The sequence below is a fragment of the Pyrgilauda ruficollis genome, unplaced genomic scaffold (assembly GCF_017590135.1).
Source record: "Pyrgilauda ruficollis isolate IOZ18807 unplaced genomic scaffold, ASM1759013v1 scaffold9, whole genome shotgun sequence".
In the NCBI taxonomy this organism is placed as follows: Eukaryota; Metazoa; Chordata; class Aves; order Passeriformes; family Passeridae; genus Pyrgilauda; species Pyrgilauda ruficollis.
In genome coordinates this window covers 5,783,736-5,845,433 of record NW_024531043.1, presented here as the reverse complement: position 1 = coordinate 5,845,433, position 61,698 = coordinate 5,783,736, and the positions used below count along the sequence as shown (strand labels likewise).

At 42.7% G+C, this 61,698-nt stretch overlaps 2 protein-coding genes across 3 annotated transcripts; both read right to left on the bottom strand.

Moving 5' to 3' along the window:
- Positions 1 to 1,607: 1,607 nt before the first annotated feature.
- Positions 1,608 to 27,797, bottom strand: PPM1F (protein phosphatase, Mg2+/Mn2+ dependent 1F). 2 transcript variants are annotated; one of them, XM_041488490.1, is made up of 7 exons: positions 27,594 to 27,797; positions 17,965 to 18,098; positions 14,232 to 14,431; positions 12,935 to 13,123; positions 11,659 to 11,802; positions 10,656 to 10,749; positions 1,608 to 9,446 (listed from the first exon to the last, which is right to left on the bottom strand). In XM_041488490.1, the coding sequence occupies exons 1-7, from the start codon at positions 27,767 to 27,769 to the stop codon at positions 9,073 to 9,075; spliced, it is 1,311 nt and encodes a 436-aa protein (XP_041344424.1). In that variant the 5' UTR covers positions 27,770 to 27,797; the 3' UTR covers positions 1,608 to 9,072. The 2 variants fall into 2 exon arrangements, with proteins under 2 accessions (XP_041344424.1, XP_041344425.1); XM_041488491.1 differs by having other exon boundaries at positions 17,965 to 18,095.
- A 2,294-nt stretch (positions 27,798 to 30,091) lies between these two features.
- TOP3B (DNA topoisomerase III beta) lies at positions 30,092 to 41,323 on the bottom strand. Its single transcript, XM_041488821.1, has 17 exons — positions 41,140 to 41,323; positions 40,320 to 40,451; positions 40,000 to 40,106; positions 39,511 to 39,585; positions 38,386 to 38,582; positions 37,621 to 37,777; positions 36,434 to 36,547; positions 35,441 to 35,531; positions 35,013 to 35,167; positions 34,734 to 34,839; positions 34,256 to 34,402; positions 33,706 to 33,879; positions 32,752 to 32,880; positions 32,421 to 32,570; positions 31,900 to 32,000; positions 31,457 to 31,658; positions 30,092 to 30,611 (listed from the first exon to the last, which is right to left on the bottom strand). The coding sequence occupies exons 1-17, from the start codon at positions 41,207 to 41,209 to the stop codon at positions 30,130 to 30,132; spliced, it is 2,589 nt and encodes an 862-aa protein (XP_041344755.1). The 5' UTR covers positions 41,210 to 41,323; the 3' UTR covers positions 30,092 to 30,129.
- Positions 41,324 to 61,698: the final 20,375 nt, after the last annotated feature.

The following is a 61,698-nucleotide window of genomic DNA, read 5'->3' as shown; positions in this document are numbered from 1 at the left end:
TCACTTCCATAGGCTTATTGATTGTTTCTTGCTCAAACCCTTCAGCAACAGAGACTGCAATGACTGGAATCCTGGAGCAGAAGGTTGGCTCTGAGCCCCATGTTGAACACATGGGTGGTGGGGATCTGTTGGATGAGAAAGAAAACAGTCACGAGTACAACAGCACAGCCAAGAATCAGCAGTGCCTGGATTTCATCTCCTACTGTTCAAAAGGAGACAGCAAAGCCAATGTTGGGCACCAGCAAGGAGAAACAACAGTGATGTCCAGTCCTGTTCTCAACTGCAGCTGGAATGGGCTCTGACCCAGAGGAAGGCAGTGCCCTTTGGGAAGGGAAGCACCAGGGATTCCCATGAGACACTGGAGTTACTTTGTTCAGCTCTGTGCTGTTTTTGGCAAAGACCAGCTGTAGTTGCCTTTGGACTGTGGAGTTACCTGGCTGATGGATTCCCACAGCTGCTTAACAAAACCATGGAAGAACAGCAGCAGTCAGCTGCTGCTTGTGCTCCCTGGTGAGCCCAGTGAATCACAGACTGGAAAACTGCTGCTAAACCCAGTCAAGCAAATTCCCAGCCTACACTTTTCTGGGGATTTGCTGCTTTTTTAGAGATTATTACAAGTGAAGTTTCACCCCGGCAATTCTTCCTGTTGAAAAATAAAATAAAAACAAACAAAAAAAAAGACATTTAGAACCATAAAATGGAAGATATTTTCAAGAGACTTCAAGATCTGAAGTAGGTTCAAGCATGCCCATAACATCTTGACCAGAACACACCTGATGATTCATTATGGTTATACTTATTTTTGTACTTCAAGAAATACTTCATCTGCTTCCCTGTGATGCAGCATTCTGGGTTCTTGCAGAATTTTATTCTCTCTAGGATAAATACAAAAGCATTTAGACAAACTCCCTGAAAGAGTGTATCTCTCAGATCCCCTCGTTAAAGCTTGCCTTTTGTCAAGTCTCCCATCTCTGTCCTGCTCTCCTCCTTATGTCTTCCTCTCATAAGAATATGAACACCTGCACTTCAGAAACAATCACAGAGGTTAGCTTAGCTTCCAAGCCTTACTTGTATTTCAGGTTGCCATTCCTCTTAGAACTTTCTCTATGTTCTGTAGTAAATTAGCCCTAACATACTCTGAAAATTTGTTCTCCAGCCTCCCACTTCAGTGGTCAAAGACCACTTTAACAAGTATGAAAGTAAATAAATTGTCACCATGTCTGGTTGCAACAGGGTCTTTCAGATCATTATCCTGTTACTGCAGGACACCACCAGTACAGCCCACTTAACCTGCATTGTCACTGTGGTCAGCTGGGAAAAAGAAGGAACAGATCAAATCAATGAATTAGTGGTACACAGTCCTGAAATGGTTTGAGTGATATTCATTCTTTCAAGTAAGCACACTGTGTAATCCCAAGGATTGCTTCCTTCTGGTGCTTCCACTGATCTCTTTTCCCAGAAAAGCCCTATGGAGGAAGGTAACGTGGTGAGACAGGGTAACCACTCAAAGAAGTGCAACATGAATGACCGACATGAAAAAAGTTGCAATGTGAGGCACCTGAAATATTAGAATGAAATACATCTTTAAGAAAACAAACAAACACCACTTTGAATCACTATACTTTATTAATACTTCAGAACCATCAGATCCTACAGTGGCAAGTTCTTATCCCCACCTGTTTCCAATCACTGTTTTGAAACAACTTCTTGCAATATGCAAATAGATACATGAGGCACTGTGTGAATACAAAAGTGACAGTACAAAAAATTCCCAACAATTCAACCTCATGCAATACATACATATATAAAAAATATGGTAATGTAGCATAATACACACAAGCACTATTAGAACAATCCATGTAAATGAATGTACAATATGCATAGCATTTAATGATCAATGACAACAGGTTTTCAACTTGTGCATAAAACCAGTCAGCTTAAATAAGAGTTTTAAGAGACTAGATAACTGGTTAAGCCACACCTTATAAAACCTGCTGTACTGCAGCTTTTCTGCTCAGGGTCACAAGTGCAGATTAGCATATAAAATAAATAAGGACTATGATTCTACAAAACTTGGCTAACAGCTCCTATTTCAAAGTCACTGGCCCTCTTACTTCCATTCAAGGTTCACCAGCCAACACAGTGGCAAGATATGTGCCTAAAGCAACGGCTCTGCTCTTGTACTGTTTTAATACTGATAAGAAGATATATTTTTAAGTCAGCAGGAGTAGTTGCAGAGGTCTCAGCACTCCTCAAGCACGGGACTGGCGTTACAGTACGGGCAGACCCTGAAGAACGGCACTGACGGAGAGGTCTGAGCCTCGGGCTGAGCTGCTGCTCCCACCCTGCCTGCTCAGCCAGCTGGGGTGGGACAGAGAGCTGGGGAGGGCAAGCAAGGCAGAAAGCTTTTCCCCCCACTCTCAAACAGTGCAAATGTTTGAAAAGACAAACAATCTGCAGGAATAAGGAAAGACAGAGACAGGAACGTTTCTGAAGTCCTGTAATCAGGGTGAGAGCTGCTGTTACCCGAAATAAGCTTAAGTATTCCTATGAAGTAAAATACAAACATCAGGATTTTCTTCTTACATATCCAATACTGGTCCATACCAAAGCAACAGTTATTGTAGTCTCTTATCTTCCTAGCTGACATGGTTCTTTTTACACTGTTGGTGTTGAAGGCCTCCAAAGATCAGACCAAATTCACTATGGACACAGATGAAGTGAAAATTACAAGGTGGCAACTAAACTGAGTTAACAGCCAAGAGATTTTATAGCCTAAAAAGCAGCATTTTTGGGAGGGAGAGGGTGACAGTGTAAAAGGAGATAAAAGATAGAGAAAAAGAAAATTGGGAACAAAATAGGGAGGACACAGCAGAACTGACTTTCAGAAGACGAAGTTAAAAGTAATTAAAGTCATTAAGTTAAAGGAACTTAAAGATAAAAACTTCATACTGGCCTTTCTATTTGTCAGTATAAAGTTTTGACCCCAAATAAAAAAAAATTGCTATTATTAAATACATTAAAAAAAAAAAAAAGTGGGAAAAACAGACAAAGAAAGCAGCATTAATCATGCAATATTCAGCTGAATGCCTTTTCACAAAGGTTTCACCCTGGTTTCCTAGCTATTATTTCTCTATCCTTGGACATCCAAAAAGAAGCATCATTGCTTAGGTAAAAGGATAAACAGTTCCTGGAAGGAATGATGGTCACACATTCCAGTTCCATTTGCCAAAGCAACAAACCTTTTACCTGCCTAATGTATGGCCTCAAAAGGGATAAATAACTTCAAGGAGTGATCCAATTGATCAGGAAGGACCAATGACATTCCTGTGCATAGAAATCCAAAAACTATTTAATCAGTAATAATTTCAGTATTTGATATATTAATATCTCCTGGAAATTAGTAATCAGGCTTAATAGTTGAGAGAAAATTCAATAATCAGGATCTAGCATGTCACAAAGCCCAGATATATTTAACTTTCTAAGGAACTGAATGTCTCTTGTCTCTTTAACTAAAAGGCACATAATAAGACATGAAACTGACTGAGAGGAGTTTGTTATCAAAATAAAACAGACACTACAACACAGCCAAATTCATTTGCTTGAAACAGTGGTTTTCAGCCGACAGTGCACTGCCAACTCTTTTAGGCTGCCTTTTTTTTTTTAATTCCATTGTTTGCATTCCAAGAAGCTTGAAAACATTTCTTTTCCTATTGATTTTGTCCTCTTCTACTTAACAAAAGCTGCATCTTGCTAAACTTCTATGTGGCCAACACAGCTGTCCCTTGTTTATTTTTGTGTGCATCAGCAGCAGCATGTGCAGCTTGGAACGTGCATGAAACCAGGGACACTGAAGAGCTTGAGTGTTCAGGTCTGATAGGCCACACCAAAATAAAGGTTTATGTGATTCTCTGGAAGATTTTGGTTTCCTGTTCCATGCAGAGATAAAGTTATCTGTCACAAGATCCTACCAGCTCATTTTAAGGCATTACTTTAACAAGTGTCTATGACAGATACATGTTCAGAAGTGCAGTCACTCCTTCAAGTCTCCATTTGTTTACTCCTTAGCTGACATGACTTATATAAATAAAAATAACTTTAAATTAAATCAAATCCAACCAAAATACATACAGAAAGTCTCTGGCTTAGCTCTTAAGAGCTGCTAATGCTGCAAAACAAATACTCCACAGGGCTGGCTGGTTGAGTGGCTCAATTTAGCAACACAGAGAGGGCCAGCCTCTTGGTTTTGATGCTCTTTGAAAGGTTTTGATGAGTTTGGCAGAAACCCCCCTGGTTTCCAGTACTACTCAAATGCAACCAGAGCTGCTATAAATTTGTCTTTAGGGAGAGTACATAACTTCATGTAGATTGGGCATTTCACATTCATTTGAAAGCTCATTTTTCTCTTTCCCCAATCCTTCCCAGGTGGTGTTTTGTTCATCAGAAGGGTTTGCTCCTCAGAAAGGGGGAATGAACCATTTTTTCCTAGTCTGAAGGCACAGGCCCAATTGCAAAAGGGACAGTAATAGAACTAAGCAGGGAAATTTAATTCAGGCTTAACCAGAGCTAAATTATACATGAATCATCTGCAATCTTCTCTGTTGTGGCTAACATCCCCCCCACCTTCTCCCTAAAGCATTTGCTTGATACTTCAGTACTATAAGACTAGAAACAGACAATGGCTGGTGCTGCACATTCAGTACCTGCACCCACAAGAATACAAATAATTTAACCTACAGAGTCAAATTTGCACTGAGAGTAGAGCTGGAATATTAACTTAGACTTTGCTGTCTATGCCCTTTATAGATTGAGGGTATTTGCTGGTTACCTTTCGTGCAATGCCTTTTATAAATACCATTTACAAAAGTTCTTAGCCACTTGTTTTGGAAACACCTTTTTTAGGTTAGTTTTTAGGTCTTGGTTTCTTGGACTTTTTTTTTTGCCTGGGAGGGAAGCTTCAACCCCAAATAACTGATTTAAGCTATCAACTGAACACAGGTTTTCCAGTGCAGACAGCCAACTTATCTCCAGAATTCAGAAAACAAGAGAAGTACTTTTCCCAACATCCAACAAAAAAGTGGAAATTTTAGTGCCTCCTCATGACAGAAGGTTAATGGCACTGGAAATGCTTTTTAAAAGAGCAGTATCACATCTGACTTCGAATTGAGATAAGTGTCTATTAAATGCTATTAAAGTCATCACTGTGATTAACACTACTCAGCTGCCAGCACTGCTGTAACCACTTGGTGCCCAATTACTCATCCTGCAGGGCTCACCATCCCCTCCACTCATTAACACACTCCAGGTTTACTCACAGCAGCACTTGCACAGTGACCAGGAGCTGCAGAGGCTGGGTGCTCCCTCTTAGCACCACTTTACACGGGAGGATGTTTGGAAAAATCCATTTAGGAGCATTAGCTTCCAGGGTAGCGTTGAGGGGTCGCAGTAAGTCACCTTGGACACTTTAGTGCTATTCCTTCTCTGGCTCTTTGAAGACAAGAGTTACCACAGCTGAGCTCTGCCTTTTTAATGGGTGTGTTTCTAATTCTTTCAAGCACTGGTATTTCACTCTAAAGAACTGACATTTGTAGCTCTATTTTCCAGCCCACTTCCTTTTTAAAATAGGCATTAATAATACTTAAATGCATTCCTGTCTCTCTCTTTCACTCCTCCATCACTCAGAGGGTGGATTTTACTTAATCTCCCCCTGTTCTAAGAATTTTCCTCCGTTTCTATCATACGTATTCTCAGAAAAAAAAAAAAAACGCCAAAATGAACCCCCCCAAATGTTATTTGTCAAACTTTAATCTTGTCTCTGTCAGACCCAGAATATTCACTGTATTAGGTGTGTGGAAGGAGAGGATGGGGAAAGGAAGGGAAGGTAGAAGCATGAATTACCCATAAGCAAAAGAGATGTTGGATACCCACTAAGCAGAACTGAAGTCAGTTTCCAGCCAAGCAACAAAAGAATTTAAGTGTGCTCTGTTTTAAAATTTCAGGCTCCTCTAAAGAGCAATTTTTCCTTCTACTGAGTGCTAAAATGCGCTCAGCAGACATTCATTTGGAGTCCAGTAAGACATGAAAATTATTGAACATTTGTCTTGAATCCTTCAGCTAATTTCTACAGCTTCCCCCCAAACTGTATTTTGGATTTTCCTGTAGATGACACGTTAGGAATTACTTATTCTAGCTATGGGGTACAAACTGCCTTTTTTGACCCATTACAATTTCTGTTGACCTAACCAGACTTTTTAAAGCTAGTGAGAGGTATTCTGAAAATGAGAGAAACACTTTTAATGCATGCTGTAATCTCTATGACTTCTCAAAGACTGTTCCTATTCATTTACATCTCAAAGAAATGAAGCACTATGTCAGTCAGAATGAATGCAAATGTAAGGGAACAGCTTCTAAGAATGCAGAATTTCTTCCCTAGAGCATTGCTTGAGAATTAGATTTTATGATTGCTACAGACAGCTTTCTAAAGGCCCACTTCACTTAGCTCCCATAAAACAGAAATTATCAAATTTGAAACAAAAAAGGATATTCTCACATAGCTGCAAGCATCCATCAAAAGACTTGGGACTTTCTTTCCTCTATAATGCCAATCTGCCCAGAAAAGGTTGAAAAAAATAACCATTACAAAGAATTTGGCTTGTTCAGTCCCTTTCAGCTTTGAGGAAATTTGGCAAATTTCACAAATGAAACCATATAATGAACTTACAAGTATTTCACACCTTCCTTCATAAATACAATCATTTCCCCCTCTCCTGATAATCCTCAGATATCAATCAATTCTGCATGATTCTTACTATATTAATAACAGAATTATTTCTAAGACACCAAGAGGCACTAGTGGTCATCAGGATTTAGCATGCAATTGAGTATCTGGCTAGAAATCAAAGACAGAGGAATTGATAAGTCCAAGGAGATTACTGAACAACTCTAAGAGCTTCCTTAACTGAAGAAAGTTCACTACAAACACCAGGCTGCCATCATGGAAATCCTTCCCCATACATTTTAAGACACCAAAATGTAGGGTGGAAAACTGCTTTCAAGCTTCACAGCAGAAAAGCCCGTGTGTCAAAACAAGGCAGCTGCTGTCTGAGCTGCTGTGTAGTGAGAGAGGAGGTCACTGAGGAGTTCCTACATTAAAAGCTGTAGGATCACCCACAGTAATTGCAGCAAAAGCCTTGGGTCACTGCACCATCCCACATCAGCGAAGGATCCAGGCTGTGGACACAGACAGTGCTGCTCTGTTCTTCCTCTGAGCCTTTCCAACTCTTCTACCTCAACTTCCTCCCCAAGCAACATTAATGCTCACCATATTTTAATCAACAGGACTGACATATTGCAATGACATGTGCTTCTAAATGTGGCACACAATCTTGCTGCCAGATGCAAAGCACTTCTTGTTTAGACACTGAAATTAATAACAAATTTACCATTGAGCCTTCAGATCTTGTTGAGTCCTGCTAGCCAGGCAAGACAAAACACAACCACAGGCTCTAGCACGTCATGAATGGAGCACTTGTGCAAAGACCCTCACATATTCATTACACTTCTTTCATCCTCTGAGCTTCACAGATCCTTAGAAAGTTATTCTGACCCAAAAGGTTCATGAAGTGTGGCCCAATTAACCTTCCATTAGGGAAAAAAATGTTACTAAATTGTTTCTAGTTTGTGTTACTAAATTTTTTTGTGAAGGCCAGAAGTTACTTCTTTTTAAAGGAAATAATTACTCAGATTGTTACTTTATGATTAAACCCCTAAAGCTTTCTGCACAGGGCAGAGAGTTAAGTCACAGTGAAGCTTTTACTACAAACCACAAGATTTGGCAACAATGAAAGATGTTTTCTTAAAACCTCATTACCACTAAAATAATTCACAAACTGAAACATTTAAGTGCATCAATGAAAACAATAAGTCACATTTTAAAAATTAGGAACTGGCCCACCAGACTATGATAGGCAGCCAGAAATCCTTAGGTGAAATATTTAAGGCACTTGAGGGATAGTCAGTTTTTTTACACCAGGTAATAAAGACAGAGCCACTTTAAAATTCCAGTTTAAATAGAACTCACAACAAAATAAAGTAACACTGCAAAACATTCCTCAAATGTAAAGTTAGAAAATTAACAAATAAACACTTACAAAAAAATAAATTCTTCCTTTGTTATAGTACACAAAACAGTGGCAGGAAGAGGACATTTACCTGCTTGAGCACATAAACTGTAAAGATCTTTCTCAAATACCACAAGAGGGGTCTTTTCAAATTGCCAAATAGCCAATAAGCATGTTTGCTAGGGAGAAATAACTCAGTGCAGTTAAGTATCAGAGTCCAGTTTATAAACCAGAGCATCCTAGAAAGCAGTTGATTTTCTATCATTTTCCCTGGGATATTTCTAGCTAGTTTTCCTGCTTTTCTGGAGCATCCAATTTTATTTTCTCCTCTCCATACACACAAATGTTAAATGTTTCTGTTTGAATAAAGAGGCCACATCATTCTTGTACTATCTTTGGTACAAACCAAAAGCACCTTACACAGCACACTGGTGTCACCCAGTCCCTGCACCCCAAGTCTGTTCCTACAGAACACACACAGGAAGAAAATTTTCTGTGGTGGGGACAGCTTCTCCCCTCCACCTTCCAAAGTAACATCACAGTTAAGTACAACATACATAGTGCTCTTTCAAAGCACTAATTCAAATTTTCACTCAGAATTCATGAAATGCATATTCTCATCCATTAGCTTATACCTAGTATGGTTTCTTACCCTTCCAGGACAGAGGGATATGACCAACAGCCCTGGGACACACTTCAGTGTCTGCTCCCAGAGATGAAATAGCTGTACAAATCTCCACACCTGCTCAGTGTTTTTTGAGGGAAGGGGGAGAAAAAAGGGAGAAGGAAAAGACAAATGGGAACTCAGTAAAACAGGTCTTGCCCTTCTGTTCCACATTTGTCCATTTGTCTTTTTTCCTGATACGTTTTGCCTACTGTATTAGAGGCTTCTTCAATGAAAAGCAGTTCCTTACATGAACTTACTTGAACCTTCTGGACTAAACAGATTCTGTCACTGTGTGGCTGCTGCCTCGCAGCTGAGGAAGTTAAAGGGTGAGCTCTGAGCATCATCATCAGCCCTAGGGCTCTTAGAGTCTCTGAGACAGTCTGCCAGGATGTCCTGAGGATCTCTCAAGAAGACCACCAGAACAGTGATGTTGTCACTGGATCCATTTTCCTTGGCAGCAGTCACCAGTCTCTCTGCTGCTTTGAGCCCCACTCCGTTGGTCTGCATCAAATGATCCAGGACCAAGTCTACAACCTCATGGGGCTTGATGGCATCAAAGAATCCATCACAGGCAAGGAGCAGGTAATCTTCTAAGCCAGTCAGCTCAAAGGAATCTCCATCTGCATCACCAGAGACATAGGGCTTCTGGCAGATGTCACCTGAGACAAACATACAAAGCAAAGGCTTGATTACTTCAGAGGTAAACAGGTACTTCTTTACCCACCAATTGCTTTTGCCATCCTCAAGGATGGTCAGATCATATTCCAGAGGTACCTGATGCAGGATGAGAGTAGTCAAAATCCATGGAATAAACACAGAAGACTTCTGTTTCTTTAAAGATGCTTGGAACCTACCTAAATCCAGTGGGTTTCTAAGGAGTTACTTTAATTTAAAAACTAAAAGTAACTCCTTAGAAAGTAAAAATTAAAGTAACTCCTTAGAAACTGCCCTAGTTTTGCAGGGAAAATAAGGAATTTATTCCTAAGTCTTTTCTCTCAGAAATATATTTGTGTGAGGAGATAGTCAGGCCTTCATTTTGCAGATGTGCCTCCTGTACAGCCTTCAGAATGCCATGAAAATAAATTTTTTCCTCAACTATCCAGATATACATCACAATGCCCTAAGAATCTGCTCATTGTGTTTAGTTTATCAGTTTTGTACGGACATACTTACCAAACATGGGTCGCTGCTGATCCAAATAGCATTATACGAATTCCAAATAGCATTATACAAATTCCATACTAATCTGCTCCCACTCACATATTACATTTATCTACTGTATTACTCAGGCGTTATTTCTCTTTCTAATTGCCCTAATTGGCAATTAGCAAAGTAAGCTTGTTTAATAAGATTGTGAGAGTACTACAATTAAAATGCCCTAAATTGCTGGATATTGAAGGAGAATGCAGTGATTTGACTTAAGCAGAAAGATCCAAAGTCAGGAGAAAGATTCATTCATATTAAAGTGGACAAAATCCCCTCACAATTCAGACATTCGAGCACATAAAAAAGGCTAGACAAATACTTATTGTTCCCTCCACTTTTATAAATTAAATGCTGCATATCTGTTAAACTACTATAAAACATTACAATACTTTAGGCATTTATAGGAAGCAAGATCTTAGTAGGAAAAGAATAGGACTATCATAGCTAGTATGTAAAATAAAACAACATTTTATGCACATGGTAAAACCAATAAGCTGATGTAGCTGCAAGCCATATAAGTCCTTGCCTCATGGGAAAGACAGTAAGTAGTTTACTATTTGTTTGATGCTGAACAAGACACCATTTACAGTAAACACAGTCTCATGTGGTGTGTTTCAATCAAATTTAATCCAAAGTTTACTGATTCTGGTGGCCTCTCTCACCAATTGCTCTGGAAACAGCCAAGGTACCATTAACCCGCCAGCAGTCCATGTAGGTTACACAGCCACCCAGAGTCTCAATCCTTGCTCTCTCATCCTGAAAAACAGTGGAATACATTTTGTTTGCTGTGCCAGCTTCTGTATTTCTACAATGAATATAGCAAAGACACATACCAGAATCTAGCACAGAAACAGGCACATAGGATTACTGGAAACAAGCCATTATTTTCCATCCCTGCTATGGCTTGGCCACAAAAAGGCAGAATTCTCAAGTTTTTGTACTGTCATATGCTTTCCAATATGGGTGAGTAAATTTTCCTGCCACTTCTTCCCATTCCATACAGCAGTTGGGTGAATATATAAATGTTCAAAATGGAAAACATGATAACTAAGCTAAGTAACAATAGTCTTTTCACTGATACTCCTTTAACTACTCAATTGTTACAAATATTCATGCAGTCAAGGCAAAGGGTCATGCAACGCCAGTTAAATTTGCAAAGTCCCCATCCAATTTCATGGAATAAAATACCTGGCTATTTAAAATAGATAGGAAATGCAATACACTTTAAGCCAGTTAGGCCAACAGACTAACATTAGTTTTTCAATGACAGTATTGCATATAATGAAAGATTTGTGCTATGCTAATATTTTAAATTGCTATTAATCTCAAATTAGTAAGATATTTTGTAACAGGCAGATTTAAATTCACACACAAAAATCCTGTGAAAGTCTGTAATTGCTGCAAATTTTGAATAGTCTGAGCAGGAACTGAAGTCAGAACTATCAGTACCATTCATTAGTACTTCCAAGCAGGTAAGGTGTAGGGATCACCTTGTCAAGACACAGCAGTGAATGCAAAATGAGAAATTGTTAATTCCATGCATCCTAACATACAGTATATATAATTATGTAAAGCACAAAACACTTAAAAAGGCTTGACTCCAAAAGGCTTCAAGACAGAATCTGACATCACACACTTAAAATGAAAAAAACAAGTCAGACTTACTTCTCTTTCTGGTTTGTGAGGTTCCATTAATGTCACAGCTTTCCCTTGCTGCACCAGCATCACCTGAGAGTCCCCCAGCCAAGCTATGTGCAGTTTGTTCCCTACAATCAATGCAGACACACCCGTTGTGCCACTCCGCAGCTTCTACAGAAGGAAAACAGGTGTGTGAGGTGAATATTCAACAAGCCCTACCAGGATATATGGCAATATTGAAAACTTCGGTTTAATCACACTAAATGCCGCAGGTCAGACCTGCTAATCCTAATTCAGGTACTTGAAAAAAGGGTAAAAGATAGTAGAGAGATTTGAAATAAACTCTTTATAAACACATTTTCTAATATGCAGATGATAAATACTGTCTCTTATGTTTTTCCTTCTCTTGCTATTAATTCCAAAACTGATCTAGGAGACTAAGAGCTCTGTTATTTAAAACAGAGACAGGCAGAAAAGCAAAAGGATCTGAATTTCAGTAAAATGAACATTTCACAAACAAACACATCTCTCCAATCGCTTTCACATTCTCCACCCTAGCAACTACAGATACCTTGCTGCACACAGATCTCCTTATCCTTGGGTATGTAAATGAGAATGTCAACAAAGGAAAAACATCTAAGTGTCCTAGATTCCCTGAAAAGATTAGTGAGAGTCAGACCTTATGAAATGCTGGTCCCTCTTTCATACCTCGTTGGCAGAAATAAAGATATTGACAAGGAGTACTTCCACAGTAGTGCAATAATAAAGAGTTCTCAAACAGTGTAATGTAGCTTTGAAGAAAGAATGTTCATTGTACCAACTTAACTCAAAGTTTAATCAATAAGTTTAATGAACTGAGGAGTCTGATTTATATCACAGAACACATTTTTCAGTTACAGTCACCAGTGACACTAATGGTGGGACAAGGGAGAGGAAGATAGCAACCATATTATCAGGAAGAAAAAAAATCTCTTTTCCAGGTAAGAGGTAAGACAGCAGAACATCTATAAGCTGCCTGGTTTAGACATGGAGGCACCAGTATTGTCTCAAATAATTGATATGTCAGAATCATTTAAATCACTTTAGCACTTCTTTTCAACTACTCATCTTGAAAACCCAAGCATTGGTTTTCCTCAAAATAAGAAATAATTTGATTAAACAAAATCTTTACATGTAGCATAATTTCATAAAGAAGCCAGTGATTCAAATAAACTGTACTGTCAGAATTTTCTGGATAATACTACACTGTCCAACAGTGCTCAATGTCATTTAAATACAATGGAATTAATCTCTACCCACTCACCTCTCTTTTTGCTTTGAAAAGAAACATTTCATCTGTCTTCTGGAAAGAGCATTTCAAGGCCTCAGCTGGATTCTTAACAATCTCTTCATGTAACCCAACGTTTACATGTAAGTGGGTTGCTGAGTAATTGGCAGCATCCACTCCACCATGGCCATCAAACACCGCAAAGTAAGCACGATCAACATCATCCTTTTGCAGGGAGGGAGAGACAGGAAGACATTCATGTTCAAAACCAAAATAGCTCAGACTGGTACCAACAATCAAAGATTCTTTATTCTGGGCTTTCTTCCATACAAATGACAATTTAAGTCCATTTACACACGTACAAAATGGATAAAATGGGTACTTTGCAGGCCAGTTACTTTTCTTTGTTTGTTGTTAGTCACTTAATGTCCTTAAAAATAACCTGGCATTGAAGCAGCAGTCTGGTGGTTGGTTATATAGTCCTCCAGCAGTTTCATGAACTGCACTTGTCCAACTGCTGTTCTCCATATCATAGAATGATTTGGGTTGGAAGGACCTTACAGACCATCTAATTCCAGCCTCTCTGCCATGGGAAGGGACACCTTCCACTACACCAGGTTGCTTCAAGCCCCTCTCTTGTAGCCCCTTTAAGCACTGGAAGTTGCTACAAGGCATCCCCAGAGCCTTCTCTTCTCTCCAATCTGAACAATCTCAGCTCTCAGCCTGTCTTCACAGCAGAGGTACTCCAGCCCTCTCATTATCTTTGTCACCTCCTCTAGACTCGCTCCAGCAGGTCCTTCTCATTTTTATGTAGGGAGTCCCAGCGCTGGACACAGCTCTGCAGGTGGGGTCTCACCAGAGCAGGGTAGAGGGGCAGGTTTCCCTCCCTCAGCCTGCTGCCTTCCCTGCTGTTGATGCAGCCCAGGATATATTTGGCTTTCTAGGCTGCAGGCACACACATCACTGGGTCACATTGAGCTTCTCATCAACAAACACCCCCAAATCCTGCTCCTCAGGGCTGCTCTCAATCCATATATAAGTTGTGTCAGTCACAAGAACATTGTAACTCCAGCAACATAACACTAGGTGAACTTCCCATCTTCCCATATAACTTATGACAGGAATCCCAAAGTCACAAGATCATCCCTGCATCACTTCTTTATCAGGGCAGTAGCTGGCCCCCAGCAATCTGAGTCACTAAGTCCTAGCTCCAATGCAGACACGACAAATAACTTATGGCAACAAATTCACAGATCATCCATCACCAGGGCCCTGTGCTTACAGCAATGCTGCAGGGCTGCCCAGCCACCCTCCCCGTTGTGTCCAGACTTACTGAGAGCCCAAAGAGCTGATTGAACTCCGGGAGCAGGACGTGGCGATCCTCCATCTTGCGCCGCGCGTTGCGGATGGCGTGGATGGACACCAGCAGGAAGCGCGCCAGGGGCCTCAGCGGAGGCAACTGCTTCTGCCACTCGGAGCACACGTCCCGCAGCTTGTTAAAAAAGCAGCGCTGCAGCTGCTCCCCATCCAGCACTGACAGCACAGAGACAAAACGGTGAGTGCTCTGTCCTGCTTTCCTACACTACCCCATCTTTTGGCCTCTCTTTCCTTCAAGTTTCTTTCCCTGCAGCTACATACACACATCCAGCACCCTGCCTTTACAGGCTCTGCAAGAATTAAAATGAGGTCCTGAGAATAATGTGGAGAGGAAGTTGCAATGGAAAAAAATGTAACATTAAGGATAATAGCAGCTTTACTTGCTAGTTCTTTTTCAAAATAGAAGTTTATCAAGCAGGTGATTACATTACAAAAATCATAACAAAGACCCAAAAAACTCAGTCCACTATATTAGACATAAATGTTATTATTACATAAGTAAAATCAGTAAGATAAAGTGGTAGGAGTTTGTACATACTGAAAAATAAATGGGAATCATCAAATGGGCAGAAAAACCTTCAAGATGACATTGCTGTTGTCTTGAACACAAGGGCTGAAAAAGCACTGGCCTGGCTTTGGGTCAGGTTATGTCCTACTGAACCACTTCCACTGAAACAACAAGGAAGTCTGAAAATGTTCGCTGAGGTCAATAGCTCAACTCATAGTTGAGCTGAACAGATTAGAATTTTAAGCTGTTATCTTTATCTTTTTAAATACTCATGGTTGTAAGAGCTGCAGGGACAGAACACTTCCGCTGCTCTCCAGCTTTGTCATTACAGAGCAGAACTGTAAACACCCATTGGGCACAGAGTGAAAAGCTCCAGCCAGACACTCAAATCCTTTTCTGGACAGATCCCAAAGATCAATTAATCCAAACTTGTTCATCAGTGAATGGCTTGGTGCTTGGCATTGTGTCTAGCTTTGCAACACAATATCCTTCCAAACAGGTAACAATTTAAAGTTTTGTTATTTGAATAGGAAACCTGCCTCAATGCTAAATCAACCAACTTCAAAATGCACTGAAAAAAACATTTATTGAGCAAAAATAATTTGCTGGTGACTAGTGTATACTCTAAAGACCTGCAGTGCATGAACTATCCTATATCTATTTTATCCTGACTCCTGCTAACACTGCTAGCATTAAAACCTCCTCAGAACTCCTTTTTATAACTCCAGGATGTCAAGCTATTTTTTTTTTTCTTTAACAACAGTGGCTGGCCAGCTTCAGATGCATTTCTGGGCCCAGAGAATTGAAAGCTTAAATTTAAACACACATCTTTGATTAGCAGCCACTACATACTAACCAAAATTACTTTTGATTTGCTTAATATGTAGGTGTTAATAGACAAGCTATAAAAACCTTGAGATATTAAATCATTCCATACACAAAATAACTAAATAGGACAGCATCTCTGACAGCCTTGCCTACAGCTGTTAGTTTACATATTTGTAAATGTCTAGACTAATACTGACCAGAAGACACATATTACTGTTTAAATATTAAGATTGTGACATCTGACAAAGAATTTAGTATCTTAACAGCAGAAATGCTTCCGCAGTGTACCACAAACAGTGGTACTCACACGTGCACACATTTCCCACCCCCCCCTTGCTTTTATATAATCACTTCTCTTTCATTCCAAAAATGCTTTTTTTGGCAGATTTATTACTGCAGTGCAGGAAGAGAGTCCATACTGTGCTGTAGCATGAGGAACAGCTTTCCTTCTAGTTGTACAGTTAAAGTGATGTAATTACAAGATAGGGAGAACAAGTACAGTCCAAGGGGGCAGAAAAATGAACTTCTTTAAAGTAGCTGTTCCTTGCTGAGATCGGGCAACGCAAGTACCTGGACAATGAGCAAATTTCCATCCTGTTTGATAGGGGAATGAAGGGTCAGTAGAGATTTGATCTAAATGGCAATGGTGACAAGAACAAACAAACAAAATAGACAGGAATATGTAAAATGGAAATTAAAGAAGGTTTTAACCATCAGAACAGGGAGGGCTCTGGGACATTTGTCAACAAGGAATAGAGAGAGAGAACATGAACTAGTTCAACACGAAACTCATCCAAGGATTTTCCAACTCTGCCTGCACTATCTTAAAAGTAGACTCCAGCCCTATCTTTATGGCCTTCAGAGCAAAACAGCAGCCTCAATATTCTACACATGTCCCCAATATATAGTAACCAGAGATATCAGATGCTTGTGACCAAGAAAATGTCCACATCCTATCAAGTTCTTCATTACTCCTTGTTTCTAAACATTATTTCTTTATTATTCAGATAGGATTCATTTTGGTTCGTGGGTCCAAGATTTACATACAACACAGAACTACAGATTACAATCCTAGGCTCACAAATGTATAGCAGTTCATGTCCTATATTACTGCTCACCTCAAAGATAATTACATGGGAGTCAAGGAAGAGTCCGCAGCACAGTGACTGCAGGGTGCTCTGGTAACAGTTTCCAACTGCTTTGTGCAAACCTATGTAATTAGCCTAGGTGAGTTACAATATGCTGCTTCTGACTTTCCTGCAGAGGCTGCAGTGACCTGGTCACACTGAACTCATATTTGCCAGCTCCCCCTCAAGGCAGAATCCTGCCCCAGGCAAGGTTAGCTGCAGTGAGTGAAGACGACAAGCATTAGGGCAAGGGATGACATAATCAGGGTGCAGCACGACTTAATTAACTGAGTTCCCCCTCCTGCCGTTTCAGACTTGGACATGAATTCTGAAAGAGGCTTCTGGGAAGTGTCATATCCTGGCCACTGCACTGCTCTGTTTGGGGCACGCTGAACTGCCTTTCAACCCACTCCAGAGAAATGGAAGGATGAATATTTCCTCTTACAGAACAGAATGGCTTGCCCAAGATATCTCTTCTCCATTTTTATCTTCTACTCTGCCTGCATCCTGCTCCATTCAAATTCTTGGCACTGGGACTAAAGGTTTGGTGAAGTCTAATGTTAAACACTTCAGTACGTAAATGCAGTAGGACCATCTGTTACACAAGGCACAAACCCAGCATTCAGTCACCAAGGTCTGTTCTCTCTCCAGTTCACTCAGGAAAAAATGCAGGCATCAGGTAGAAGACACGTAAAACTCTTCTTCCCTCAGTATCCCAACTTTATAGGGGAGAGTGGGAAGAAAAGAAATCATTGATAAAGACACAGACTATCGAGCAACTTGCCAAAAGAAAGATCTGGAGTTTCAGGATGTTTAAGATGTGGAGGAGCTAGAATCTGGTTGCCAAGACAAAAGCAAGATGGTTTATACGGACGAATTGAAGGTGATGGTCTGGCTGTACAACAGCTGTGGCAATGTCAATGTTAAAACACGGGAATAATTAGCTAAGGTCACTCTGCCAAAGGGAAATGGACACACTCTTCCCTTTCAGAAAGCCAATGCACAGAGATCAGTCAGGGCTCTAGACACTGTGTTTGCATGTTGCCCACAAAACAAGCACAGCTTCCTTTCATCCCACAGATACACAGCAAAAGAAAATTAAATTCCATTCACTGCTGCTTGCCAGGCAGCCTAACCAAATAAATCTGGGAAGCATTTCAAAACACTGAGCTCTCCTGAAAGACAGCCTCTGGGAAAACCACAGACGGAAGAAAAAGTATACTTACAGGTGAATCTTTCCTCATCTCCTTCTCCCTCTGTTTCCACATTTTGCAGCTTAAAGTCAGTCAAGTCTGTTTGGAGAACTTCATCAACTGCAGCATGGATCAATGATGCTGCAAGAAGTGGTGAAACATCTCTGCTGGTAAGAAAAGGAAGGGAAAGCAAAATAGACTCCATTAGTTTAAGCTGAGCTACAACCTCACAGTGAGTGTGGTGACCTCAACTTAGAAACCATTACACACAATAATACAAACTTCATTAGTAAACTAGTAGAGCAAACCATATGTTCAATATTTATTCACACAAATCTTTAGTAAGAGTCTCAGTTAGACAACTGCTTTCTCAAGAATGTAAAGAGGAAGAAGTGTATGAATCATATTTTCAAACTGTTGCCTCACACTCCAGTCACAGATGGTACCTCTTTCTCTTGAGTGCTCAGATGGGAACTGCTACCTTCAATTGCAGCCTCTGAACACACACATTTTGTTTCTACTCACTACACAGCATTTCTTGCTTGCAGTCAACAATCTCACCACAGACAGTATCAAGGGCTCAGCATTGTGGTAGATGCAAATCTCTAAAAAAGTTACTTGGAACTCTCTTTCCCTTCACAAGAAAAGTCATGCTTAATGCTAACATACAGCCCTTATGATTCAGTTTATTCTGACTGAAAGTTTTCCAAAGAAGCCACCTAGGTAAAAGGTGCAAAGAGTTGAGACTGGGGACTAGGATAAAAAGAGGCTCTAAGACTCATTATTTAGACAAAGCTTTTAGGTAGGCATCTAGAACACAATAATGCTACACTGTCTGCTCACCATCTCCTGCTCACTCAATGCTTTATTCAAGCCACATGATTTATAAGAAGCACACACTTGTTATAATGTTTTTCAACCTGTAAACAAATCCAACTCCAAAAGGAGGCTACTATAAAATAACTCCTATATTCACTACAGTCTCATGGCAAGCACTAACAACTACAGTATACATACAAAGTGTGTTCCAGCCATTTTCTATGAGCACAATGAAGAATAAGCATCAACGTCCATAAAAAGCCACTTTATCTATTGTTCATGGAGCATTTGATTCCCACAAGGTGTTGAATTACCCAACCAAAGCAAATACCACATTAAGGTGCAAGTCAAGGACAAGACTTTGTTTTCCCAGGAAACATTTTGAAAGTTCTGCATGAAACTGGTTTGCTGGGGAGTATGAAATGGTGGAAATGGTCTGTGATGTTGCTCAGCAATGAGTGGTTTGTATGTACAGAAGGGCAGGGAGGGGAAGGCCGTGGGGTTTTAGATCCCAGCGACAACAAGCTGAAATGCATTTTGCCATTGTGCTCCTGAAAGAGGGGCCTTGTCACATCCACACAGCCATGTATGAGTACCTCCTGTGGCAGCAAACAGAAAGCATTGTGTCAGTCAGCAGGCTCCAACACAGGCCTGCTTTATGCCACGCATTCTGTGGCAGTGATGGCCCAATTTAATGAGTTATTTCGGTACTTCAAATAGATGGCAACGTGTTTGCAGTCCTTTCAGTGCTAGCTGCAGTCATGTCACATCAAGGGAAAACAGAATGTGGCTTTTTATTTCTTTTTTAAGGCTGATATGTTTAGGGGAGTCAGTTCCTTTCCTAGCTCATTTAAAGTAACAATGCCTGCTTATAATGACTCTGACACTGACAGACAACCTTTTAAAAGGTCAGGCAAGAAATACATCCAAAACAGATAAGGCACCGCTGCCCTCCAAAATCCTTCTTCCTGTTGTTGTTCATGTAAGAGAAAAAAAGAACTGTGAAAATATAAGCCCCACAAACAATGTCAGATGTGTTGTTGACACTGCTGAAAATCAGAAGCTTTAGTCAAAGCACGTTTCAGCTCCAAGAATAGAGACAAGAAACATTAAGAAAATAGCAATGCATTTAGCTGCACAGTGAGAGCCACAGCTTCAGACATCTTCAGAATTTCTCTGCTATACTGGAGGAAAAAAATCTTATCTAGCCTGGGTTCACAGCTCAGCATCAGAAGAGGGCTTAATACTTTGATTTTAAATTTTGTACATTTCTGCTTTCCAGAGTTCAGAATTGCTAAATTGGGTCCATAAAAAGTAGCTTAAACAAAAGGAAATCTACTAAGTGCTATAATGCACAAGTCATGTACAAACCTCTGCTTACAGGATGCCTACAACAAAGAGAAAATTTACAAATTATGTCACATCCTTCAACTTTTTCCAGTTGCCACCCAGTTCCTAAAAAGGAAATTTTGTGATTTCTCAGTACTGATATGCTTCATCCAGCTTTGCTTTCTGTGTATTTCCTCCCACTCCATAGTTCTGCAAATCTTTAAGACAGTGGTTGTTTATTGGGATTTTGTTATTATGCAGACAGCAACAATATCAAACAATTGATTCTGACACTGAAAAAAGATAGAAGTCTAAAAATTACCAAACCTATTTAGTTCAAACTCAGTTCTGAACAGAACATATTTGTGATTACTTTATTAAATCTTCATCACAGCATTACCATATTGGCAAGACTGCTTTTCACTTGAGCTCAAGTAAATGGAGCTCCAAGGAATGGCATCCTTCATTCAGGTTCAATGTTTACCAGTTCTAAGTTCACCTTCTAAATCAGAGACTTTAAGAGTTAACAAAATATGTCATTAAAAAAGAGCAAGAACTGCTGCTTTAGTTGAGAGCTACAAGGTCTCGCTTGGCTGGAGAGTATCTGGAAACAGCCACAGTACCTATGGCAACCAGTGCAAAAGTAACCCACTGCAATTACCATTGCAGACTTCAAACCTTTCCTGTAAGCAAAGAAGAATGTCACTTATTGTTAAAACCTTCCTTTCAAAGAAGCCCAAGACACCCTGGTGATGAGCTGACCCAAGCATAATTTAATCTCCATGAATCAGAAGGAACACTGTAGCTGTTTCCTAAGTGGAAAACCAACTGTATTGGGAAGAAGAGAAAAGCTGGTGGGGTGTGTTACATGCACAGGATGCTGCTTTAGGGGAATCTTAGAAGAAACACGTTAGCCCCATTCCTCTGACACGCAACACTAAACACTCAGCCTCAGCACACACAGGCTAGTAGTAAACAAACCTTGAATTTCTTTGCTGGAGGCTATTTCTTTGCTAACATAAAGGGTGTGTTCTGACCACAATAAAAAATATTTTAAAAGAATTAAAGCATGTCGTAACAGTGCAGACGAGGCATCGTAGCTTCACCAGCAGCTGAAGTCAGATCAACAGTGGCTGGAGCATGGAGCTCATCTCCTCCAGCTACTCACAGCAAAATACAAGACTTGTTTCAAAAACCTGAGTACAGATAAAAGAGGTAAGTTAAAGAGTAAAGCAATACTTATGATAATAAAGATGACACTTAAATTTATATGCCACCCTCCTTCTTGAAAGATTCTGGACTACTGGACACACACAGCACTGGTAAAAGGAGCTATGCAAAGCTCCTGTTGATACACATACCTCCAGGCCAAAATAAAGTTACACACAGAAGTAGAATGCAATTATAATGTTTTGCATACTTTAGATTTGGCATAAATTACAGAACAGAACTTACTTCTCTTGTTCACCTTGTTTCTCTTCTGCAGTACAATTTAGTTATCTATTTTTTTTTTCATTTCAAAAGACCAGCTGTCACATCACCATAGCCAGTGTAATCACATATGTCGGGTCAATCATAAGACTGTTATTGACCCTTTAGCACCAGTCTTCAGAAAGAAAAACACCAAAATATATACACATTCTTTTGGGAAGCAGAAACACAATAAGATAACTTCTCACTCATTTTCTATTTGGGTCATTAAATCCCCAGTACACTTGCAGCAAGTGTTGCAAACAAGTCACCAGCTCAAAGATGTTCCCACCTCTTCTTCACCTCCCGTTTAAGAGAGTACATTCAGAAGTCTCCAGCAAAGAGTTTTTTGGGTAAAGGGGAAGTATCCAGAGCATCAAAGGTCAGGCTACCACCTTGGCCAGAGCCTCAGCTACAACTACACTTTTTGTGAAGGCTTGAAAACAGCTGACAGACTTCCTGCAGTGCTCCATGCCCAGCTTACAGCTGCTTTGAGGACTCAGAGTCGTGCAGCAGATGGCAGACCCCAAAAAGATGCTCCTCAGCACTGGGAGCAGAGAAATGAGCTCTGTGTCACCTTGGAGGGTGGTACACAGCTTCTCTAGGATATGCCAAACACTCCATGTTTACACAAAGCCTTCTGCATTTTTATGCACTTATTTTGCAAGCAAAAGAATGTATATTCCCCCCACTCCAAATACACACATGCTCCCACTGTACTGTCAGGAAATCTCTTCGTATAAAATAAAGCACAAGAAATTACCAACTGTCTTGGCCAAGTATTGATCATTTATCTTTCAGATAAAAAAAAAAGTGACTAATTTTGTTTCTAGACATTATTACCAAAGTCATGGCAACAAGGCAGCAGTGCTACTGCAGGCCAGAGCACCAGTGTGTAATCCTCTTTTCCTTTCAGACTGTGCAAACACACATATGCTGGGCAGAAAGAAGTGCTGTATCTGAAAGCACAAGCTCTAGCACAAGTCAGCTGCAGCTGCCTTACATCTGAGGGAAGAGGTGCCCTTATTTGCTCCACGGGCTCTGGAACAGAAGATCACACACAGCTCGGGGTGTGTTTCTAGCATGTTGCAGCTCTATCAGCAGCGGGTTTAGTGCAGATCTGCAAATGCCAGCAGTTCTCCAGCAAGTGAAAGATCCTCTCACACTGCCAAAATAATAGCAGGTCACAAGTTTCCTCATAAACAAAAGCTGCTTGTATTCAGTTTTCTCCCCAATCTGCTGCTTTTATTTCCCTTTTGCTTTTTATTCTTATAATCAACTACAGAATGTTTCCACTCAAGCAGCTTTAAGCATTAGCATTTATTAGAGCAGTACCTAGAGTTCCCAGGGTGATGGTGGCCTGAAAAGTACAAATACATATCCATTAAGGAGAGAACATCTGACATTCTACAATGCACAGGAAGTTGTTTCTTGTGCTAATGACATCAGGTCATTAAAGGAGATGAACAAGAGAGAATCAAAACAAATACATAAACAATGCCACACAGAATCTCCATCTCTTATGGTTACATGAAGCAGTTTTTTCACAGCTTTTCTTATGAAACTACCAGAAGCAGCAGCTTTAGAATCCAGAATCCATCTGTTCAGGCCCTTCAGTCATTACTGAACAGTTTTTATACAAAATGTGCAGTGAAGAGTCACCTGCTACTTCCATTTTATTCTCAGCAGGAAGAAAAACCCCACAGCAGAACAGGAGAGGCTTAATGCAAAAAAAGCCACTTTTCAATTAAACCCTAAACATGTTGTTTCAAAATTGAGTATTTATCCTGAAACAACAACAGAAAGGGTGTTTCACACAGGTTATGAGAGCAAAATATGCAAACATGTTCCCAAGCAAGGAGAAGTACCAGTGCATTACATCAAATTGGTCAAATTAGGAATAAGGAAGGAAGTTTTGGGGAATTTATTAAAAGCAGAGGTCACAGTAGAAAGTAGTTTTCATAGAGGAAGAGACTAAAGAGTGTTTTAAGAAGAGATTGGGAAATCAGAAGCAAGATAAGATTTTTTCTCCCTCCTCATACTTAAATCATATTGGACAGCAAAATATCAGAATTGCTGAATTAACTACTCTAAAAGAAGGGAATACTGGAAATAAAGATACCAGGGCCACACCTTGGTGCGAGCACTACAGAGTAAAGCACAAAGACACAAAACAGGATGCAGAGGCAACAGCAGATCGCTTGGGAGGGGGCAGCACAGGAAGCCCAAGTCTCTCAACTGTTATTGTAGTAAATCTCCTCCAACAGGAAGGCTGCAGCAATTTCACATTGTTCTTTGGATATGTCACAGGATGGCCATACAAGTTTCAGTTCCTATCAAGGGGAAGACAAAATTTCTATATTTGGGGATCTGAGTTCATCTCATGTTCTGTTGCAGTTAAAGTCAGGAATATTTCAGGTTAATTTCTAAAGCTTGGGAAGGAACTAATGGTCGCTTCATTAACATTCACCTATTTTCATAGACTATCAGAACACAGCTATTACCCACAAGTGTATGTTAATTAAACTTCTACAAAACAAGATTACTTAAGTCTGCTCTGATTCTTCAAAATGTTATGCATGTGTTTAGCTGCAGTCAGCAGCAGGCAGTTTCATCAACTTATTTATCAATGATCTATCCAAAGTAGAAATATCTGCAAAACATTACCAGATTAGTGATTTAGGGGCAAGGCCTGCCAGAGAGCAAAATGGTTTGCTGTTTTAGCTGGTGTTTCGCCATGGTAGCTGCATTTGCAGAAATTTGTTAAAATAATTCATTTTAGATTAGGTCATTCAGGGATTAGCCTGATGTATCCAGCTGCTTCCATGTAAAAAGATGTGTGCAGCCTTGGAGAAGCAACAGCATTCAGAAACTCCTTGTTGAACCCAACCAAAGCTGTTTCTTGGCCCATTCTCTTCTCAGCAGAAATCCTGATCAGTAGTGGAGGAACAACGCTCCTCACTGCAAGGGCACAAAAGTCTGTGCCTCCAAGCAGCTGGAAGAACAAGCTAAACATCACCATATGTTGTCTCGTGAGCCAAGGACATTGCTGGGCCTTTACTGGCTATGGACCTTGACTGCCTTGGGACCTTCTGGGCATGACCCAGACATCTGTGCACGTGTCAATGAAGCACCTGACAATGCAGAAATGAAAAGCAGAACAGCAGAACTGAGTGTCAAACTTGCTTCCCAATAACACTTTGATGCACATAGAAATCCTTCATCAGTACTAATCACCATGTAAAACACATAAATACATTCTGTGATGCCAGAGTGGTAGAGAAATCTCACACTCAGGAAACAGAAATCAAGCAACATTGCCAGAAGTCAGCAAGGTACATCCAATAACCCCTCCAGAGTGTTAAACCCATGTAGAGTAACAGTGATATTTGAGGGTGTGTATTTTTCACCAAGCTGCCCTCCATGTGTTTGGGATGCTGCCATGACAGCCTGCAGGTTGCTGGATCCAGCTACAGCGACCTCCTGCACAGCCACTGATCTGGCCCCCCTTCTGCATCTTCAAAAACTTTGATACAAACATTTAAGTGTCTTCTAATGTCAGTCCTCACCCTTATTTTTCCATTTCTTAAAATCTTTAACATCCTTATATCTCTTATTTACTTACTACTCCCTTATCTATTTTATTGAGGCTTAACATCAACAGAAAAGTTTATCTAGCCTTCAAAGCTGTATTTTGAATTGATCCACAAACATGGGAAAAAAATGTAATGTTGGCAATTTCTCACACAACCAGAGACCTCGGTTTTAGTTCCTAATTACAGGGATTATAAGAAGAAGGCCTGCAATTTCAAAACACAAGATTCCTGTCTTGGCCTTGGGCTGCATCAGTCTTCTCCACATGCAAGAACTCAGCCTACCCAACAGGAAAATGCAGCCTTTTAGCAACTGCAAAATGAGGTTTCTCTTCGTCTTAGGAGTCCAAACCAGAGCCATAATTCTGTAGGGATCCCTACATTTGACACTTCAGGTACACTTCATTAGACCCAAACTCATGGCTTCACCCAAACCCAGAGCTGCCTGCAGCCAGCCATGAGAATTCATAAAACCACTTAATTTATCTATTTATGGTTTTCACAAACATTTTGTGAAAAGAAGAATTAATAAGTAGATTGCTTCACTTCAGTTCTGTTGTTCTGCTTTACTTTCTTTAGCTCTCTTTCTCCTCCTTTTTTTCTTTTTTTTTTAATTGCCAGCTCAGGACTTGGGCAGCTCCACAAGAGAGGCTGTGGAGCCAGAACTGGCTGCAGGGCAGGTATGTGAAAAATGAAGCTTCTGACACTGGCAGGCTCATCTCTGTGTAAACACCAGCAGTGACAGGTGAGGTGAAAGCATTGCAAAACCATCATTCCTCTTCTGCTTCCACTTGTTACTGTGCCCAATAGACAACAACAGAATGTCAGCAGATATGCAGCTCAGAAATGCTGATTTTTTAAAGCACTGCAGTTTGAGCAACACACCCCATAACTCTACAGCCTCATACCTTCCTCTCTAAATCAATTGTAGAGTGCACCAGCCTGGCCCACGTGGCAGAGTGGGTGCCATGTGATAAGTATTTGTTCAAGACTGGCATTACCCTGTTCTTTAAAGCATTCACCCAGAACCACTCTTGCTCCACAGAGTTCAAAGATTCAATGCATGTGATGAATTTGTAATCTCACTGTGGAACAAAACACAGCTGTGTTTTGTTCAAGAGCAATTTAGTCAAAGCACAACTAAAAAATGCAATGATTATCTGAGCCTTTTAAAACTACAGACTAAGAAATTGCACTTCTTTGGTATTCATTTTTCATCTTCAGATTTAGGCATACCATTTAAGTGAGTGATATTATGTCCATAAAAACCTCTGTAATATCCAGGAGTAACTTGATTTTTAAGGCAAATTTCCAGGACAATTTAAATATCTAAAAATCACCTATACACTTTCAACAACAGCAACAAAAAAATCTATTTGGTGCTTATAAACTCAGTGGATGATATTTTAAAAGGCAATTAATTAAATCCATGTTTACTATCTATCAAATTCCTCTAGTAACCAGGTAACATTCAGCACATACCAAACCAGAACCAGTCTCCTCCACACCCCAGTGCCACAGCACAGCCTGATCACCACTCGTGCTCTTTTAGTCCATCTACAACCAGCGCTCTTGACTCTTAAAAGCAGGTTAGTGAAGCAGATTGTGGCAGGAACTTTGTAACAGCTGGAGTGCACAGGCCCTACTGCCGAAGTGCATTGAGAGAGTAAAGTATCAGGAGACAAGAAATTGGTGGGAGATAACCTGTTCTCAGTGAAGCACTAACTTGCCAAAAGTAAGTCACATTCAAATTCTTAGCAGCATTAAAGAGGAAGGCTAAACTGTTCAAGATGAAGGTTATTAGGATGCAGTCAGGGGATGACAGAAGCATCACTGATGAGCAGCTGCACGTTCCAGCAGTGGTGTAACTGCCTTCCTGAAGTTTTAAGAAAACATCAGCTTGAGCAACCCACACCAGCAGGTCCCACTCGGGAGGGCTGGGGAGCTGAACCCCGCCGGAGCCGGCTCGCTCTTCGAGGCGCCGCCCGGGCTGCCTCCCCCCGGAGCTCCCGCTGACCCCCACGGGTGCCCTGAGGGACCGGAGCCCACACCGCGCCACCCCAGCACGGAACGGCCCCACCGCCCACTGCGGACTGCTAACCGAATCCGCACCCGAGCGGGAGAGGAGTATTTTTGAAAAGCACATACAAACAGTACTATGAACGCACGGGGCCGAAGGCCTGTGGCCTCAATAGAAGCATGCTAATAACAGTCACCAAAAGTAATTTAGAAGACGGAATAATAATAAATAAATCTCCAAACCTAAAATTCCCTGGAGACGCCGAGGGCTCTCCCCCGCCTCCGGCGGGCCCCGCGTCAGGAGGAAGCGCCTCCCGCACCTGCACCTGCTGCGGCCTCGGAGCCGGGGCGGCCGCGCTCCCTCACAGCGGCCGCCAGCGGCGCCCCGGGGCAGCCCGGCCGGAGCCCCCGCCCGCCCCTCCGTCCCCTCACCTGCTGCCCAGGAGGCTCCTCCCTCGCTCGGCCAGCGCGCCCGGCACCTCGGCCCTGCTCAGGGCGCCGCTCCCCGCGGAGCTCCACGGCAGCGGCTCCCCCGGGCCCAGCGGCGCCGGGAAGTCCCTCAGGAAGGAGCTGAGGGGAGCCGCGGACGGCTCCACTTCTAGCGCCATGGCGGCGCTGCCCGGCCGGGAGGGGCGAGCGGGGCGGGGCCGGGGACGAGAGCGGTGCCGGCCCCTTTAAGGGACGCGCGGGGGCGGGGCCGGCGGGGCGGGGCCGGCGCGGGGGCGGAGCCGCAAACAATGCCCGGAATGCGGGAGGAGCTCCCGGTGCCCGCGGGGAGGGACGGGCGGGATCGGCCGGGATGGCCCCGCATGGCCCCGCCGCTTTCTGCACAGCGCGCCTTCTGGTGCTCTCCTTCCACACACCCTCTGCCATCAGAGAAGGGCTGAAAGCAGCAGAAAGGAGCACGAAGGTGTTTCCCAGCATACCTCTTCACTGAGCCCTCCCCGCGCTCGGCACTCATGGAATGCTAGAATAACCTCAGTTATTCTAGGGACCATCGGGATCACCCCAAAAATCTCACCATGTGCCTGACAGCATTGTCCATCACTCCTATGGCTTCCCCTCCAAACCCTTCCCCATCCTGGTGGCACTCCTTTGGATGCTGTCTAACACCTTAATGTATTTTTTACATTGTGGTGCCCAAAACTGCACACAGTTCTCAAGGTGAGTACTGACCCAGGTGAATGGCTTTTCTATCCTAAAATACTTACTTTACATTAGATTATGAAGAATTACACACCCTGACAAATTACACACAGAGATACATGTAAATGGGAAGGGTCAGAGAGATTTTACAGCCAAAAGTTTGTCTGCAAATAACCAAAGTAAAAGCCATGCTTGGAGGAAGAGGAAAGCATTCCTACTCAGCTGAGAAGCCATGGAGAATGACCAATGACAGGTTTCCCGCAGTTCCAGGATCATCTCCCAGCATCACAGAATTCCCAGCCAGCAGCAGCAGCCAGCTGGGCACACAGGTATGTTCAGGGCAGCTCCTGGTGTACAAACCAGGCCACAGCTAACAGAGGACTTGAACTGAATCAGTACAAGCACCCTGGAAGCTTTTGTGGTTTGTGCCAAGACCTATGACTCCGAGGCACCACAGCAACTTGATTTTTAAAACAATGTTGTAGTTCTTCATGAAAAGAAGCTATTTGCTCCAGCCTGCTTTTACCAAAAAGAACTAAAAGAACTACAGAAAAAAAAAATCTGCCTGTGGCTGGATCTTCTAAGCAGTACTGTAAAACATAGTTCATGTTTGAGCTGTAAGTGTATAAACAAACATTTGATCAGAGGAACAGACGTGGTGCTGTGGTATTTGGGCTGTGTTCTCTGGTTCACTAAATGCACACACTGTGCCAACTAAAACAGCAGAGTTATAAATTACCTTTGTAGGGACTTGTTTTTCCTCTGTTGCCAGTGCATCCCATGGCAGGTCACTCTCTGCACATTCTGTGTTGAAATGCAGCAGCCTTTGCACCTCCCATCTGACCACAACTAGTGCTGAAACTGTTTTGGGGCTATAAATGACACAAACTGTACTTGACCAGATGACCAGACATGTTCAGCCATGAGCCCATGGAAGGAAAGGAGAGAATATTATACGTCTGTACCATGAGATTTTGCAATGTGGCACCCAGTGCTGCAGTGGTTAGATACAGCTCCACAGGAAAGCACGAGGACACCCTCCTTTCGACACCAAAACTAACCATCACTGAAATGACAACTCGGGGAACAGACAGCACAAACTGTACTTTGTCAGAGATGATCTGCTGTGTGACCACAGAGGAATAAACCAGCATGGATACTCAATCTGTCTTCCAGCAGCAGCAGGAGGTCTCATTTAACTGGACCCCATTGACCGTGAGATACTAACTTGTCTGTGCAGGCCATAATTTGGGAATCACTGCTCAAGGCAGATATTCCCCTTCACATTTATAATTTCCATCTTGTATGTCTGTTGGCATTATTCACTTATGCAGCAGAATGACAGACTTGAAGTAGTGCTCTTGCTATTGCAGATGTAATTTAAAAATCTGACAGCTACTAATAATTTATTTTTGAAGATTCAAAGTACGACGAAGCAAGTCTCATGTCACACTTAAAGACTATGGCAGCATACCACTGATCTTAATCAGTTCTTATATTCCTGGCACTTGCATTGCTGACAAAGGCCCCAAAAATGTCAAAGAGACAAATTCCATTTCCTTTATATTAGCCAGAGTTAACAGTCCAAGTCGACTTCTTGAGTCTCCCTACTTTTTGTGAGCTCTAATTGTATCAATGAATCCCAGTTAAAAGCTTAAAGGCTTACTCAGTTACTGACAGATCATCCAGAATAGTTTGTTTTGGGAGCAACCTAAGGTGTTTAACTGTCCTAAGAACAGGAAAGCAGTGAAACATCAAAGATCCTTAAAAAATTAACTCAAACACATTTTTATAAGAAGTTTATTTTCCTGTTGTGTAGCCATTATACAAAGTAAGCAGCCAGAGCTGCCATTTTGTCCTTGGGTTTCTTTGGGTTGAGCCTTCCTCCGGGTCTCCGGCCTTTGCCCCTTCCCCGCCCTTGCCGCTTCCCTTGTCCCCCACGGTGCATGGGGTGCCTCATGGCCGCGTGTTTCAGCTCCACCAGATCCTGAAACACGGGGTCACAGAACACACAGCCTGAATGCTGGGTCTCATCGCCGGGTAAGGGAGACTTGGCTTTGTTAAAATCCACGTCCACGAGCGCGGCCTCGCACAAGTCGCACGTCTCGGGCGACACCCGGACCTTGTGGGCGTTCTCGAAGAAGTGCACGATCACGTTGCATTTGTTGCAGGCCATCTTCCACTTGGGACCCGACGTCGAGTCCAGCACCAGGACCCCGTTCTCGCACTCCACGCACTGCCCAATTCCCAGCATGCTAAGGGAATGCTGGCACGTGGGGTGGGTGCACTCGTTACAGCCCATTCCTGGGGAAGAAGAGTGAAACCACACCGCCCTTTATCTCACTACTCACACTACCCAGTCTGAAGGAAGTGAGACACAGAAGCCAGAGACACTTGAGTATAGTGTAGATTTTCTAAATCACTGAAGAATGGAACTGCTCCCAAAATGGCAACTTGCCTCTTCACAGTTTCAGAATAATCCCCTGCTGAAAAATTTTCCTATAATGGTTTTCAGAATTGCCACTGTACAGTACAGGCAGTTTAGACAGATTAGTGATGAAAACTCATTACGTTTTCAATTAAATGTATGGCTCCTGCCTAACTGTTATTTTATACTTGAACTACTCACTGTTGGTCCAAGATATTTTTAATTAAAAGATGGTAATAAAAAGATGCTGAAAAGCTTCAGTGCACTACTTTAAGTTTCAGTCCCACAGTTACTAAACTAACTGCAACTTCTATCTCTTCTAATATCCTTCAACAGCTTTTAACACACCATTTATCTCTATCAGAACATTCCCTAGACCTGGTCTTTGTTTATACTCCTATCCAAGCCTACTCAAATTTGCAAGGCATCAGTATCTTGGTGTCTTTCACTGCATGCTGAGTGTTGTGAAGGTCACCTACAGTGCATGCAAGTAAATTATTTTCTTACTTCTTCTATGAAAAAAAAAAAACCTTCAAAAATTTGTTAACTAATACATTTTAGTCAGTAAGTTTAATGTGAATTTTAGGTATCTACAGCCTAATTTGAACAGCACTTTATACTAAGCAACACTGATTTAAAAACTCCTAAAAAGCCCATTGTCTAGACTACACCTAATTTATGTCAAGTGAGGATGATGCCTGCATGTTTGCACAACTCCTACCTTTTTTCATGTCCCTGAAGGGAGGATGGTTGTAACAGTATGGACACAGTGGATAGCTCTTTCCTCTGGATCCAGATGACCACAGCACCAGCTCAAAGTCATCCAGGGGACAACGCAACTCCTTGTAGAGTTTAATGGTACCATTCTGGGGGAGACTGTAGGTGTCATCACAGTGAGAGCAGTGCAGGCGACTCGGCTTGGCCTGGAAACAGAACACAAATCTCCTGAGCAACTGCAGGGTCAACAGAGCTTAAAACCTGTGGTAAACCCAGCTGAAGCTGCTCTCTGGTTTGTTCCCCAAAGCAAAACCCTATCAGCCTTTTTGTTTTAGAAAGGCACTCATGATGACCACATTTGAACCAAAGTTCAATAACAGAAAAGAAGTTTATAGTCAATGCCCCCCAGCAAGTGAAATTCCAATTCCAAGTATGAGGTAAACTGACCTGAATATACTTCATGAAACGATGGCATTTACCACAGCGGGAAAGGGGTTTGCCTGTGGCAGCCAAGGGTGAAAAAGACACTTCCATCAGTTCATCCATACCTGCAAAAGGAATAATCACACTTAGATTAGAATTCTAGTTCTTAAGAGGAAAGTTTGCACAAAATCATCTCTAGACCTGTGAAGAAGTGAGAATTAAAGTATTTTACTCACAATGCTCTTCCTTGTCTACTTCCTTGTCTACAAAGCATTTTGCACTGAGCATGCACAAGCATACTGGTTCAGCTAATCTCAAGTTTTCAAAAACTCACCACTGCACAGGCACAAAATAAACTTGAAGTAGAGTTTTGGAGACATGATTCAGTCCATCTCCCTTTGGAGAGCAAATTAATTTGGCTGGAAACTTCCAGTCCTGGCACAACTTTTCAGAAAGCCTAAACCTCTGAAAGGAGCCTAATATGTAAGTATTTTCTATGCAACAACTAAGTAATTGTGGGGAAATTCACATGTAGAAAGTTTTACCTGCAATAGAATCCACAAAATAGTGAAATTTCCTTTTGAAAATGTCAAGGGTGTGCTCCAGGACCTGATGATAATTTGCTTTACCCAGAGCTATTAAGTTGAGTTGCTTCTCTACAGCACTGCGGATTGTAGGAAGAACCAGTTCTGCATCTAACAGGAAACCAGAGACAGCAGCAATGAAAGGTCAAAAACTGAGGTAGGAAACCATTCATACATAAACTGACATAAAAATAAGCATATTTGAGACAGAAATGTTACTTAGACATCAGCCTTTGATATAGTAAAGGGAAAGGGAGGGAAGAAGATGGAAAGGGAAGAGCATTTAACTGACCTATTTTGTAATAACCGTGAACCAGAACAATGCCAAGGTTTGTAGGCTTTAGTCTTCGACCACTCTCCACTGTGACATAATTTCGCTGGCAAATGTTGTTAATGTGGACTGGAATACTGGCATCAGTTCCTGCCACACAAAGGAAAACAATATATCTACCCTGAACAAAAAAGAGTTTCCATCAAATGACTTGTTTCTGGCTTCTCTGGTTTAATGTCAAATTACAGGGCTCCTAAGACTGCTTCAATTCAGATACCTTCTTACTGTTACCCAACTTCCAGTGCATAACTTCTCCCTCTCTAGTAACTCTGACGTTCCTTTGCAATTCTGATAAGTCTGAAACATATGGTTTAACCTCAATCCTTTCATCTCTTTCAAGGAATTACTATTGAGAAGACACCTATTCTCACAAGTTATTTACTCTGGAAAAACACAGTAGAGTAAGAGACTGTGTTTGCTCTGACAGGACAAATTAATGAAAATACATTAAAAGAAACAAGTCAGACTGATAAAGAAAAGTAGAATTGTGGTAAATTGTATAATAAGATACAGAAGGATTATTGAAGAGAGCAAAGCTAAAGCAAGCTGTGAAGACAAGAAATCATTCCTAAGAATGAGGAGGTGCTTCCTTCCACACATCAGTTCTTTCTGACAGAGAAGTGACAGGAATGTGTTATGAAAGGATACTGCTTTGGCCAGAAACGTTTGGCCAGAAACCAGAAACTACTCAAAACATGGATAAGAAAGGGAAAGGAACGTGGGGGAAGAAACAATCTACCATCTGCTGAGGGGAGCTATGGGCATGGTGGTTTAAAGGGGACGAGATGATCACTGTACATATCCAAATGAATACTGAGAGCTCATCACTGACAGAGACAGCGCAGAGGAGCGACTCAGACTCTGCACTCTTGGTGGATGTACTGCAGAACAAAATTAAGTTATGCAAGTTCCTACCAATGCCATGCTTTTCCATCAGAGTGATCAGTTCTGCTTCTGTCAGGTAATCAGGAGGGCTGGTTTGCTTTTCCAGCAACTTTATTTCACCGATTGGAAAAAGATCTCCTTTCTCACAGTGGGGAAGGCTCTCTTCTAATGGGATGCTGTGCCATGGCATAATTTCTGTGAACCCTGTAGGTAAAGAAACAAACTACTTGCCAGTTTACCATAAAAGTCTCAGTAGTGCTGCTACACTGTTTTTACAGACGCCCAAGAAAAAACTGCCTTTGTATAATTTATCCCCCAAAAGGCATTTACTGTTTGTAAAAAGACTGGTCTTCACACTGGCAAATGTGGCATTAAATCTTTGAGACTACTACATGAAAAATAACACTTTTTTATCATAACTGAAGTATGAAAATTAGGACAAGATTTGGCCTCTGGTTTTGAGAGCTCAAAAAATTCTTCACAATTGCACTTGTCCCCAAAGCTTCACTTTCATATCCATTCAGTGTATTGTTGGGAAAAAATTAATCTGCAGCTAATACTTTCTTCTGATTTGTCTTACCTGGTGAAGTTACCACCTTTCCAACGCAGGTAAATCTTTCAGGGCCAATACTGAAGGAAATGGTGGTTTGCAGGTACTTGCAGTCAGCACTGACAGTGGCAATGAAGTGCCGAGTTATGTACTCGTACAATCGCCACCCGTCTCCACCTGGGGAGAAACAACACCTCAGCCACAAAATATAATCAAATTTCAGTACTTGGAAGCTACTATTCTGGGACAAATTTCTCCTAGAAACATAGGCATTAAGTTGTTTTCTTTTTCTTGGCAGTACCATAGTCCCAAGGATCAATTGCTGAAGCAGCTCTGAACTTCACTGTCACCAGAAGTTTCAGTGAGGATCAAGTTTGCCTCTCTTCACCTCTTGCTATTCAAATAATTTGATTTTCTGTTGAAACTCAGTCATTTGAAACTGGCACCTTACACCTCAAGGGACTGATTTCCTCACACAGTGTCCCAATACCACTGAATTTGCCTGTACCTAATTCTGCTTCTGTTGCAGCTCTCATTGGGGTGATGGGAGGATGGTCTCCTGCATCATGGCCTTTCCTCGGACGATTGATACCTTCTGATAGCAATACTTTTACCTGGGTGAACAAAGAAATGGCTTACTCACATCAAATCCATAACAATACAACATAAATAAAAGAAACTAGAGATACTTAAAGTTTCTAAAGGCCTGTAGGTCATAATACACCAAGCAAGATCTAGTCTGAAACAGACTAGAGAATGATAGTACCTCTTGGCTTCAGGTACTCACAGTTTCTGCCCAGTAAGGGTTATTGGCTTGTTGTCTCAAACATCCTTTCAGGTCAAAGTTTTCTGGGTAATGAGTAGTCTCTGTTCGAGGGTAGCTGATATAACCCTGAGTGTAAAGACGTTCTGCTATTTGCATGGCATGTTGGGGACCCATTCCTGAGAGGGGACAGGAGAAAACAAAAATCATATACACATCCATGTGATTATGGTTTGCTGCACCTGGATGTACACCTCACCCAAGTATTTAAATAAATTATGATTTGTCCTTTCCATATGACTTTTGTCACCTTGATCTTGCCAAACATTTCACTTTTCACAAGCAGCTTTCTAAACTTGATTCTCTGCCCAAAACGATGTATTATTTGTTTTGTTTGAGAGGCCAAAACATTTTGCTTTAGACAGTGTGAAAATCTGAACTTGTGTACCTACCTAAAGCAGCACTGGCCACTCGGAGCATTTCTACTGTATTCAGAGCCAGTGGTCTCTGCTTCACCTTCTCTTTTTTACTCACAGATTCTACCTAGAAAAGAGCATTTTCACAGTAAAACTTCTGACATTTGGTAAATGCATGATTTTAATCATGTCTATAAATATGTATCATACTTGCCATTGTCTATTCTTATAATATCTGCTTTGTTCTCTTAAAACAGTAACCACCAGTATATTTTTACTTCAGAAAATCTGACTGGAGATAATTTTATCAAGTTCTAAAAGTAAAGTCTGAAAGTCCCTTTGTGCCAGGACTAGATCAGGTCTGTAACTAACTGCTGGGAACACAGCAAGGCAGCTTATTGCTGTCCTTGCTTCCCACTTACCTCAGCAGCAGCTACTTTCAGTGCTACAAGGATTTAGTGCTCATTCCAAGCAACAGTCCTATCTATAAGAATGCAGATTTTTTAAAGCTTCAAGCAATCTTTGAACCTTGATGTCTATAAGCACTTAAATCCAAGCACACTGTTAAACAAGTATTGAACAGAGCAGAATAAAAATTAATTGGCTAAAAAGACTGTACTGTACATGATTAAATATTTAACTGCAGGAATATTGCCCTCCACATAATTAAATTCCAATTTATTCAATATCTCATGGGAAATAAGAGGTCTGCTTGGAGACATCTGAACAGTATTTCCTAACAGGTTTAGTAATGAAGAGTTCCTATCATGAGTGATGAGTATTTCCAAAGTCAATACTAAGAGGCTTCTGCTGAGATGATCACACTAGCACAGTACAATCTACAACAAAAAAATCTCTTGCCTTTTACTCTCATTCACACAAAGCTGAATGAAGTAAAAACCAAAATACAGATATTCTACACTCTTTAACAAAAACAACCAAAAGCCTCAATATGCAGCAAATGAAATATTAAATTGTATTTCCTTTATATGAAATATGGATCTACTGGCACTTGGTAAATATTCTTACCTTTGCTTCTTTTGCCATCTTTGTTATATTCAGGAACATTTGAGCAACCTCACGATCAAACACCCTCACTCTATCCCAATCCAAAGTCAGAGAACTTTCTTTTTCAGGATTCACCTATTGGAAAAAAAAAAAAAAATCATTCCCACCAACTCTACTCCTTGAAGTCTAAGAATGCATATTCCCAACAAGAGTCCAGCAAGCAAATCCTAGGACATATAGGATTTGTTAGAACAAATTTAAGACAAATCCACACCAGGACACCAGTGCTAAAACACGCAGTTATGCTCTTTTTTGAGGGGCTTTAGTGAAGGATGGAGCACTTGGAGTTCTGGGGTCTGGGGAATGACCAGAACTATTCCTGACTGAACTGAAATACTGTCCTTGCTTAGTGCTGGGAACAGTAAAGACTGAAATAGGCAGAAATTCAAAGTTTACCATTTTGATCTAGCAGAATCAATCTTTTCTATTAAACTGTAACTAGGTCATGTTTTCAGCTCCATGTACAAAAATTAGTATGAAGTGACCAACACAAACCCCTCTGTAAAGAGCACCAAGTATTTCCTAGCATGACACACAAGACACATCACAACAGATGACAGCAGATGCTAGATTTCACCTTTTTTTACTTTTAGAATACAAAAACGGCAACTTTTTACCATGAATCCCTCATTTGCTTAAAAAATCCTTGTGATCACAAGCCATAAAATCCTGTTGGTTTGCTCTCAGAGCTTGGACAGCAGTGAGGCTGTAAAACTACTCTAAGCTGCCAAAGTACTCTGAGGACTCAATTGCCAATTAACACAATGAGCATTTTATTTGCTTTGAAATTCCAATACTCAGCAATGCCAATGTTTGTTGGCAGGCTAATTAATTCCTGGATTCAAATTAACAACAGTCAGTCCAAGGACCCCAGGGAACAAAAGAGCACCATTTTAAGTAGTTTTTTTGGCAGAATCTAAGCTTAGATGATTAGCACTGAAGAATTCTTATAAGCAGCAGACAATAAGCACTCTAATGCAAAACTGACATCCTGAATCTGTTCTTGAGAGTGGTGACACACATGTGAACAGAATGAGAACACATGAGTAAACTATAGGCATTGTGAATTCTTGTCAGCAGCTAAGAAATTATGAATGAACAAAATACAAATGCATTTCTTTTGTAAAATCAAGTACTGTAAAACTTACTTTAGCTTGCAACACCCAGTAAGTCTCAGGCTTAAATGACTGGATTTTGTCATGCCTCTCAACACAGAATCCAAGTGTTGGGGTCTGACATGGCCCAAAGGAGATGAGGGAGCTGTCTAAATTCCCGTATTTCCCCTGAAAATATTTAGTCTGGAACCTAAGAGAAGGACAAGGGAGAAAACACAAATGAAAAACGTACACATTAATATCCTCATTCCCATGAAAAGCAGAAGGTTTTGTCATTATATATGCACAAAATATGAGCAATGTATAAAATCATCCAGGCATTAGGAAAAGAGCATTCTGAGAAATTACAGCTTCACAAGGAGCTGGGAGGGGACACAGCCAGGACAGCTGATCCCAGCTGAATAACCAAAGGGATATTCCAGATCATGTGACATCATGGTCAGCATATAAAGCTGGGGGAATAAGGAGGAAGGGGGAGAACACATGAGGTGATGGTATTTATTTTCCCAAGTAAACATAATGGGTGATGGAACCCAGCTTTCCTGGGGATGGCTGAACACCTGCCTGCCCCTGAGAAGTGCTGAATTAATTCCTCATTTTGCTTTGCTTGTGTGTGCAGCTTTTGTTTACCTATTAAACTGTCTTTATCTCAAGACATGACTTTTCCCACTTCTACCCATCCAGTACTCTCCCCCACCCCAGGAGTGGGGAGGCAGTGAGTGGCTGTGTGGGGCTTGGCTGGGGTTAAGCCACGAGCTCCTGAACCTTTACAAAACCGTCTGCAGGCTGTGCTGTCACCTTGTGAAGGCGCAGCCAATCCTCAGATCCAGCTCCTGGCGGGCATCCACGGACAGAGCTTCGTTGCGATTGGGCTCTCCCAAGTGATTCATGGCATTGCAGATGTCTGTGTCGGTGATGGAACTGAATTTAGCTCTGTAAATCGTCCTCTCCGTGCCACGAGGCTTGTTCATGACAGGAAGAACAGCATCAAGAACCTAAGGAAAATCAGAAGCATAGTTAAAGAGCATTTGAAAGATAAAGGCTTTCTCTCTAAAGATAAAAAAAAACACTCTCCACAAAATATTCATTTCTGTGTCACTGCTTTCTTAATTCAGCAAGATGTCATGCCAATACATAAACTGATAAGCCAGAGGAGTATTTGTCCATCCACTCAAAAGCATATGAAGAATTAACAAAACTGAAGGGTTTATCTACTACACAGCAACTCCTAGGAGCAAATCAGTACTTTTGGCTAAGGGCAAAGACATTCACCAGTGCAGCTGCAGCACCTTTTGGTGAGCATGTACCAGTGGCTATCTGGGCTTATTCTCCTCATTGCTAAGGCAATGTAATGATACAGGGATATGTAAAGAACTTAAAACAATCACTTCATAAAACGTGTTTCTTTAATCTAAAGAAAATCTCCAAACAAATACTCTTCATGTAGACTTCTGGGAATAGGATGTTAAAAAAAAATAAATTAAGGAAAGTTTTTGTTCTATGCTGCTCATGTGCAGAGGCCAAATTTCTGCAGTATGCCTACACTTGCAAGCAGCTTCTGTGCTCTAAGGCATCTACTTGCTTAATAAACAAAAGATAACAGACATTAAGTTTTATAAGGACATAAAAATAACTACTCCAGCTGTGGAATACAGATCAATTCTTGAAGCACTGGAATGTTCTAACATTTAAGAGGCTTGATTGCTCTTTTGAGATGAGCAACACCTCTGAAATTTATTTATGCTCTTTAACTGATGTCTTACAGAGTTCAAAGCATGTGAGTTTTTCCACCAAGGCCCTCTATGCCTTTAAAACTTTATTCAACTTTAGTTTGAATTTTACTCTATACTCATAAAACAATGCATTAGTAGTATTGTCAGACATATATTATGGTATTGTGAGTCTTAAAAATGGAAACCTTACTTCAAAACAGATGTTTTCTCCTTCCTTATCACAATCCAACCACAAGACAATACAATCACAGCCTCTTCCCTCCACCTGTAAGAAAAATTAGCACAGTTCTTCAGCAACTCAAAAAATCACCTCCTCCCTCCCTACCTATACATTTATTTTTCTGGTTTCAGCAGGTGTGTGAAGTGTGAACAGTAACCAACACAGACTTATTTCAAAGAAGGCATTTATAAGCTGTGCCTTGCACTTGCTGTTAGAGCTAAGCTTGCATCCAATTCTGAGAAGTAGGATATCAACTGTCAAAAAACTCAGAAGGCAATGGGAAAAATGAATTTAACAAAGATTGCAGACAGTGTAAGAACAAGCAAAAGAAAGAAAAAAATTATTTCTACTGTGTTAATAAAATTGATCTAACTGTGACAAAGAGCTACTCTCTGGAGGAATTCTTATTTAGGAACATAGAAAATGATAAGTCTAAATACTACTCATAAGAAAGAATACCTGTAAAAACTTCACCATGGTCAGTTTGGGATTAGCTTCTTTCTTTTCCGTGGGAGCTTTACTAAAAAGTTCTGCTGGATCCACTTTGTCCCAGCTGTTATACTTTCCTGAAAAGCAAAAGTATATTAAGTGGAGCTCTGAGGAAATATTTATAAAACAAACAGCTTTACTTTGCAAAGCACTTGGCTTTCGTAATTTGTATGGAAAATTTTCTACAGTAACACATCTTGCTTTGCTGTATACCAAGGGACCTCAGCTTTTTCTGAAGGACCTGGCAGCTCTACAAGCCGTATTAAAACAGCTGATGAGCAGGCAAATACCTATGAAATCCAAAGTCATGACGTGACCGCACACCGATGTCATCTTGAAGTGGGCACTCTGTCCTATGAAGGAGCCGGTGTACTCGTGCACAGAGCACGCACCGTTGAGGCCCTTGCGAGAGGACATGTTCCCTGTGAAAACAGGATCATAAATATTAATGAGGTAAAAAACCCCAGCTGCTGAAATAAATGGTTTTGTGTGAAATTACATCCCCTTTTCCTTAGATCTTACAGCTAGGGTCTTCCTGATCACAAAACTCTACTCATTGATCAAGCTTTTATTTCATTAACTATCAATTCAGGGTTTTCCTAAAGTATATTCCATCTTCAAATTAAACTATTAATTATCTTCACCAGCCCTTCCCTCCTACCATGAAACCTTACCAAAATATAGCTAGTTTTCTAGATCACACACTTATAATCAATTTATTTTCCAGATTTATGAAACTTTTACTTCAAAAATCTCAGAACAGCCACTTGCTACTCGATCAGCACTTTCCAGATGCCGTATGCGCTAAGGCACTCTAGAGCTACACCAAATATTGAAACTAGTTTCCTTTATTTATGGATTAAACAGGGATCCATACAAACAATCAGAACGTGATGGGACATCCCGTTCTTTTATGAAGCTGTCCCAAGCCAGCGCTCCCAGGAGGCTCCGGCCCCAAGACAAGCAAGCCACTGCCCAGGGTGTGTCTGACCCTCACTGCACTGACAGCGGCCCCGGCAGCTCGCACACATCCCCGCGCTCCGGCCGCGCCGCCAGAGCGCTCCCGGTGCCGCCGGCTCAGCACCGGGGCACCCGCCCCGCCTCCCCTACCTCTCGAGAGGATCTTGGCGATGGACTGCGCCAGGGACGGCTTCTCGGCCACCATGAGCACGGTCCTCATCTTCGGCCGCTGCGGCGCGGAGCCGCGGGCACGGGCCGGCGGAGCTGGGGCGCGGCGGCTCCCGCGCCTGAGGGGACGGAGCGCCGCTCAGCCCGCCCGCTCCCGGGCACGGCGGCACCCATGTGCGGACACACGGCACACACAGACATACGTGGACACACACACGTTTACACGCATACAGCCACACACACATATACACACTGATACAGATACACGCAAACACGGGCATTTACACACACGCACATATATATATATATTTATATGTATATGTACACACACTTTCTCACACTTTCTCAGACTCCTCCCGGGGCTGGCGCCCGCCCGCTGCAGCGCCCCCTGGCGGCGCAGGGCGGCGCCCCCGTGCTCTCGCCGGGCCGGGCCGGGCCGGGCCGGGCGCTCTCGGGTCACTCGCGGGGCCCGGCACAGGGACATCGGCACGGCCAGCCCTTCCTGCCGAAGCCCGTGTGCAAAGCTGTGCCGCGGGAAGCGCTGGTACCGCGCCGTACGGTGCGCAGATGCCCCCTCCTTCATCCACACAGGTGCGCAGAACGTGAATCACCAAAGTCCTCTGAGAACACGCACACAAATTGTGTCTGCTCTGTTCCAGCGACACGGATCTCTGTGCCTGTGCCCAGTCTGTCACTCAGGTTCCAGTTTCCATAGACCCGAAACACTTCAACCAGTGTCAGTCATTGACAGCATCTCCTTCAACACAAATAAATTCGCCTTAGGAGTCTTAAGAGTACCTGGTTGCCTTGCCCTCCGATGAGATAATGGAAACAAAATTGAATGATTCTTGAAAAGGTGCGTTTTTTGCACATTAAATTTTAGTTGAACGTTGATGTCTCGCTTAGGCAGAATTACAAAGAAGAGAAAAGGCAGTGGGAAGAGAAGGCTCAGGCCAGGCAGAAGCACACCCTTCCCTTATCCCACCTTTCCCCAGGGACAAGGCAAGGGCTGTCCCAGGGGATTTTGCTCCTGAGAGCTGCAGCTCTTTTCCCCAAAGAGCCAAGGGGCTCTTTGCCCTGTCTCTTGCTTCCCAGGGATGCTGGGCCATGTTAAGGAGATTTGGCCAGTGGGCTGAAGCTGTTTCCAACCTCTCCTGCAGCTTTCAATTCTTCCACACATCCTGAAATCTGTCAAGGGAAGAGCTAAAGAGGGAAGCCCCAAGTTGATGGATTTTATAAGCACTTTGTGGAAGAGCTCAGCTCTCTATTTTTACCCCCGTGGCTGTGCATCGATTGTTGCCAATATTTACAGCACTTTTCCCAGAGCTGCTCAGTACCATACAAACCAAAGAGAAGAGATTGAGAAGCAGCCAGGATCAGGATGTTTATCAGCCTCACGCTGTCTGAAATAAAAAGGAACTAATTGACCTTCCATTTGATTAGTAGACAATTAATAGACGTTGAAGTTGTTAGCAAAAGGGAAAATCAAAACAAACCCAGGCCTTTTAATTCTTTGGCGATACTAAAGTTAGAACGTATGAAAACAAATGTGTTCTGCTGTTCCAATGCCTGGTTCCCTTTGACATCTGGGGAACATCTGGAACAATCAGGATGCAAGTTAAAACCAAGTCTTCAGATATGTCAGATACATATTTTTTAATTTCCTCTGGTAAAAGCCCTCTACAAAATCCAACCTTCCTTTTCTCTTTGAATGCTCAACGAAACATGAAATTTCAACTTGCGTTCACCCGGGAAAGCACAGTCGGGACTCTCCCCCACGTGGCCGAGGGATGCTCTGGGTCCCGGTGTGCCCCAGGGCCGGTACCGGCGCGTGTGGCTGCAGCGCACGGAGGCGCCCCGGCCTGAAGGGAGCCCGCGCCCGGACACCCACGAGCCCTGCGGGGCCACCAGCTCACGCAGTCGCTTGAAGCGCTTTGAAAATCGCCCGGAAAGCGTCATCCCACTCCGAGCCCTCCGGCATGAGCTGCACCAGTCCCAGCAGCGCGGAAAGGACCGGGACGGAGCGGGACCGGGACCGGGACCGGGACTAGGACCGGGACTAGGACCGGGACCGGGACCGGAACAGGGCCGGGCCGGCCGCTGGGGGGCGCTGCCGCCGCAGGAGCCGCCCGCGAGCCCCGGGGCGCGGCCGCGCTCGGCGGGACGGGCGGGACACTGCCACCCAAATCCCAAATGCCACCGCTGCCTCCCAAATCCCACCTCTGCCTCCCAAATGCCACTGCTGCCTCCCAAATCCCACCTCTGCCTCCCAAATGCCACTGCTGCCTCCCAAATCCCACCTCTGCCTCCCAAATGCCACTGCTGCCTCCCAAATCCCACCTCTGCCTCCCAAATCCCACTGCTGCCACCCATATCCCACCGCTGCCTCCCAAATCCCACCGCTGCCACCCATATCCCTCCGCTGCCACCCATCCCTCTGCTGCCATCCCTCTCTCCGCTGCCCCGGCTCAGCCCCCGGTGCTCTCTCCGCTCCGAGCTGCGGTGTTTCCCCGGGGATGGCCAGCCCGGGAGCCCCGCGGAGCCTCGCTCACTCCGCCGCCTCCTCGCAGATGCTCTGTGCTACTGCCAGCCCAGGCTTGGCCGCCCTGCCCTCAGAAGTGCTTCTCACCATACTGAAAAGGCTCCAAAAAGACACCCCCAGCCCCGTGGCAAGCACCCTCATTTCCACAGGAGAAACTCCAGGGAGAAGAGTCCGTGTTTGCCAGCACTGCAGCTGTTAACAGAGCAGGGGCAGGCTTCATCCTGGACTACTGACACCCCATCCGTTACTTCATCCAGCTCTGGCTGGTATTTCTCCACTTTTCCTTTGAAGACCTGGAGCTGTACCAACAGAGCAGAACAATGAAACCCCAAAATAAGCAGCCTCTCCTTCTGTTTTCTCAAAGAAAATGAACAAAGTTTCTAGGTTTAAATAATTAGTATTTTGGTTTACATCAATTTGGTAAGTGTATCAAATCAAGAAACTACCATTCTGATAGTTCACTTTGCACTCTGTGGACATTCAGCCTCACTAGTCCTGCTGCATTTTTGGCTCCCAAGTTTTTCAACACCAATTTTCTCCCAGGTTATTCCCATGCACCTTTATTTAGGCAGTCAAAGCCCTCACCCTGACTGAGACATTCATATTTCACTTGTACATCAGAAGACCTTGTGAAGGATTAAAGCTCTGGTCCTTCTTCTTCTGCCACTGACTCACTGATTTGCTTCAGTAACATGCCTTGGTTCCTCCTCTCACCTCCAGGACTCAAGTAGCAACTTCCCTCTTCAGGGATCTTTTACTGATCTATGCATAGAGCTCACTTTAAGAGCAAGATAAAAAAAGCTGCAGAAATATCATGCTCTCTATTGTAATGAGCATGATCATTCCTGTTTCACCTCCCTGGGCTCATTCTTGACCTTAGAGTAACTTTTCCCTGTTTGTTTCCAAACACACTTGAAAAGATTGTCATGAAATTAATAAGTATTGACAGGAGGGTCAGACAGGCAAGACCACATCTGGATGGATACCACAGACATTAGAAATTATTAAAATGCAGGTCAGACTATTAAAATAGCTTTTTTCTTTTTCTTTTAAAAAACTAAATAAGAACTATGAGGCCACAAAAATGTGCCTGAAATCTTGACTACAAATCTGGGCTCCAGATACGTCAGTGCTGGGAAGAAGGAGACAGAGTCTACTACATACAGAGCAACACCAGCACTTGAAGTGTTTCATGCTGGAGTGAAAGTCATGCTCGTGCCTTTATAAGAACTTTTTTCTTTAAAACACCTTTCAAGAATAGGAGGGACAGAAAAGGGTGTATGCTGGTGAAACAGGATATTGCTGGGACAGGCACACGTGACACACAACACATCATTGGATCTTGACTGTTGACAGTTGTCCTGTCACTGCTCTGGCACAACAGACTCTCCTGTGCTCTGGCCATGCTGTGCCTGCACTGGATATTGACCATATTTGCAGTTTCAAAGTTCTTGTTCAAGTGATAGAAAAATCTAGATAACAAAGTAGCATTCCATGAACAACTTTACTGCCAAAAAAATAATACCTGGATGTGAGCAAATATGTAATTTGTAACTCATAACCATACAGGGGGGTTTAGACATCACAATGTTTACTGTCTATCTCACTATTCATGTCTCTGCTTTCTAAACATCCAAGTTGTGTAAATTAGAGTTGAGGTAAATCCTTGCCTGTCACTTTGCAGAAATAACTTCATTTTGAACAACAGGTTTTTTTGTGTTTGGAATTTGGAATTTCTTCTTTGAATTGCATTGAATCCTCAGTGCTAAGGGCCAGCTGAACCCAGCTGGAGCCAGCCAAAATCTCATCTCTGCCTGAGTTTCACATCTCACTCATCACATATTTTCATATGTTCTCTCCTTCTTGCTGCAACCACATTTTCTTATGGTCTTTCTCTACCCCACATCTTTGAAGTTAAAATGATTGAAACAAGTGCACTGCTGTTTCTTTGGAAGGACCACCCATCTCCCCTCAGGTCTAGGAGCTTGCTGAGGTTGAAGTAGCTGTGAAAAATTTAAGGACCAGCTTTAAAAAAAAACCCCAACCCAACAAACTCTAAGACCCCTCATTACAAGAAACCTCTCAGAATGCAATTCAAAATTACGATGCTTTTTAAATTATACCTACATGAGAGGTTCATATGACCTCTTCCTTCTGCTGGCTGACTTTGCCATCCAGCCTAATCCCAAGATTTGTGATTTGTGGGGTTGCTGCTTCCCTGCTTGTGGCGCGGGCCCTTGAGCTGTGAGTTGATTTTGCATTATACATTCTGAGCTGACACCCACGCTCGTGCTGAAGTCCAAATTTGCCTTGCATCTCTACTGTTTGGAGGTTGCTTTGGATCTGGATCCATGCCATGGCTCCCTCACCACCAGCTCCAAGCACACACAGTCCAGGGAAAAGAGCCCCTCTTGTCAACCCACCCAGCTGCTTGTGATAAACTTTTTCCTTCACTCCTGCAGAAACAGCTCTGTCCCTGCTCTTTACAATTTGAAGTAGAACCAGAAAGCTGCTGGGTAGAACTGGTAGAGAAGAAGAACATTTAGTGTTAGATACAGATTGTCCTGCTTTGCCGCTCTAGCAGCACGTTGGGGTGTATGTTGCTAAAACTGGCTCCAAAATCCTCCCAGATACAGCCTGCAGAGCTCAGCATCCTCCTCCTGAGGTATTACCTGAAATCTACAGAGAAAGAGCCCCAAATACTGGTTCCTTCTGTAAGGCTCATGCCAGTGCCTGCCCAGCCCTGACCTCTCTGCACACTTCTGGCCAGTCCCAAGGCACCTTCATCCTTCCTGGGTCTTTTTTCCCCACTTCACAACAATTCTGAACTGCAGCACAGTGAAGCAGCTAAATGGGGAGACCTCTCAAGCCTAAACTGTTGAGAGTTTGATTAACAGAACTGTTGCATTGTGGCTCTGGCTTGCAGCAGTGTTGGCACTTTTTGAAACACATCCTATCCATGTGTTTTACTGCAACAATGAAAATCTCTTTACCTCTTTTTTTTTTTTCTACAGCTGAGGCTACCTAACTCCACCTGGATAGTAAAGGCTGTACAACCTCCATTCAGACTGCCTTCAATGAGTTTGTTAGCCCATAAATAACATCAATCAGCAGTTGTTTTTGAGGTAGGGAAGTAACTTGACAGATTCTTTCAAAGGAGAATTAGATTCCTGATTATCTGTGACCTTGCGTGTTTCAGAATCATTACAGCCATTACAGGACATCACTTGTCTTTACTTTGACTGTTCCTGCTTCCTTTGCATTCTCCAACATTTTTCCTATTGATTTTCAAAGAAACTGATGGGGTCACGCTGTGGCCCTCAGCAGACACGAAAGCTTAGTGCCTCCAGCAGTTCATAATCAGCACGTGGAATGAAAAGCCATATATCGCAGGGCCAGTTAAACTGCATCTCTGCCTGGGAGACTGGGGCAGAAACAACCTCCATGGAGGGGCCTTGCCAGTTAGGGCAATTGCCTGGAAAATGGGCTAACACCCAGGGGAACTGCTGGGATAATTCAGCCTTCCTGGGACTCTCCTGATTGTGCTGCAGTTAAACCAATGCTCTGCAAAAGCGGCGCTCAGGCACACAGCCCATATTTTCACAGATTTCCCAATTGCCTGCCACAGGCACTTGGCAGGAGTAAGAGCTGTAGCTCTTGCAACAAAACCTGAGCAGAGCAGAGAGCTCAGTGCAGTGACAGGGTGGTGTGACTGCTCCTGAGTACTCTGAAACCACTGCCGTGTTTGCTCTGTGATAGCTCTGGAGGTATTTTAATGCACAGCCCGCTGCCGTCGCGGCGTCACCCAGAGTCCAGGGCAGGCAGCCGGACGAGCCAGCGCAACGCGGGTTTTACACATTTACTGACTCTGAGCTCGAGCTGAAGCCACAGAGCAGCCAGCTGTCATGAACACTTCCATGGGAGGTGCCTGAGGTAATTTTTCCATAGTTTTCAGTGCAGCTCAACATCTCTGCAGAATTGTCTGGAAAATGCTGTGTGTGAGACACTCTCTTCCCATTTTTAGCATCCATGGGTGCTGTGATGGAAGGGGTTAACTGGATGAGAGGCACGGGAATTCTGGAGACTTTTTCAGATACCTGGGGTACCTTGGGCTCCGAAATGTTGACCTCTGACTCTCTAAGTTTATCAGCACATTCACTAATCAGGGGTGTTTAATGGAACAGCCACATGGATTCCTGACATTCTTGAAACGTTATGACCCTGTCAGTTGTATGAAGACTGAAAGTCTCTTGCTTTTGAACTCACTAGAGTTTGCACTGTCTTAGAAGCCTTTGATAAATACTTGCTGGATTTCTTACCTAGCTGCTCTAATCTGCCCAAGGTCATCATTCCAGAAAAAAAAAAAAAATTCATTTTGTGGGCATTCATCACTTAAATTGATCAAATTAATGCTTTCTCTAATTCCGGAATGGTTAAAAGTGTTGTGTGTCATGTTTTAAAAAAAAACCAGCAGATAAAAGGTTTATTTTCCTGTTGTATGTGAGAGGGTTTGTGCTTACTGTCAGTCTCTAAAGACAAGTGAAAAACAAATGTAAAATGTTTTTCTATGAAGAAACCCTAACATTACTGAAACAGATCTCCCTCAAGTACCCAGAGGTTTTATCAACAGTGTCCATGTGCATGTTTTTCCTTCACAGTTCACACCAGAGAGTTCAAGCACAAAAGCCTGGATCCATTTACAGTCAGAGACCCAGGCCTGCAGGTATATATGATCCAAGCCTTGTCCAGAATTTAAATGGACCCAAATTCAAATGGGTTGAATTCACCATGAATGTCACTTTCAAAAATTAAGCTGGAATTTAGCAGTCACTTTGAGCACATTTAAAATTTTCCCTCAAGTCCAGGATACAAACATAATAGCAAAGGCCAAGTAAAATGCTTTGAATTTTGAGCAATAGTTTTTAAAAAATTTCTTGTGGATAAGCTCCACACAAGGCAAGTCTTTCTGGGTCAGATAAGACTAGATAACTCATCAGTGTAAGAAAGCCATGTAATCAGGGTGCTGTGCTGGCAACAGGCAAAGAAAAGAGGCTGGAAATATCAAGAGTTAACAGGTGACTTGATATGGATGGCAGTCTCTGCTATGAGGCTTTTAAAAGCAAACAGTTCACATAATTTATAAATGGTTTCATAGGAAGGCTCACATTTATCCAAGAGGCCATGCCTCAGCATAGCAGACCTCCCAGGAGACTTTTCAGGTGACTCTTCCTTTATCAGCCTCATTTTATTACTCCTAGCTCTATTCTTCTGCTGTTTCTCATCACATCGCTTGATATTTTTAAACTCATCACCTACTGGCAGTTTGTCATTAGGGTACATTGTTCAGCTGAGCTACACACCCTTATTTTGAAATGGGCAACAGCAAGAGCCTGACCCTTCCCAGGGCAGGGGAAAAGCACATGAAAAGAGCTGAGGAGGTCAGATCCTGAGCACGGTGGGAGCTGAGATGCTGCTGTTGAGGCAGCATTGAGTAAAAGCCTCTCACTTGCAGGCTGACAGAACAGTCACCTGTGGTTCCACACACCATCCTCTGCCTGTTGGCTTTTACCTGATATTGTGAGGAGCTGAGGAATGGGGACACACAGTGAACAGGTTCAGACCCCCTGAACCTGACCCAGCACCCAGGCAGACTCCAGCTCACACGTGCTGCAGCACAGCAACCTTGTGTTTCCTCGTGAGCCTCCTTACGTGGGCAAAAAACCTTGGAAGAATTTTGTAGCAGTCCTAGGGATGTCTTGTTCTCATTACCTCCACTGACCTAGCAAATGGGGGCCAGGATGGGAATGATCTTTGTATCTAGGTCAGATCTTAATCTTTTTTTTTCTTTTACTGAAGAATCACTCCCTCTTTTTTCCTCTAGTGCAGATTTGCCTTTCAGCTCTGGTTGAGCCCTTGTCTGTATTGTCTCCTGCCCTCTTCAGCCCAGGGCAGAGCCATTTGTACTAACAGGATGGCACTTTTCTTCATTTTCTGTCTCACACATTTCTTTTTCACCCCATCTGTCATATCCCCACATCTGACTGATGCAACACAATGAGATGTTTAAAACCACAGAAACTGTGCAAATCATTTTTCCTTCCTGGAGGAAGGAAAACAGCTGGGGACTCACTGATGTAAAACTCACTTTGCCAGTGAGACTCACTTACCTGTCTCCAGTCTCACGTCCCTCTGGTCAGTGAAGCAGGAACAACCACTCTTTCTGTCCAGCAACAGCTTCACCCAGCACACAAGCCTGATGTTGGGCATCACTCTGCTGCCTGACCCCTCGCCCTGCCCTGGACTGTGTTACTGTGAACACAGCATTCACAGCTGCCCTTCCAAGTGACTTGGTCCTGTCCTTGCCCACAGCTTCCCTGGCACTTACCCCACATGTTATGTGTAAACCCCTGGGCAAACCTCCCCTTTGGAGCCTTGGTTTTCCCTTGGGTAACTGTCAATCCAATGCACTAATTATTGTTGATAAAACCCTGGCACACACCACACGAAGATTTGAGCAAAGTAAAATACAGTCACAGATTTAATGAGTATCAAAATAAAGCTCAAAAAAAAAAAAATTATGACAGTACAGGAAATTGCAGGGTAATGGCAACCACAGGAGGAAAGCAGGAGAATATCACAAAGGCCCTGAAAGTCTGCAGAGGCCAGACAGACACATGGCTCTTCCTGACCCCTCTCTCCTGGCAGAAGGGGCAAAGCTCTCCTCCTCCACTCATCAGGGGCCCAGCCTGCTGTTAGTCACCTGTTTTGAACTACTACAAATACATTAATTTAGCCAACTAGAGAGAAATAAAGCTTTTGAGAGAAGCAGCGAATAAATCACAGAAGCCCCATGTATAAAAACCAGGCAGCATGACGTGACACCTCCGCACAGGGCAGCTGTGACCTGTGTTAACCTGCCCAGGCTCTGGCACTTGAAAAACACCAGTGAGAAAACTTTAGAGACAACAAACTCATACAAGAACCGCTGCTACAAACATCCTCCTCTATCTATCCCTCCTCAGGAAGGGGCTGGCAGGGCGATCCCAGCGGCTTTTCTTCTCCTGCTGTGCTTGTGGACTCTGATGCACAACCTGCAGCCGAGGCAGGCTGTGGGCACACAGCCTTTCCCAGCTGCTGGTGTTTCAGCTGAGAGCTGGGTTTCCTGGTTTGCCCTCATTTCTCATCTCCACAGCCTCCTCCTGACTTTTAGAGATTATTGCTGTATAAGAGCTGAGCAACTTGTGTGGCATTCAAGAGGAGATGAGTTAGTTTCAAGCAGCACAGCTTTGCTGAGCTGACCTGGCTCTTCTAAATCAGACTGCACCATGAAGGGAGCAATCAACTCCAGCAAAGGGAAGGACAGCAAGCAGATTAGAGCTGGGGAAGGCTGGAAGTGGAATCAGACAGGGGATGAATCTGCAGACACAACAGCTAAGAGAGCCCTGGCTGCCAGACCTACACTCTTCAATCAACAGAGACAAGTATGTCCCATATTTTGACCAGGTACTTATTTGCTATTGCAGTTTCTTTGTTGTGTGTGCGCAGGGAGGTGACAGTGCCATGCAGCAGGAAGGATAGATGGTCAGATCTTCGACCTCATCCCACCACTTAAGAAATGTGTGGCAGAGTGGGAAACCTGCAGGGAAGCCAGGGAGTCTCCCATCTCACCCCTCTCTCAACTTGTCCTCCAAGAGTGAGTTCTGCTCTCCTGGCTGTACACTGAACCCTCAGTAATACTGAAGAAGTACTGAGTTTTATTCCTTCACATTTGTCTTTTCCTTCCTTGTTCATTTTAGGGAAGGAGCAGGAAAGCAAATTCTAGGAAGTGTGTGAAACCTGCCAGTCCCTAAGAGGCTGAATAGCTTTCCACTCACACGACTGTTACTGATTTGAGACTCTTGGGCAAATTGCTCATTTCTGGCAAAGCCAGTGACATGTTAATGTGGCTGTACTTCTACTGAGGCTGCAGGGTACTTTACCTACTGGTGAAAATTTGCTCATCCAAGCTTAAATGAACAATTTAGCTGAAGTGAACAGTTGGTCTCATGCTTCACTTGCAGAAGAGCTCTGAGGCTCCCCTTTTGCTGTGGCTTGCTCCCCACCCGTGTGGCTTGTGACTGCTGCTCTGATTCTGGTGTGCACTGTTAAACTGGAGCAGTGAGAGGCTTCAAAGTAGACAAAGTGGTAGCTGGGAACTTCAGTCACTGCCCAACAGTTGGCACTCGTGGAAAGCACCACGATCTCTGTGGCTCCCAGCAGAGAGGAAGCTCAGCCAGAGGATGGATGGCTGGGTCCAGCTGTGCACTTGAAGGCAGAGGCTGCTTGCACAACTGCTCTGCTCCAGCACCTGCAGAGCTCTCCCTCTTTTGCTCCTTGGATGAGAAGTTATTTTTGGCTGTGTTTTGATATATTAAACATTAGCTCTAGGCTTTTGCCTATGTACTGTGTAATCCTGTTCTGTGCGGGCTTTATATATTGTTCTTTTGACATTATCACTATTGCATATTAATAAATTAAACTTGCAATTCGTGTTACTCTCTTGGGCCAATGTATATTGCTAGGGGGTGAAAAGAAGGGATTAAACTGGCTTACAGTGTTCTGCTCTTGTACCATGTTACAGCAGATGCATAAGAAGGATCAAGAAGCTTTCTTGGCTCAGAATTGTTATATTAATAGCAGAATTGTAGGGTCATAATTTTTATTACACTCTTTTAATAAGCTATTGATACAGACACGTTTTACACCTATGGGAAAATATAATTATGCTGGAACTGTAACATTGGATGTTCTTAGCAGAATATCACAAGGAATTAAGAGAAGAATGAGAGTGTTCAGTTATGTTGAATGAAGTTTTAGCAAACCTAGTGGGGAGTGAAGATTCAAGATAAAGAAAGAGGAGTAAAATCAGCCTGAATGTCTCTAAGTTTGAGCTTTAAGTTACTTATAAGCATAGCCATTGGGGAGCTGGTGACAAACTGAACTCTCCTGAACTCCTCAACAGGAGCACACACAGGTGCACGATGCTATGCTGCACAGAGTCAACAAGCCCCAAAAATAAGAATACAGTGAGAAAAGCCTCCTGTAGGGTACAGCTTAAGCTGGGAGTTCAGGGCATATGTTGCATCTCTATCTTATAAAATGCAGTGTCGAGTACTGGATAGGTGAGGCAGAAAATGAAACAATGCCAGATGTAAGAGCCCCATCAGCCAGTTCCAAAATAAGGGAAAAGTTGGAGCTGACTAAAAGATCAAACCCCATCCCTGAGATGGAGTTTGATGAGGTAAAAGACATTAGATACTCTATGAAAGTTCAAACAAAAAGCAGAATGACAGGACTGAAAACCACATATGAGGAGAGGCAGAAAGCTCTGAGGTGGGCAACTACTCTCTGTTAACTCCCACGCACCAGAGGAGCCAGTGCTCATCCAGATGTTCTGCAAACACAGCCTCTGTGCAGCCACCTCCACCTCCTCAATTAAAAAAAAGAACAAACAAAACAACGGAGCTGAAGCCACATACCAGAAATCCCACACCCTGTTTAGCTGTAGCAGGGTGTCTGCTGGAAAAGGTGACTAGTTTTAAACATATTTGATAGTTCCTACAGCCATTCTTACTCCAGTTTGGTTTGTGCTCAAGTGAAAAACCCCACAAAAGCCCTGCATCTGCCCTGTCAAATATATTCTGTCTGTGGTTTAAAGACACTCCCCTCAGAAGATCAGATTTCCTCATCATCATACAATATCTAAAATATGTGCAGCGTCACAAGTAGACAAATACAACTTATTTTTACTGTGACTGTTGTTATTTTATATCTTGTAGCACTACAGATGTGACAAGTTCTTTACAATCATTACAGGAAGTCAGTTCCTTGCTCTGAAAACCTTTCCCAGGTTAACTCTTGGTCTTAATTCTTATTTTGTGGTTTAGCACTTGCTACCACACAACAGATGAGATACAGCTTCGTTCTACAGACAGCTTTACATTTATGTCCCAATGAGTGACTCCTGGGTTATGATTCCTGCTTGAAGTCCTGTCAAACGTATCTTAATTTGTTAACAGTTTTGCTCCAGTGGGCTGACTCTGCTAAAAGGCTATAAAAAGTAATAGTCCATTTGTGAGTTTACTGCTATTAGCTACAAGTGTTAATTCATGCACAAAAACCCATACAGCTGCATACCTGCAGTCAGCTACAGAGGAGAGGGTTACACACTGGGGGAGGAAATTTCTCCTGTTGTAGATTTGGTGCATATTCATCTGCAAACAGTCACCCCTCCTGCCTTGATAAAGGAGGGATAACTTCTTGGATTTAATCACACGCTGCCAGTTCTAACTGCTTTACAAACAACATCAAGGGGAGGGTAATTGGACCCTTCAGCTTCTCCATCATAACAGTGTGACTACTCCAGAAAGGAAAACAAATCTTCACCCGTTCCAAAAGTTAAAATAAAGCAAGTGATGGAAAGCAAGACTTCTCATTTCTGTGCAAAGTAACACCCACATGTTAATGTTAATTAAAAAAGTAAGAACAGGGGTGTCCCCAGTGAGGGACTTGCCAGGGGATGCACAGACAAAACTGTTGTATTTGGAAAAGCACAGCCTCAAGCCTGCACCTGCTTTCACAGCCTTGCAAGGAAAGATGAGCTCGTTGCCACCTTTCACTGCCCTGCTTGCCAATGCTTTTTCTATTCCCAGGACGCACAGAGAGGGCAACAGAGCCTGGCAGGTGCTGAGCAATAAACTTTTCTGCAGAAGTGCCCATTGCTTCCCCAAGCACTGACACTGCAGGCACTGCTCTCCTGCCTCAGCAGCCCTGGCAGAGCCCAGGCAGGGCCAGCACAGCACCTTTGCAGCAGGTGTGCAGCAGCAGCAGCTCTTTCTGCAATACCCCCAGCAGGGTGACATCACCAAGCACTGCTTCTCTCAAGTTAAGCCCCTAAATTCACCTGAAATACTAGGGACCATTTTTTTTTGTCACAAGAACAAAATCCTTCAGAAGTCAAATGCATCAAGGATACCAGCTGAGCTCAGTGTTCCCTATCCTGTAGGGCAAAGAGCTGCAATTTCCTAAGATGGTTCCTAATTCTATGCCTTTTCAGGAGATCGCAGAATAAGCAAAGCCTGACAACTCAGTGTCCCGTTGTATAATTGTATAATAATTGCTCAATGCATTGCAAAAGTGCATCAAGGAGAAGCCCCAAGCCAGCAAAGTGCTGTGTGTGCACCCAGCCTGACTGGTATCTATGAGCTGTGTTTCTTGAGGAGCATTTTCAGGCTTTCTGGACACCCCTACATCAGCACTGTAACACCAAGACATTTTGCCTAACTTTACATAGGAAAAATAAATGTGGCTGTGAAGATAAGATAGAATAGGAAAACAAAAGGACTTATCATTGTTAAAACAAGACTCAAGTGAGACCACATGGAATGAGACAACAGGGAAACTGAACAAAGGAAAATATTAGAAAAATGCAGGTTGTATTTGGTGGAACAAGATCTTGAAAATCTGAGGATGTTTGCAAAGCAGTGCTAGTTCCTGTGGATACCAAGTACTAAAAACCTGCCAGAATTTGTTATCCTGAGTTAAAAAAAAAAAAAAAAAAGGTAACAATGGCTTTAATTATTTGATTTTTAAAAGAGTAGCAGCTCCCTGGACAAAGGTCTCCAGAAGAAGAGAAAAACAGGTTGTGACTATGGGTGCCAAGAAAACATTAAAAAAGCAATGTGCATGCAAGAATCTCACACTACACCACACAGAGCAGAATGCTCACAGGGGTTGTTACTTTGACTTCTATATTATATAGAAGCTGGAGCATTGAAACCCCTTTTACCTATATCTGGAGAATTGTTTATAAGCCTTAGGGAATTTATTCTCACTTCACCCTATGAAAAGGGGAAAACCAGGACTAATTCTGTGGCACAAGGGTTTCAGTGGCACGTAGACACCTGTGTTCTGTGCACTCAAGCCTTTCTATGGTCATATGCATATAAACACTACAGTGCCTGCTCCATGTTGAATCTGCCCTGACTGAAACTGTCCTGAAAATACTTTGTTCAACGCTTAGACCCTGAAAAACAACATTTGCTATGTCCAAACTTCCTGCTCATTCTTAAATTAAATTTAAGAGGGTAACATTTAATGATATTTTCCTTGAATTCAATCTTGTTGGCATTACGTCACACAAAAATGCACTGCAGAAAGGTTCTTCATAATGCCATTATGCTATTAGTGATAGTGGGAGAAATTGTGATATTTAAGTATCAACAGAAATGGCTTCATTGGCTTTCAGAAGAGATGGGGAAGGAAAGAGAAAAAGGGACAATCAGCTGATATGTCAAACATCCATATACAAATGATGATTCAGAGAAGGGTTATGATGGTACTGAGGCTAATGAGACACTACAGATAATATAAGAGACACAAAATCGAGTTCACTTTAAAATCTGAGTATATTATAGAGCTAATCAAGAGGAAGGAAGAAAACAAATCATTGCTTGTAGAAGTGGAGAGAAGGGGGAAAATGCCAGCAGATGATTCAATGCTCCTGAGTCATTCCAGTTCCAACTATCCATCGACCTACCTGGGGAAGTTTGAAGAACACTTTTAAAAATGTTCTAAGTCTGTCCTGTACTTTCATGACTGAAAAGGCAAAACCAGGACAAACAAGACTTCTAGGTCTGCCATTTACAGCCAGGGAAAAAACAGAGGGAGTCTTGTCTGTAGCTGGGAGAGATGGCTGTGCCTGCTGCATTAAGTTTGCCCTCACATCTGCCTATCTTGCTCTGTTGATCAAAATTTTTTTAATATATAAAAAAAGGTTTGCATGTACTGGTCTTTTAATAAGAGAAGATATTTGCTTTTAAGTTTATGTCTCTTTCATCACCCTGCTTTTCCTGGGAAGGAGCTTTTAATGCTTTTACACTTTCTATGCACTACCCCTAGAGCCAAACCTGTGATAACAGCCAGCACACAGCACTCAGCTGAAGAATTTGAAAGCACCTATCCAGATTCACATCTGAATACTGGAGATGAAAATGAGCCTCCTCAGGGTCCCTGTATCTCTTGGAACAGAACCCAGTGAAAATCTGACCTTTCTGATCACCTCTCTGTGTCCTGGACTTCCCTGAAATCCTGTTACTAAGCGCTGAAAGTTAGAAACTCTTCCCATGCTTTTCCTTCCGAATTTCACAGAAGCAAAGAAACCATTTTGCAACTTCTGTACAAAGCATCTGATGTTGTTTGGTTACACTGAATAGGTGCCCTGGGTTTGGGTATTTCCAGGAAAACAATTTGAAAGCTTCTGTAACTGGAACTGAACCATCCTCTATCAAGTTAAAGAGAAATTCACTAATACATAGTAGCCTTGTGTAGACAATGCATTATATTAGCCTGTGTGTCTTGTCATAATATATTCCAAGTGATGTGTGGTGATGGCAAATCTGTTATCCATTAAAAAGGTGCTGAAGACCAGCCTGTCGGAAGACATTTTTTTCCCCCAATTTTACTCCTCATTAGTTTTTGAAGCCTGGAAGTTACAGAACAAAGTTCATGTTAAAGGCTACCACTAATATTATCATGCTGCTTTAATGCTGGAGTAATCAAATACGTGGAAACTATATTCCCAATTCCTAGCACCACATTTTTATTCTAAACATTAGAAAAGCACACACATCCTGGAGAGAAAAATGTTTGCAGCTGACTGATATTTATCCAAAAAGTGTGATTTCCTCAAAAGCAGCTTGGTGCAGCTTCCTGCCTGCATGGCTCACACTGCTGGGGCTCTGGTTCAAGACTTGCACACTCTGCAAGTGGACACTAAGGGGTGTAAATTCATCAGCTTCTGCTGAACTTTATATTCACACACTGCCGTAAAGTGAGGTCAGAATAAGACTGCATGCTTCATATAGAAGTGCAGTTCTATTTTCATGTGCTTAGAAGGATTGTAGGGATTTTTTGTTTTGGGGTTTGAGGTTTTTTTGTTGTTTGGGGAGTTTTTTGTGTGTGTAAATTGTTGGGGTTTTTAAAATAAAAATGCAAGGAAGCAGAATTAGGTTTCTTCTCTAAAAATAATAGATTTTTTTTTTTTTTGAGGAGAATGAGGAGGAATTTATTTATATTTAGATATCAGACATCTTCCTCTGACTTAACTGATTCAGGTTCCTCCCACTCCAACATTCACATACCAAATTTTTAGAGCTTTCTCTTTACATCAGCTAGCAAGACATTTTGGCCATCTACCTAGTCCTTCCTCTGGGGGTTCAAGATCCATAACAAAAGATTTTGCACATCCATCATTTGGAAAAAATTCCTCCACGCCTAAAGTTTTCCAATCACCTCCACACGTTGCTTCTATGCCTTAACACATCTGATGAAAATATGTAATATACTTTCATGGGTTCTTTTTGGAGGGATAGCTCAGTGCTATAGACCAGAATTTGTGATGATTTAGAACTATTTTCTTAATTGAACGAAGATTGACAAAGAAATTATTGTATCTTAGTATAATCTTGTTCTGAATGATGGCATTAGGAAGTGTCAGACTGGAGATTAGCAGAAGCAGAAACTTGTGAAATTCAGAGTTCCCTGGCAAAGCTACAGCCCCTGGCTGCACTGAGGGCAGGATGGAGAAAACAAATATCTGACAGAGAAGGTCTCTGCCAAGGACTTGGGCACTAAATTTCTTATGGTATAAACACAATTCACAGGCTTTTCTTGATGTAGATAATATTTCTCCCAAAAAGCTGTATTCCAGAATGTCTGTTTTTAAGCACTCAATAGTCAGTGTTATTCAGCGTTCTCCCCACCTGAGAGACCCACCAGGACTGGTGCCTGCCCGTGCAGCTGAGCACAGCTACAACAGTAGGAGTGAGCTCTGTCAGGGTAACAGAGAAGTGACTCCTGGACCTTTCTCTGCTCCCGTGAGAAAAGAAAGCCTTGCAAGAGACCTCAGAAAGCTTTCCTATTAAGACACACCTATCCTTCTTTCCTGAACAGCAGCTATTCTAAAACATCTCATTGTAAGGATAACCCTGGAGAGCACATGGCAGCCTTCCAGTACCAACATGCTTTACTAAAGGTAAAAGAGCTTTATCAAGTACTTGGGCTTTTCTGATACATTAAATGATTGCTTGCAAATCCCTCCCTATTTTCATTGAGGTTTTTAAAGGGATGTCTTTAAAAGAGGGAGACACAACAGTAGAAGATCTCTCTGTGGTAGGGCTCCCAGAAAGAAGATTTTGCACTTCCATTCTCCAGTAGTCACCTTCAGCCCTGCTCTTGCCTAGAAAGTGCTGGAGACCTTCGCTCACATCTCTGAGCACAAGGAAGTTCCAGCACCGTTTTAAAGGGTGGGAGCTGACAGCAGGCACCACCTCCAGATAGGACTGTTTATGCTGAGGGGGGATGAATGGATGGAGACCTCCATTAATTGTAAGCAGTGGAGCAGAGCTGGAAGTGTTTCCTTGCACGGAGATAGCAGCGCAGGAGCACGGTGGGAGCTGTGCTGTAGCTGCAGTCGGCTCCTTGCAAGGAAGGTTCTGCTATTAATACCACGGCTATCACAGCAGATAACGCTGTAAAAGGCAGCAGCTTGCAGCAAGGCTTAGGTCAGAGCAAACTGAGGAGTACTCTTTGGATTACAGGGTGGGGTAAAGTCCGCAGGGTGTTCTCCTCTCTCTGCAAGCCAAGCGGCCGTGGAGCAGCGGGACCGTCCTGCTGTTGGGGCTGCAGTGACACCGACAGGCTGCCCTGCCCTGCCCTGGGTGAAAAACAGCCAGAGCCAGGCCTTCACCTGCCTCAAAGCACAGCTACAAGATAAAGGTCAGGAAATGGGAAAAAAAACCCTGTTTGTTGATCACAGTATGCTGGGACAGACCGTGATCCCTCGAGGGAAGGCAGGTGTCCTGTGACCTGCTGTGAAAGGCAGATGAGCTCCCCCTGAGAAATGATGGTGACTGGGACCAGTTCCACCCATCCTGGCAGTGCTCATGGTGGCAGAGGGGTGTTGTTTGTCTCAGCCAAGCTTTGAACCCTTGGGAAAAGTGCAGCTCTTCTCTTCATGCACCAGTCTTTCCTGATCTACTTTCAGTTCCTTCCTGCAAAGCTGGCCTGTGCAGCAGGCAAGTCAGGGATGGAGAACTTCCTCTCCTGCTTGAGCCCTTTGGAAATGGCTAATTTACTACAACATAGGGAGAGAAAGGAAGAAGGATAGTGAAACACAGCCCAGCCTGGGCCTCAGGGCCATCTCAGGTTCAGGAGGAAAGGAAAGGACAAAGAGCTCAGAGACCCCCCAGTCTGGCTTTTCGCAGGACCTCAACATATCAAATTGAAACGGGCCTCTTTTTGCCCCTGGCTGTTCCTATAGTTTAAATGCTTTAACCTTTAAAGGTAGCATTCAGGAACCATGGTACTTAAGTGTTAAAGCTAACTTGGAGGGTATTTTTGCAGAGGCGAAGGAGTTTTACAAGGGCTTTTACCTACCAGACTGGCATTTCATTTCAGCACAGGTCATGTGCAGTGCTGGCTCCCTATATAGCCCACCCATGGCCGTTCATCTCATCAGTTTCCTCAGTCTTGTCCTGAGAAGATTTGAGGTTTCTTTCCAGTGATGCTGAGTGCCTGCTGCTCCTCATGCTCCTGATAGAAAGGCTGCTCAGCACTGCTGCAGAAGGCAGCAATTCATCTCTATCTGTGCTGCTCTTTGCCCTGGTCTGAAATATTATTTGAGACACTGGACAAGAAATGAAGAAAAGCCTTTCCCTATCAAAAACCATCAGAATTCTCCTCAATTTTGTTGATCCCAGTATCTCTAAGCACAGACCCTGTTCATTCTCAGAGCAGGTCCTGCACAGCCTTTCTTCCTCTTCAACTTTTCTACTTGTTCTGCTATTAAGAAAGGCCACATCAGATGTGTCACTCTCTCTTTGCTCATGTAGTTGTTCATCCAGTCCTCTAATTCCCATTTTTGATCTCCCTGTATATCTCTCTCATTTCATCTTTGCTGTTATTTTCTGTTTCCTTTGTTTGCTCCTACATGTACAGACCTCAGAAAAGGCTCTCTTGACATAATCAGCCTTCTGCCTCTTCCTTCCTGTTGTTTTCCAAACTTTGCTATTTTTCTACATTGAATTGCTTTTCCATTCCTCCCATGTGGCTTGAAATGTCTCCTTTCCACAATCACTATCAGAGGCAGCAGTGGCCTTCTTACAGCCAAGCTAAAAGGGGATCTTTTTCTTCTTGCACTTGAAAATCACATCCTCCCTGGACACAGGTCAGTGTTCCTTTTTTCCAGAGCTCCTCAGCTACCCATTTCTCTGTCTGATGCTCAGGCTTCAGAAATTTATCTTCTGTCCTGCCAGTATCCTGGCAGTATCCATGGAATTCTGTCCATTTGCTAAGCTCTATTATGCAATTTTTTCTGCATATTTTACCTACCAACATCTATCTCTGTAGGTGACACTCCAACCATCCAGCAGCAAGGAAGGAGTGTTTTCTGGACAATTCTCCCATTAGAGTCTGTTTGCTGAGCCCATTAAGAGGACATTTTCTGGTAAGGACACCTCTACATTAAAAACAACAATCAAGGAGTTTGTTTCATGCTCTGATTGTCATTACAGTTCTAAGGTTTGGGGTTTGCAAGCCACAACCTGCATTCCTTAAATAACACGGATACAGAGAATTTCAGCAGCAATCTCCTCACACAGGGTAGTCACCAGAAAATACCCTGCCTTGCGTGTGAGGGCAGGCTGGGGAGGTGAACATCTCTGTGTGACATTACAAAACCATTTTTCCAGTATGGCACAGCAGCCAACAGCTTCCCCAAGTCCCCATGACTGTGTATCAGGAAGTGTGGAACTAAGCACACGCACTGCACAACCAACCCCAACCCCACACACCAAATTTCAGGAAAGTCTCCAAGAGCAAATATGTTTCAGATTCTTAGCTAATTCTTCTCCAGCACTGGAAAAGAACATGTGATATTTCCACTTAACCAGGTATAACAA

Excerpts from the sequence above, each read along its gene's own strand:
- PPM1F (XM_041488490.1), bottom strand. The coding sequence starts at position 27,769 with ATGGCGCTAGAAGTGGAGCCGTCCGCGGCTCCCCTCAGCTCCTTCCTG. Across the intron at positions 14,432-17,964 it reads AGATGAGGAAAGATTCACCT|TGCTGGATGGGGAGCAGCTG; the intron begins GTAAGTATACTT and ends CTGTGCTGTCAG. Across the intron at positions 11,803-12,934 it reads TTTTCAAAGCAAAAAGAGAG|AAGCTGCGGAGTGGCACAAC; the intron begins GTGAGTGGGTAG and ends TTCCTTCTGTAG.
- TOP3B (XM_041488821.1), bottom strand. The coding sequence starts at position 41,209 with ATGAGGACCGTGCTCATGGTGGCCGAGAAGCCGTCCCTGGCGCAGTCC. Across the intron at positions 33,880-34,255 it reads AAAGGTGGTAACTTCACCAG|GGTTCACAGAAATTATGCCA; the intron begins GTAAGACAAATC and ends CTTTACCTACAG. Across the intron at positions 32,001-32,420 it reads TTTTGTGGATTCTATTGCAG|GTATGGATGAACTGATGGAA; the intron begins GTAAAACTTTCT and ends TTCCTTTTGCAG.